The following is a 72089-nucleotide window of genomic DNA, read 5'->3' as shown; positions in this document are numbered from 1 at the left end:
ATCAGCAATGAACATGACATCAACCTGGCCGGAGGCTACATGGGTGACTCGGTGCTACAACTGGAGAGAATCAATGTCTACTACAATGAGTCATCGTCTCAGAAATATGTGCCCAGGGCCACCCTGATGGACTTGGAGCCAGGCACCCTGGACAGTGTGTAGTCCTGGCCTTTTGGGCGACTCTTCTGGCTTGACAATTTCATCTCCCGCCAGAAGGGCGCAGGGAACAACTGGGCGACCACCACACGGAGGGCACCGAGCTGGTGGACTCGGTCTTGGACGTGGTGCGGAAGGAGTGCGAGCACTGCGACTGCCCACAGGGCTTCCAGCTGACCCGTCCCTGGGCAGGGGCACGGGCTTGGGCATGGGCACCCTGCTCATCAGCAAGATCTGTGAAGAGTACCCCAACTGCATCATGAACACCTTCAGCGTCATGCCCTTGCCTAAGGTCTCGGACACCGTGGTGGAGCCCTACAATGTCACCCTGTCCGTTCACCAGCTACCTGGTGAAGAACACAGACAAGACCTGCTGCGTGGACAACGAGGCTCTCTGCAACTACTTCCGTATGCCCAAGCTGACCACAGCGACCCACGGGGACCTCAACCACCTGGTGTTGGCCACCATGAGCAGGATCACAACCTTGTTGTGCTTCCCGGGCCAGCTCAACGCAGACCTGCACAAGCTGGCCCTGAACATGGTGCCCTTCTCCCACCTGCACTTCTTCATGCCAGGCTTCACCCCCTGACCAGCCGCGGCAGCCAGCAATACTGTGCCTCACGGTGCCCGAGCTCACCTAGCAGATGTTTGACCCCAAGAACATGATGGCAGCCTGCGACCTGCGCCACCTGCGCAACCTGACCATGGCCACCCTCTTCCTGGGCCTCATGTCCATGAAGGAGGTGGACGAGCAGATGCTGGCCATCCAGAACAAGAACAGCAGCCACTTCGTGGAGTGGATCCCCAACAACGTCAAGGTGGCCGTGTGCAACATCCCGTCCCGCGGCCTGAAGATGGTGGCCACTTTCATCTGCAACAGCACGGCCATCCAGGAATTGCTGAAGCGCATCTCGGAGCAGTTCTCGGCCATGTTCCAGCACAAGGCCTTCCTGCACTGGTTCACAGGCAAGGGCATGGACGGAATGGAGTTCACCGAGGCTGAGAGCAACATGAACGACCTGGTATCCGAGTACCAGTAGTACCAGGGAGCCACCATCAACGACGAGGAGGAAGCTTTTGAGGATGACAAAGAGGAGATCAGTGAATAAAGGAACTTCCCTAGCTCAGATGCTAAAATATACATGTTGCTTCTCTAACTCTGGTGCATCTTACCCTGATGGCCTCTGAGTGATGCACTGGTCTAAATGTGTGGGTATAGGCCCCTCATAAATGCAACAAAGTGGTATTAACAGTCATCTGGAATAAAGAAAATACTTTAAAATAGGAGAAATTCTAACCCATCTGAAGATCAGATTACATAGATTCTCTACTACTAGAGGACTTCCAAGAAATAACTAAGGGGCCATTAAAGGCTAAAGAAATAAACCTCACCTTGCCTTATGTGTTCAATCACGTCTGAGAATTAGCAGGGAAGTAAGATAGTCTTTTTTCATCCTTTGTGATGAAACCTGAAGGTGTGCAGTGTTGTCTTATTTGAATATGCAATATGGAACTTGGAAACAATCAATTCATAATAAAATACTAAACTTGTGAAAAACATAAATGACCACTTCATTCAAAGTGCCTGTTATTCTTTGCTATTCTATTTGCAAATAGGCTTGTGCATATCTTATGATTGTCCCCCAAGTATTTGATAGAACTAAGGCCTGAAGCCTTTTCCCATCTGTCTTTGTGTTCAGGATATAATCCTCAACACTTACAAAATACAGTGATTAAATCATTTGACATTTCTGTATCTCTGAGTTTCTTTACAAGATTAGTGTGATGATTAAGAAGGGAGAGATTAGTGCACAGAAGCACTTTGAATTTGTAGGCCATGATTCTCTCCCAATTGAAGATATCTACCTAATGCCCTCTTTCCCCAGTCTAATAGAGGAGAATATGTTGATTTTTATTGTTTATTGACTATAAGAAACAGAGAATACAGGAGTGAATGTACAATGCAAAAGGCTTAGCAGATATTTTTATTCTGGTTCCTAAGAAGCTTGATATCTGAGCACACAATTTAGTCTTAGAACATGAAAATTACACCCTTTCTGATTTTCCAAGTTTCCTTTAAAATGCAGGTGAAATTTTTATTTCTCTTCATGCCTCACCGGGATCTGACCAAAAAGCAAACACAAAATGCATTGATTCTTATATCTATTAAGTGTATGATGGTTAATTATCCAATGTGCATTTTACTTGTTATGGGTCTTTTTCTCTTTTCTGTACTTTTTTTCTTCATTTTCTTTTTCCCTACTACATTTCTGTTTTTTCATATGTCATTCTAAATAATTCAATACAATGAATTTAGTAATATATATTCAGAAACCATGTTATTTTCCAGTTTACTAACGTAAGACATCTTTTTGGCATGTTTTATTGACTTCCAAATTTTCAATTATTATAATACAAGATATGAGAAATTAAAAATTTATCTCTTTCATTTGAGAAATTCACCCTATTTGTCTTCATGACTGAAAACATTTTCTAGTTACTAGTACTTAGTTATAAATCTTTCTCGTATCTTGTAGAAAATTCACAAACTCTCATCAGTCTATTTTATGAATGATTTGTTTAGTACATCCTACTTGTAAAATCACTAATTTGAACATTTATGGGAACCTTTTTCAAGGCAACTTTCCCTCATCTGTTTCCTTCTCTTGTGTGTGTAGACCCTTCTACATGATAAAAGCAGCAGGTAAGCTTAGTTTGTCCTTCTGGTTTGATCCTCATCTAATTCATGTTTCAAGACTGTAGAGGCCTGTACACTTAGAAATCCAAGTGTGCACTTTACCTAGATGGCCTATGGGTAGGCTGTTAGCCTGAATGTACACCAAATGATTTAAATAATGGTGAACTAATTAATATTCCAAGTATTCATTCGAGTGAGTCAAGTTATATCTCCTGAGGAGTGTTTGGTGTGGAAAGCCATGCCCCGTAAGTATTGAGATGACTGATACTCCAAATAAAGTGACAAAAGAGCATGCCAGGATAGTGTGACATTTTGAAAAGTAGCATGTTGATCAATTGCAGCTCTCCTGATGGCATCAGGGTTAAAACTCTTACTGTAGGATCTAGTAGAGGTGATGTGATCCTTTCTGATCAAAAAGCAGAAGTAAAAAATTTGTAATGAAGAAAATTCAATCATTTTGACTTGAATAGAGATTCTATATAGGACAAGGCAATTAAAAATATCCTTAAGGGCCCTAATTTTTAAAATGCTTTGGAGTTTTCTTCTCTTTGGTCTCAGCTTATATTGTGAGACTGGAAGACAGAAGAGTATGATTTTAAGTCCTGACTCTGCCATTTATTCTCAGTGTGACTTTGTGTAAGAATGCTAACTTCTCCATGCTTTCCAGCCTTCTTCATTCATAAAATTAGAAAGTGTGATAAATGATCTCTAAGTAGCATTTGTCTCGAAACCCCTGATCATATCTTGTATAAATGGTATATCCTCTGATTTGGGGTTATTTGAAAATAGTACCCAATTGGATTTAAAACACAAAATAAATAAATGTGAACATTTGAAATTTTTCTAGGCTATTGCTATCATTTTAATTGTGAGGCCCATTTCTTATTTATGCCTTAGTCTTTGAGAAATCTAAGACTGGCTGTTGAATAGTTCTCCTAATTAGTATGAATGGTTGTAGCATTTAAAATCCTTGTCCTGCCTTTGATAAGATCAAAATTACAGTGAATAATATGCCTTGGTTGAACATTAGCATGCAAACCATGTAACTTGAAAAGATGTGTTTAGGAGCTGAGAATAAAGCAGAAGCCAGCACGTTCTGACAGCTGTGAGAAACTCAAAAAATATTAATGGTGGCAGTTAGGGAGTCAGACAGAGAATAGCGATGCACAGGTGCATTTTCCCTAGTGCATTTATTTCTTCTTTAGTATTCATGATAAGTTTCCAATACCTTCATCTTTACACAGGAATTAGAAAACAGTTCAGACTTATTAGTTTGGCTGAGCAATAGACTAGGACAGCTAAAAGAACAATGCCTAAGGGGGTATATATAGTTGTAATAAAGTAGTCTTCTACAATAATACTCTAAATATCACTGTAATGCCATTTTGCTTTTCTAATAAAGTCATCCTTTTAAGAGTTTTATGATTTCTTAATTTTTATTCTTCTTATCTGAGTGGAGTGAAAAATTATATTAATTGGAATCTATTCTACTTGCCTTAGTGGCACTATCTTTTAATATAAGTTTCTAATAACTGTTTCTCAACATTTTGACTTTAAAGGTTAAGGTGTCACTTACGGTTTATGGTAATTATGTGAAAAAGACTTTTAGGTCAATATAGACAAACCCATCACTTCAGAGTAGCAGAATGTGGAGAGATAGAAAGGGACTTTTCACTTTAATATGTTTGAGCACATGATCACATTGAATCCCTCTGCACACTCCTCAAAACCCCCAAACAAACCAGAAATAGATATCCTAAATACTCTGTTGGCAGAGTTATCAGGAGATATGAGACAATGTGCGTAAGTTGGGTTCTAGTGATAATGTGTATCTCTAAAGTTCACTGTCAATGAACAATGTGAAACATTTGGGTCTTGAGGGTCTATACAGATTTCCTCTTTATTCTCAAACTTTCGCAACTCAACTACTGGAAGAAAAATGATGCAAATGGTGTCACCCTGTCAGAGACACATGAATAGTAGAAAGAAAACTTATAAGTGAGTTTCTCTAAATTTATAGTTTAGGGAAAAATGTCAGTTCTCAAATCACATTTTATAGTTACAACCAAATGTCTTAGAATATGTATTAAAAGGACCTATTTAGAGTTTGTATTAATATGTAAATGAGCTCTAAGTTTTAAATGTGGCTGAACTTTAATTTTCAATTCTATCTCTTTAAGACTATTAAATGCCATTCATAAGATCCCAGCTTCCGCATGGTAATTCTAACCAAGTCTAATATCAGCCAGATGGCTTATATTGGTTGGTTATGATGGCATCATACAATAAATACCTTTGGAGTTTATCATCTTGGGATTGGCATATTTTATAACTTTGGAGAAAAGGACATATCTTACTTGAAGACACATTTTTTCTTGTTTCTTCTTTGAAGCTATCTCTGACCCTCCAACCCCTGCCCCACATATCTCTTTCTCTAACTATTAATATTATGTTCCTGAAGTTCTTCTGAAACTTTCCCTTGCTTTTTTATGATGTAGTGATGCAGGGTGATACAACTTCATCAGTTTCCTAATTGCCAGATGTGATGTGTCAAGTGAGACTCGAGATTTGTTATGAGATCAGTAATGGTTTCAGACACAAACTCTCTCTCTCTCTCTCTCTCTCTCACACATAATTTTAAAAATAAAATTGCTTCTAATATTTTTTAATTGATTTTAGGTATCAGGTTTAATTGATTTTGGGTATCAGGTTTCAAATGAGATCATGTTGTTTTTTATACAGCAAACCATATATTGGCAATCCATATTGCTAAGCTTTAAACTCTATTCTTAGAAAAGCAGATATTAACTCATTGACTAAAGATTTTTCTTAGGTGTGAACATTTTGATACAGTTATGATTTTTCAGATGTAAAACTTTCTTTTGGTTGTTTCTGATTTCTATTATCACCTCATCTTTATGGGATAGTTTTTCTTTTTAAATCTGCTAGAGTGGAGCTCAATGTAACAAGATTCATTACTTTCATGATTTAAAACCACTTATGAATGAGCTCACACTTTTCCTTGCCTTCTTTCTGAATAATAAAACTTTCAGAAATTTTAGCACAGAATTATAAAGAATTTTTTCACTGGATGGATTTGTCTGAGACTTTGAATAGTCTGTGTAACATTATAAAAATATTTATATGTGATGTGGAAAATGTATGCCTGTTCTTCTGTATTTTAAAATTATTTTTATAATCAAAACTAGTTCTGCAACCTCACTAATCCCATGGTGATATATTGTTAAGACAGTATAAACAAATGAGTAGGTCATACTGAAGACTTTTCATTTAAGACACATGGTATGGGCTCAAGCACCAGTTATTGGGGCTGCTGTAGCCACAAAGGTCCCTTTGATAGCGCAGCAGGTGATTGATTTCTGGGTTATTCAGGAGCCATGAGAATCAAATCTTTGTTTCTGCTTTGATTTCACCACAGTTGGATCTCATATCCTCATTAGCCCTTTATCTGGACAAATAAAATCAGTTCCATTCCTTAGTACCAAATTATCTCCCAGAACATAATGACCCTCGCTTTTTTGATAGGACATGGAATTCATAGCTACGAGCCTGACTGAAGGAAATGGCCCCTACAATTTCTTACCCTGAAATGCTGTAAATATTTCATTAAAAATGATCAGACCCAAAAGGTGTATGCTTTATAGAGTCTTCAGACACTTAACTTTGCTTTTTCATTCCTAAAATGCAAGCCAATTCCACTTCACTATCTGGTTTTACAATATTTTGGAGATTAGATTAAAGGTAAGAGCAAAATGGAAAGCAGTTTTATAGAGAGTCTTTGTAAAATTGTGTCTACAGGGAGAGAAAGTTGTGTAGGGGAGAGAAAACTATAGGCTTATGAATGTGAAGTGCATCTACAATGTCAAATGCTATACATCTATTAGAACAGCTAAAATAAAAAATAATGATAACACCAAATGTTGCTGACAATGTGGAGAAACTGGATCTCATATATTTCTGGTGAGGATGTAATATGGTACAGCCATTCTGGAAAAGAATATGATGGTTTCTTACAAAGCTAAACATGCACTTATAATATGACCCAACTGTTGCACTCTTGGGCATGTATCTCAGGGAAATAAAAACATATGTTTACACAAAAACATATGGATGGATTTTCATGGCAGTTTTATTTGTAAGAGCAAAAACTGGAAATGACCCAAATATTCTTCAGTAGTTGAAGGGTTAAATGAATTCCAGCTCAGCCATACAATGGAATACTACTCAGCCATAAAAGGAACAAACTATTAAAATATGCAACAATCTGGATGGATCTCAAGGGTATTATTTTTAGTGAAAAGGGACAATCTGAAAAGGTTAAATACTGTATGATTTCAATTTACATAACTATAGAGATGGAGAACAGAATAGTGGTTTCCAGGGAACAGAATTAGGGAAGGTGTGAGGTAGGTGGGTAGTGCAAATGTAAATGGATAGCACAAAGGAGTTCCTTTGTGGTGATGGAGCAGATTTGTATCTTGATTGTGGTAGTGGTTTCACGAATCTATGGGATAAAATTGCATAGAATTATACATACATACATAAACACACACACACACAAACACATTCATGAAAAAAATGGTGAAAATAGAATAAATTCTGTAGTCATTGGTATTGTAGCTAACACATTTTGCCAGTGTCAGTCTCCTGGCTTTGATACTGTTCTACAGTTTTATAAGATGTCACTATTGGGGGAAATTAGGTTAAGGGTGCAAGGGACTCTATGTAAAAGTTTTATAACTCTTTTTTGTTATTTTAAAATAAAATGTAAAAAATAAAACCACCCCTGTTTGTTTCTGTTTCAAAGATGTACATCAAAAGTCTCCCTGCCTCTATAATGTAAATATTTAGTATGTCTTTGGTCATCTACAATGTATTTTGTACACTTTTGGAAGATTATAGCCATTTGTAACTATGTGAGAAAAAGACTGTGGCTTACAGTGCCAAATCAAGATGTCAAAAGGGCGTTGAACTGAAATATAGGCTAAGTACCACACGGAGGAGAGGGCAAATGGTTCTCTTCATTGGGCTCTATATAACTGGGTCTCATATCTGGACTGTATTTGATCAGTGGACGAAGGAGTAGGTACCTGTACTCTCTTGTTTTAAGGGTGGAACATAGGACATGGAATATTACATTTCCTGTGTTTAGAACGATGATGGTCTGTCATAAAGAAAGAACAATAGCCTCAATGGCAATCTGTACTGTAGGGGAAGGAAACATGCAGGAAAATACTGTAAGATTAAAGCTAGCTGAGAGAAACAAACAGGTCTTTAATGTCAGTTGTCAGAGTAGTTTATTTTAGTGAAAAAAAGGGATCATCCTGCCAGCAGAAGGATGAAATAGCAAGGTAAACATTGGCACATTCGGATGGACATGAACTATAAGTAGAGGCCTAACAACAAAATGAACTAGGATTCAGTGCTTCCATTCCTTGTTGTGTAGTAACCACCTTAACAAGCTGGAAGCCCATCAGATAAGATGTGAGATTCAATCAACAATGGTTTCCTAATTATTTTGGCTCTGAGTATATCTCTAGTGTTTTCAAATTGCTAAAAATCCAATAATCCCCCCTGAGGCTGCACAGCTGAATACCCCCACCCTGTTTCTTCGTGTCTGGGCAATCGTGTGTTCCATCGAGTAAGACGGGTATTGGGTATATATGATGAGCTATCGCTAATTTCTTTTTTACAAGCAAATAAATAATTTTGTGGCTCATTAGGCTGATCATTTCTTTGATTTGTTTGACCTTTGCTGTGCTTTTTTATCAGCTGGTTTTCTCAGACCTTATTTTCCCCTGCAAAGCTCCAGTAATCAAATGAATTTCTGGACCCGTCAATCTGATGTCCTGACCTGTTAAAATGGGATTCATCAGAAGAATTTCATTATGTTTTTGTTAGAACGGTTGTCAGAAATCTTTCATTCCTGCTCTCTAGTACCACTGAGTGACAAGTGACTGATACACACATGAAGGAAGTGAAATATTTATTAAGAGTTTTAAGTGGAGATGCCAGTTGAGTCTAAAACGTCCTACACATAGTAACCTTTGCAGAAAAGATTTTTTAGTAGCCAATTGTGAATAATCAAACTTAGAATCTTCTCCTTTTGAAAGATTAATCTAGGTAGGAGAGTCCTGTTAGTTTAAGCACCAAGTATGTGTTTGGGAAGTAGCAAGTCCCTAGGGAAGACTTAAGTTTAAAGTGGAAAACAGCATTCGCAAAGAGGATATTAGTGTCATTGCCATTCACCTTATGAATAATCATTCACTGAAACAATTAACTTGCAAAATAGAATTATGGGGCTGAACAAGAGAAAATGGAATATCTTTATTGAACCAGCTACAAATAATTCTCAGCTTGTATTTTCCAAGGTTGAAAATAGTGACCAAGATGGCCTTAACGTTCCTCTCAGCTTGACTGAACTATAAACGGGCTTCTTCTTGACTATAGGCCCGGACTCCCCTTTCCTTAGAGCATTTACTTAGAAAACTTATAATTGTAAATTCTTTCTCTGCCCCTTTGAAATGTAAATCTTCTACAACTCAGGAATATTTTTCTCAAAGACTGGGTAGCCATCCCTGTGAAATGTAACCATCAAGAAAGCTAGAACCCCTGTCTCCTGTTTCTGTGGGAGGGTAGGAGCCCAACTTCAGTAAGCTATGATTAGCAAACACAGATCTCCACTGTTGTCCCTTAGGACTTTTCCACTAGCTCACTCCAGAATTTAAAAATCCTCATTAGAGACTCTAAAAGTGAGATGATGGGAAGGGGTGAGGGATGAAAAATTACCTATTGAGTACAATGTACACTATTCAGATGATGGGTACACTCAAAGCTCAGGCCCCACTGCTATACAATATATCCATGTAACAAACTTGCAACTGTACCCCCTAAATATATAGAAATCATAAAAATCCTGCCTTCTGTTTCAGAGGAGTTGAGTTCAATTTTTCTCCCCTATTGCATTCATCTTGAATAAAGTCTGGCTTGACCATTTAGCTGATGCAGTGCAATTTTTCTTTTACAATAGATCCCAGATAACTTCTTTGACTTTATTTTTAACCTCTACAAATCTGGATAGATTTAAAAAATGGAAAGTTTGTGCATTTGGTTTACCTAGTTTTGACTCTGTGCCATTTAGGGACTAAGTCCCTTGCCTCCTCCCTTTTTAAAGAAAATATATTAATATGAGGCCAGGGTCAACCCTAGGCAAAATTATGTAGCATACTCCTCTCCTATCAGCACAACTCTCTCTGGTTTCCAGATGCCAATTAAATCCCAGGGTGTGAGAGGGCCTCCTTAGAGAGCAATAAAACCAATGGGGGCAGCTTCTGTTCTGTCCTGGACCTGATCCCCTCTCCACCTCCCCTTACCTTTGATATTTGGTTGTATATCTCATTACTGATTTGGTTTTGCCCTAAGAATGGCCTTATGCCTTTTACAGAGAGCATTTGCTGCTGATTTCACTGGCTCTTAGTTCAGAGACACAGCCTGATGCCCACAAAACTTTAAGATATTGATCTGATCTGTCCTCCAGAGTCAGTAAGTGTTAAGTTTCGTTGTCTCAGAGAGCAGTAGTGGCTGCTCATTTCAGGGACCCAGGGTCTTGGCTGATAATCACTAAATACACTTTTCTGATGGGGTTGATATTTGGGAAGCAAGTTCAACATGCCTTTAAGTTATGCAATGTAGGAAGTGACATCCTTATTAAATTGGGCCAGGGTATATATAGCCCTCAGTCACAGGGTCAGGAGACACAGAGTCTCAGGTAAAAGGCAATGGCTTTAAGCCATCCTAAAAGATGTCTGATAAAGAGTATTCTTAATAATCACCTTGGTTATAAAGTGCTGTACCCTGCAGTTAGATTAGATTGGCCAAAGTCTTCTCAATCCCTGTTTCCTCTGCTCATTTGCCTCTGCCATTTACTGCCCTTGGCTGTTGTATCCTGACTCTTCCCTGGACACACGAAGGCTTCTGTTCTGATACCTAGATAATGACATGGCTTTACCCCTCAATTCTACCCTTGTCTCCTAAATTGAGCTTGACATTTGCTGAAGCTTTTGCAGAAATGACCTTACTATGCCAATTATTTTGGCCTCATCATCACTTGCCCTACAAAACCCTGGGATTTAGTCATTTTGGAAGACAATAATTTTTATTAAATTATGAAGATTTTAAAGATGAAGCCCAGAATGAAACCAGAAAAAAACAGCTTTCAATATTATTAAATGACATCGACATGTCAACTGATGCTAACTGTGGGCAAATAAGCCCACATGCAGTAGATGTAACATGATATCCCAGACTTTACCAGTGTGTGACCTTGAAATATGGTTACATTTACTTTTAATAACCAAATTCTGGTAGTTAGAACACTTATTGACAAATTGCCCTGAATTATCTCCTTCCTAATGCCCACTAGCTATTTCTATGAGACCCTGAGACACTTACAATCCAGTTTGTCCTTTGGTGAAGGCATCCCACTGGCAGTGCCTGTTATCAGAATGCTGATATCTATGTCAACGGTGGTGTCTCAAAGTGCTTCTGGTCCTTGGCATGTCAGAGAATCCCTGGATGCTCTGAGGTGGGAAGTCTAGCTTCTTTTCTGCTGACTGTCACACTTTGTTGACAGGGCCTAGAAACTCTCTCTTGAACAGTTCCTGATGTGAGTCCCTTGGCTATGATCTTAACAAATCTCATATGAAAAAAGTCTCCACCTGTTTCCAGTGGTCTTCATCCTTTCCTCCTTTCCAAATCCCCCTGCCCCTAAACCAGCAAATGCTCCTTTGTACCCCTGCTGAAAAATAAAGCTCTTAGCAAAACATAATAAAAGAAAATAGATACAGGAGGGATATGGAGTGTGGGAGAAGAAAGCTGGGGTATCGTTGGCTTTAACAGCATCTGGCTCCTACTCATTGAGGCAAAAATGCCCTGATAAACTCACAAAAGGGACTTGGTAAAATGTAAACCTTCACTTGCTTTAGGACCTTTTCTCCCTTTATTTTCAATTCTCCTTGGTTGTCTTGTTTCTTTAGAGCTGACTTCTGCCAGGAGAGAGGGTAAAAGCCACCATGCAGAAACTCCAGAAGAGGGAAGTGTCAGGGAAATGGATTTGTCAGGTCCCTGGGTCTCTGAACCTGAGGGCACAGTGCACCTCAGAGATCAGGCTGTTGGTGGATGTTATTGGTGTGCTTCTGGTGCTACCCCTGCCTCTGATGGGAGAGGAGCCAGTCAGTTGGGAAAAAGGTAAGAACAAGAAATTAAAGGGGAGAAAACAAGTAGGAACAGAGGAGTCTGGATTATCTGCCTGAAGCAGGGGCCTCTCAAAACACAATGAGCATTTTTAATGTAGGGAATCAGAATTGATGGTTTGAATCAGGTTCCTTTGCTTTTTTCTCTCCTGCTTAGAAAAGGCAATTTATAGGGAAGCTGCTTTTAATCCTGTTCTCACAGGGGCTGTTGAGCAGATAATCTGGGAACTCCAAACTAGATGATCTCATTTCTTGAGATTGGAATTATAGGATTTGGACAGCCCACTAATAATTGAAGATAATCTGGTAAACCATTATTCTTCCAAACATTTCACAAGGTTATTATGATTCATAAGGTCCTGCAGCTAAAAAAAAATCATGCTGTATTTCAGAGAAGTTTAACTTGAAATCATTTCTATTTCATTAATTGAAAATTCCCATTTTATACATTATAGTTGCAATTGCATCCTCATTGCTGAAAGATACTCAGGAGACCTACCACTTTAAAAACTGTCAAAAATCCTGCAAACAAAAATGTAGCAATTCCAAAGTTAATACATAAATGACTTCCAACATAAAACAAAACTTGTAGTAACCATAAAAAGTTCTTTTATACTAAAAAATTAATTTGTAATTATGATAGAAACAATTTTTAAAATGCATTGTAAGCAAAATTTATTAATGGTGGTAGCAATAATAATACTCAATTATATATACAGTATTGTTTGTATTTTAGAACTTGTGACAAATGAAAATGGTTTTCCTAGATGAGAAACTAAACTATGTTTTGTGGCTAACAAGATTGAAACTCATCTTGACTCTGAGGAATAAACAAATCAATTTGGTTTGTTTATTTACAATTGTGTTACAATTATTTAATTGTAGTTACCAATTGTCTTTTTCCTTTGTAGGGGTGAAGGGAAACTTGTCCTCCATCCCCCAAAGTTCACTGAAAGATCAACTCACAATTAAGGCAGATTAATAAGAGAAAGATTTATTTACCATGCGCATGGGGAGAATCACATAGTGATTACCCAATATCCCAATGAAGTTCAGATATTTTTATACATGCCTTTTAGAGGGGAGGGGGGCAAATGAGAAGTATAGGAAGGTAAGGAGTTGCTAGTGAGGGTGAATGGATGGGGAAACAGATTGGCTTGTAAATTAACCTGAGAGACAGGTATTATGTTTTAAATGATTTGGGTTAGGTCTGCTTGAATTCTTGATCTTCTTTCCAGTCATATTAATACATTGAAATAACAGGGAGAGACAAGGGATATCAGTTGCCTCCTTTGATATTTTGATCAGGTCAGTCCTGTTTATGCAGATAGAAGGAAAGCCCCCTCCAATGCTTTGGTGATCTCAAGGCGCCTGCAATTCAAAATATTCTTTATACCAAGGAGTCATATTTTGGGGAGAAATTTCCTGAGCTCCTTCACCTTCTGCCAATATCTAAATTATGTCGCTATAAAACTCATGAAAGAATTTTAGGAAATGGTTGGAAAGTCATGGCTAGGACTTCCAATACTATGCTGAATAGAAAGGCTTGCATTTACATATTATGTAGGAGATAATACATTATACTGATTTATATCATAGATTTTTATAGACCTCAGACCTGGTTTTGATACCTGGCTCCACTATTTACTAACTATATGACACAGGTGATTTTTTTTTCACATTTTTGAGTCTCTAAGTTTTCTTATTTGTAAATAAAATTTACTTTAATGAACTTTTAAAGTTTTTTAATTTTAAAAAATTTAGTTGATACAAGTGTTTTTTAATTATGTAGATAAATTGTATCATGCTGAAGTCAGGGTTTTCGGTGTACCCATCACAAGAATAGTGCACATGGTACTTGATAGGTAGATTTTTATCTTCAACCCCCTGCCACCCTTCCCCCTTCTTAGTTTCCAACATCCATTACTGCTCATTATGACCATATGTATCCTTCATTTAGCTCCCACTTACAAGTGAGAACTTGTGGTATCTGTTTTTTCATTTGTGAGATACTTAGAATAATGGTCTCCAGTCTCAACCAAGGCGCTGCAAAAGACATTATTTCATTCCTTTTTATGGCTGAGTAGTACTCCATGGTGGTGTACTACTCATTTCATTTTGTTCATCCACTCCTTGGTTGATGGACACTACTTAGGTTGATTTCATATGTGCTGTGGTGAACATTTGGATGCAGGTATCTTTTTTATAAAATGATTTCATTTGGGTAGATCCCCAGTAATGGGACTGCTGGATTGAATGATAGATCTACTTTTAGTGCTCTTTGCGAAATCTCCATACTGTTTTCCATAGCAGTTATACAAGTTAACATTCCCACCAACAATGTATAAGTGTTCTCTTTTCACCACAAATGTGCCAACATCTATTGCTTTTTGACCTTTTTTTGGATGGAATTGTTTTTTTTTTTTTTCTTGCTGATTTGTTTGAGTTCTTTGTAGATTCTGAATATTAGCCATTTGTTGAATATTAGTCATTTGTGACTATTTTCTCCCATTCTGTAGGTTGTCTATTTGTTGATTATTTCCTTTGCTGTGCAGAAACTTTTTAGTTTAATTAAGTCCCAATTATTTATTTTTGTTGTTGCTGTATTTGCTTTGGGGGTCTTGGTCATGAATTCTTTGCCTAGACCAATGTCCAGAAGAGTTTTCCTAGATTTTCTTCTAAAATTTTTATGGTTTCAGGTCTTACATTTAAGCCTCTAATCCTTCTTCAATTAATTTTTGTATATGGTGAGAGATAGGTATCCAGTTTCATTCTTCTGCATGTTTCTATCTAATTTTCCCAGTAACATTTACTGAATAGGGCATCCTTTCCCCAGTGTATGTTTTTGTCTGCTTTGTCAAAAATCAGTTGATCATAGCTATATGGTTATATTTTTGGGTTCTTTATTCTGTTCTATTGGTCTATGTGCCTACCTTTATAGCAATACCATGCTGTTTTGATCACTATAGCCTTGTGTTATAAAGTCAGGTAATGTGATGCCTTTAGATTTTTTTTGTCTCTCTCTTTTAATTTTAATAGATTTAGGGGGTACAATTGTGGAGTTCTGAAGTCAGGGAATTCAGTGTATTCATCGCCAGAGTAGTGTACACATTGTACTCAATAGGTAGATTTTTATCCCTTACTCCTCTAACGTCCCCCCCTCCTTCTTAGTTTTCAATGTCCATTACATGGCTTTATGACCATATATATCCTTTGTTTAGCTCCCACTCATTAGTGAGAACACATAGTATTTGTTTTTCCATTCCTGAGATACTTCACTTAGGATAATGATCTCCAGTTCCATCCAAGTTGCTGTAAAAGACATTATTTCATTCCTTTTTATGGCCGAGTAACACTCCATAGTGTATACATACTACATTTTCTTTATCTGCTCATCAGTTGATGGGCACTTAGGTTGATTCCATATCTTTGCAATTGTGAGTTGTGCTGCAATAAACATTCAAGTGCAAGTGTCTTTTTGATAAAATGACTTCTTTTCCTTTGGTTAGATACCCAGTAGTGGGATTGCTGGATCGAATGGTAGGTCTACTTTTTGTTCTTTGAGGAATCTCCATACTGGTTTCTATTGAGGTTGTACTAATTTACATACCCACCAACATTGTTCTTTTTGTTTAGAATTGTTTTGACCTGTGGGCAGGATTTATAGTAAATATGTGCTCTTACACAAGGAACAATAAATAAACTAAAAATCTTAGAAGCATTCCTGAAATGTGGTTAATCAGAAGTCAATATGTCAGATTAGCATTCAAGATGGAGTTATTTTAGCTTCCACACTGAATGAAACAATAAATGGATGCAAGGACAAATGAACAAAGAAAAGCCACAGGAAATATAACAACATTACATAATGATTCAAATTTTTTTCTAGGGATTGTTTCTTTGTTGCTTCCTTCCTCCCTAGATTTATTGAGATATAATTGACAAATAAAAATTGTATATATTCAAGATGTACAGTGTGATGTTTTCAAATACATATACATTGTGAAATGATTATCAATGTATCCATTAGTGGATACATCCAATTAGTGTATCCATCACTTCATATAATTACCTTTTTTTTTTTGGTGAGAATACTTAAGATTTGCTCTCTTAGCAAATTTCAAGTATACAACATTATTAACTATAGTCACTATGCTGTACATTAAGTCTCTAGAACTTATTATTCTCATAACTGCAAGTTTGTATTCTTTGACCAACATCTCCTCATCTTCCCACCCCTCTGAGCAGTGATAACAACCCTTCTACTCTAGAGCTTCTTGTGAAATTTCTTTCTTATCCCATTCCCAATGACTAACGCAAGAGAAAAATAAACAATAGAAGCTACTCAATAATTAAAAAATGAACCTTACCAGTCCAAAGTTACAAGCCTTGTTTGTACTTCACTGATGATGTTATAGTGAACATTCTTTGAATGATGAAGACTAAAGAAGCAATGATGGCATGCACTGCAAGTTCTTGTTGTGACTGCAGTAAAATTCCTAAATTCCTAGCAGATAGACATCCTGCTATTTCATTAGGGTGTTTAGAGTTGACAAATACTTGGTATGTTTGTTATACTATTGTATTAATAACAGAATTTTATTTTTTATGATGTGACATTAGAAATGAAGAGATGAAAGCAAAGTTTTGTCAGTGGAAAAGAACCAAAACTCTGTGAAATAATTTAAAGATGTTTATTCTGAGTATGTGTAACCACGGCCCAGAGAACCATGACCAGGAAGCCTTGAGCAAGTCATCTCACTGTGGTTGAGTTACAGTTTGGTTTTATACATTTCAGGGAGATAAGAATTAACATGTAAAGCCATAAATCAATACATGAAAGATGTACATTGGTTAGGCCTGAAAGGCAGGGCTTCTTGAAGTGGGGCATTACAGGTTATAGGTGGATTTAAAGATTCTTTTATTTGTAATTGGTTAAAGAAATTAAGCTTTGTCTAAAGGCTTGGAATGTTTTAAGTTAAGATAAGGAAGTCCTAATCAGAGACAAGCCACGGGATGTATATAGAATATACACACAGACTCAAGTGATCTGTTAAGTAATGGATGACCTGTACATGTGGTTTAAGCTTTGTCTTGTATAGCCTTAGGCCTATTAATGAGCTACAAAGGGTATCTCCAAGAAGGAAGCGGGACATGACGAGGCATGTCCAACCTCCCTTCTCATGGCCAGTAACTTAGCTTTATTTTTGGGGTCTCCTTGGCCAAGACGGGGGTTCATTCAGTCAGCTGGGGGGCTTACAATTTTATTGTAGTTCACAGTTGGGAGAACTAAAAATTTAATTTAAAATGTTTGCCTGAAAAATATCACATTTTGTTTTTAAGTAACTGCATTTGAGCTCCAAGGATTCAATTTAGTAAACTGTCTCTCAGAATGCATTAATATATAAGCAGGTTAACTGATGGGCAGTGAAATGTAATTAGGAAATAAGTTTAAAATTTTTTTTTTTCTAATGAATCCCTGGACTAGATTTTGTGTTTTAACAGGAATATTTACGAGCTGTATGCTAACTTTTTAAAGTGATCTGAGATAAATAATAAGCAGGGTAGTCCTAAAATGAATTAGTTTGTAATATTTTATTGATTAGTATACTAGTTGGCTACTTTAACAGAAATCAGAATAAAAATGGCTTGAAGAAGATAGGAAATTTTTCTTTCTCCTTCAAATTCTGAGTTGGAAGGCAGTACACGGTGTCAATTTGGTCCACAAGACATCTCGTGAACCCAGGCATCTTTTGACTCGCTACCCCACAATCTAGGGTGTAAACTTTGGTTTCCTGTTCTAAGCTGGTTCAACACGAACACACCTGAGTTCCAGACCTAAGAAAGGGTGAAAGGAGTGGAAGGTGAGTGTCTTAAGTGGCTCTTACATTACTTCAGGCCATCCTATTGGTTGCAGAGGATGCTGAGGAATACCGAACATAACCTATGCTTAGCTGCAAGGGGTCTGGGGAACATGGTCTCTAGCTGGGAAGTAATATGCTCAACCTAAACTTTGAGAAATCGTAATATTAAAATAAAGAGATAATGGATATTGAAGGGAAATTAACAGTTTTCATCACAAATGTGCAGCCTCAAAGACATCAAAATTTTCTGTTGATCTCTAGTCTGTACTTCTTGGAGTAAATCAATCAATATTTAATATTGAAGTCAAGGACGAATGCCAAAAAAACCCTGAAATTCTTTCCTAGCAGAATCAACTGGATGAGGATGATATAAACTTCTTGTCTACTGTTGCATTTTTTTCAATTTGTAGTTCTTATATAGCAATAATGCACAATGTGGGGAAAAAAAGAAGAAAATGAGAGGCAATGGTAACAATGTTTGGGTTGTTAAATCTTGATTATGCACAGTACAAATTCTTTTCTTCAGAATACTCAAATGGCAATGAAAACACCAACCTGAGTTCTTCAGCAGCTACCCACAATGCTTAAAATACAGGAAATCTAACCTCTCTGGAAGTGTGCCTTGAAGAGGAATGGCCTGAGTTGTTTTTGCATCACTCATTGTTCCTTATAGTCACTTCCTAGTGAAATCTCATGTCTGTCCTGATTTCATTACAGTTGCTCCTTAGGAAGAGAAAACAACTCCTGGGAAAATAAAATTCTTTTAAGTTCTTTAACAGGCTTCTGTTGACCTAGCTACCACTGACTTTAGATCAAGCAGATTTCCCTGCTCGTTTGTCCAAATTCTCTATCACACGGTGACTAAAGCATATCTTCTGACATTTCACATAGATCATTAGAAACACCTTTAGGCAATGGATGACATCAGAATAACTTACATTAGAAATCCTATTATTCACTGAGATTAATTAAGAGTGTGGCATTCAGGGAATTAGCAGTACAACTCCTCTTGATGCTAGTTGCAGTTTGTGTCCCCTGCAGGGATGACACTGAATGAAATCTTGCAAATCATTTCAAAATAAAAATATCTCTCTGTAAGAAGTAAATGTGCACTGCGACAGTCCTAGAAAATGCTTTAAAAATTGCTTGTAAAACTCCCTTGTTTGCATGTTAGATTTTGTTTAGCTTTGCTTTTATAAATTATAAGTTTATAACCAACCTGAAAGTGAGAGAACCTTAGCATCTAGAGCTGCATACAAAAACATTTTCTTCCAGACTCTCTGAGTGGCTTTGCTAAGGGAATGGTTCTTTGAACTCCTTGGAATGTAGATGGTGTATCCAGCCTGATTACATGTCTCAGTATGCCTCAGTTAGTCCTGGTTTATGTCTGTTGCCTCAGTATAATTATTAATAGCACTCCCTTATGCTCCCCAAGAGTGTCCCTGGTTAGGTGATAAATTATATGGTCCCTCTAACTATAGTGAACCTTGAAGTTAAGGACATTTCTATTTTTAAAAAAGTACATGTTCTTAGATAAGCTCAGTAATAATTGGATGTGATAATAGTAGGATTAGTACTTGATGAGGGATGTGAAATTTGAGCACTGGGTAATGCCACTTCCTCCCTCCAAATCCTGAGGGCAGGGTTCAAGTCTATTACTGAGAACTTGGACTTTAGGCTTTCACAGATTTTACATTTGAAGATACATGACATGTCAGTATTTGTAATTTTGGCAAGACGTACACTAGAATGGGACTGCTTTGCACTCACTGTACTGCAACCACATTTCAGTGGTACTTTGTTACTACTTAACTCTTCTAAAGTCCCCAAAACTATGATTTCTGCTGAAAGAAGCTAATGTCTGCATTCCTGCTCAACCCTCATATTGATATAAATAGAATTTGGAACTGGAGACTTGAGTCAGTGTGCCTTGTATGTACTAGGTTTTAAATAAATATTTGTTTAGTTGAAAGGCACCCTTTTTCTAAAGTGTGCTTATGAGTCACAAAGTATCTTTTTAACTATGCCTTCTCAAAAACTGTGTAGAGTTTGATATTTTACCTTACTTACAAATTAACAAATTAGTATGCCGCAGTTTCACAAATGTTTACCAAAGACATAAAACTTCTGGGTCAGAAAAAAGAACTATATTGCTCATGACAATAGAAACCTGTAGGATATATGTAAATATATAGAAAAAGAGTTATTATGAAGGATTGCTTCATGGGATTATGGATGCTGAGAAGTTCCATAATCTGCTTTCTGTAAACTGGAAGTCCAGGAAAGTTGGTGGCACCGTTCCAGTCCAAACCCAAAGACCTGAGGACCAAGAGAGCCAATGGTGTAAGTCCCAGTCTGAGTTTGAAGGCCTGAGAACTAATGAAGGCCAGGGTCCAAGGGCAAGAGAATAAAGATATCCTAGCTCTAGAAGAGAGAGTGAATTCACCCTTACTCTGTGTTTTTTGTTCTATTCAGGCCTTGAATGGATTGGATGATGGCCACTGATGTTGGTGAGGAGATCTTTACTCAGTCTACCAATTCACATGCTAATGTCGTCCTGAAACACCCTCACAGACATACTCAGAAATGATGTTTCACCAGTTATCTGGGCATCCCTTAGCCAAGTCAAGTTGACATATAAAATTAACCATCATAGTGTGCATTACAACTGAGGAAGTCTGAGCTTAGGGAGCTCCAGTCTTTCATAATGGGCTGCAAATAAAACTGCCCAATCTTTACTTTGGGGGGAGACATTATCTTTATTATTCTGGACAGCAAATAAATCTGCCCCCTGTTCCCAAGGGAAACTCCAGATCTATTTTTCAAGGCTGTTTATTCAAACAGCTTTGGAAAGACAGTCTGGGTAACTGAAACTTTGTACCCCTTGACAGGTATCTCCCCATATCCCCCTCCCCTCAACCTCTGGCAATAACCATTATACTTTCTACTTCTATGAGGTTATTTTAGATTCCACATATAAGTGGGATCATGTAGTATTTGTATTTCTATATCTGGCTTATTTCACTTAGCATACTGTCTACCAGGTTCATTCACATTGTCACTGATATCAGAATTTTCTTCTTTTTTAAACTCTAAATAATATTCCATTGTGTATACATGCCACATTTTCTTTATCCATTCATCCATCAGTGGACATTTGTTTCCATATCTTGGCTATTGTGAGTAATATTGTAATGAACATGGGTGTGCAAATATTAATACCTCTTTGAGATACTGATTTCATTTATTTTGGCTATATATCCCAAAGTGGGATTGTTACACACATGATTAAATTCTGGAGACCTAATATACAGTGATGTGAATATAATTAACGATACTGTATTGTATACTTGAAATTTGCTAAGAATGTAGATCTTAAATGTTTTCACCACACACACACACTAAAAGGAAAATGGTAAGTATTGAGGTGATGAATACGTCAATTAGCTTGGTTGTGGATATTATTTCACAATGTATACGTATGTTGTAGGGGTGAGGGGAAACTTCCCCTGTGCCCTGGAATGTTCTCGGAAAGGTCAACTCACAATAAGGCAGATTAATAAGAGAAAGAGATTTATTTACTGTGCTCACAGGGAGAATCACAGAGTAATTACCCAATATTTTAATGGGATCCAGAAATTTATATACCCTCATTTTAGAAGGAAGGGGGAGATGAGGAATATAGGTAATTCTGCTTAGGGGCAGTACATGGTTACTAGGGAGAATGAATACTTGGGAGAAAGAATGGATGGGGGGAAACAGATTGACTTGTAAATGATTCTCTTTGGAAATTAAATTAACCTGAGACACAGGTATTATATCGGAAATAATTTGGGCCAGGTCTAGTTGCATTCTTGATCTTTCCTATAATATATTGAGATAACAGGGAGGGGAAGGGAAATCAATTGTTCTTTTTGATGGTTCTGGTTTTTTTTATGAAGAGGGAAAGCCCCTTCTAATGCCTGTTGGTCTTTAAGGGTCTTCAATTCAAAATACTTTTAATCCCAAGGAGTCATATTTTGAGGCAAAGTTTCCTAACCTCCTTCAATATCAAAATGTTAATTTGTGCACCTTAAAGAAATATAATTTTTACTTGTCATTTACACATCAGTAAAGACAAAAAAAGAGAAAGTACTGCATGAGAGATAAATCACTTTTAAGAAACATTGGGGGGAAAAAAAGGTCGCCTGGAACAAAAGCTGTCAGCGCCACTGCTTGCAAGACATGCAGAAACATGAGAGACCCATGGAGCATTTTCTCCCAACATGCATATGTAATACAAATTTGAATTTCTAAGTATACATGTAATTTTTTTTTTTTTTTTGAGACAGAGTCTCGCTCTGTTGCCCTGCCTAGAATGCCATGGCGTCAGCCTAGCTCACAGGAACCTCAAACTCCTGGGCTTAAGCCATCCTTCTGTCTCAGCCTCCCAAGTAGCTGGGACTACAGGCATACGCCACCATGCCTGGCTAATTTTTTTTCTACATATATTTTTAGCTGTCCAAATCATTTCTTTCTATTTTTAGTAGAGACGGGGGTCTCGTTCTTGCTCAGGCTGGCCTCGAACTCCTGACCTCGAGCGATCCATCCGCCTCGGCCTCCCAGAGTGCTAGGATTACAGGCGTGAGCCGCCACGTCCGGCCTACGTGTAATTTTATGTGTGACACTAGCTGCCACTTCCTAAAGCTTCACTTCCTAATCTGCTGCAATCATAAACTAAGGAAAAATTATTCCTATCTTTTGACTATATTCTCATTTTACCAAAAAAAAAAAAAAAACAAAAAAAGGAATGCATGTGAGAGCTTGTTAGAGGAGATGCTATCTGCTCTCATTTCTTATTATGTACCTGTTTGAAATATTGCATAGATATTTAGAAAACCTGGGCACTGTTTCTGAGTAGTTTATGGAACCAAAAAGTGAAATAATAACCACGCCAGGCATTTATTTAGCTATGACATAGTTTGCTTTGCTTGTGTAGTGAAGAAGGAATGTTGAAGATGATTGTGATATTTTATGCCTGGAAGAAGCCTCTAGCAGTAACCATAGCTCAATGAATATTTTGATTTGATGACTGGGGTTGCCAGATGTTTTCAAATCCTTTATTTCCTTATACTTATTGTCTTATCATGTTTTTGTTTCTCTTTCTTTCATTTCCTCAGAACCTATAAACTCCTATTGATTCTGAATTCAAATAATCAAAAAACCCAGACACTGAATATTTTTTGGGGGATATAAAGTTTATACTATACTTTTATAAGAAAAAAGATAATTGAAATAAAAAGGCAATATGTAACAAAGTCCTAATAGGGACTCAAAAGCATAACTTCCACAACATGTTTTAGGGTCGGAGCAGGGTCAGTTTAGCTTCTTAATTCTAGTGATAAATACAACTGTGACCCCATAACAAGTACTGTTTATTGAAGACAAATTATTTGCAAGGTATGTACCAGGTGCTTATATATATATATATATATATATATATATATATATATATATTTTTTTTTTTTTTAACCACAAAAATATTTTATTTCACCATTTATTACTTGTGGCAAAATGTCAAGATGAGTGAACATAAAACCTAATCATTCATTATAATGCTTAAACATCTACTTTTTGAAATTGTTATTATTTTTTTTTATGTCAGCATATTATGGGTGTACAAATGTTTGGGTTACATATCAGAAGAGTTCGGCAGGGAAGACTTTATCTCCATTCACACATCAGGAATTGAGGTCCAGAGGTTAAGGTCTTACAGGTAACAACTCTAGGCCTTTTATTATCCTGCAATTCTTTTTGAATGATAAAAAATAGAGGTCATTATGTGTACAGTGGTTTTTGAAAATTGATAAACCTAAGTATGCTACGCCTTGTTATTTCTTTTCCAAAGAAATAGTTTTACATTTACATTATTTTTACATTTTAGGTAAACAGAGGCACAAATTATGTGCCATTTAAAAGAGCAAAAATACAAATATGTATATATACACATATGTATGTATGTGTCTCTAACTATTTCTCAGTATGTATATGTATATGTGTGCATATATAATTTCAGCAACAATTGATGACACGGATTTTCTTTCTTCCTGGAAGCTTTCTCTGACACAGTTTTTCATTATTACTTACTGCTCTGTGATCACTTAAAGCGTTATTTATCCCTTTTTACTATAGCACTTAACACAGTGTCATGTAATTAATGTTTCAGGAGACTACTCTGCCTCTGTAAACCACTAGACTGGGACCATTTCCTGTTTATGTTTGTATCTATGAGTCTGGCCTAGTGCCTGGAATTTAGTTAGTGATTAATATATGTTTTTGAATGAAAGAAAAAGTGACTAGTTTACTCTCTGATCATTTTGGCACTGCTATGGTCTATTTTCACATAAATTTATACAAAGCATTGTTATAATTCACCAGTGTTACTTTAATAGCGTTGAAAAGTCACTTTGAATCTTAAAATAACTAACAAATTCTGTACAAATTGCTGACTAACCTAGAATATGACCCATATTGTTTCTTTTCCATAACCTATTTGTTTCCAGCATGGCATTATACTAAAAAATGTAAAACCATAAGGCTCAGAGGAAATTTGAGTGGTTATATAATCTACTGCTTTATCATTAGGCAGCTTGAAACCTAAACAAGATTAGACACATTTCTTTTCTCAAACACTGCCTGAAAAGACAATTCTACAGCTTTCCTTGGCACCACATTCTGTGATTTTATGTCACTGAGAAAATGTTTCTGAATACATAATCTGGATCTTCCAATTTGGAGTTTAAGCACTGTAGGTTAGGCCAAATATTCCAAAGATGTGTAGAAACTCTTTTGTGCCTTTGTATTAATCAAGATGGGCTAGCTCATGCTCCTTCAACAAACAGCTGCCAAATTCAGTGACTTAAAGTCACAAAGGTGTTTTTCTCATTCACAGTATATGTCCATTGAGAGGAAGCTTTACGGGCTTTGCATTGCTTTATGTGGAACCCAGGATGAGGGGAAGCCACTATCTGGGACATTGCCATGGCAGAGGGTAAAGAAAGGTAGTGGTTAAGCATAGTGAGTAGATGGCCATCTATGAGGAAGTGGGCCCTCATCAGACATTGAATCTGCCAGCACCTTGATCTTGGACTTTCCAGCCTTCAGAATTCTGAGAAACAAATTTCTGTTGTTTATAAGCCATCTGGTTTATGGTATTCTGTTATACAGTAGCCTGAATAGACTAAGATACAGCACTTCTATTATCCTTGACTTTAGCCCCATAGACCCATTTTGGACATCTGACCTCTAGAACTATAAAAGAATACATTTGTGGTAATTTGTTACAGGAGCCAATAGGAAATTAATACAATAGTCTGTGACTTTGCTTCCAAAGCTTTACCACCAGAATCTTCTGCCCTCTACTCTGACCACTCTGCCCCACCTACTCTCTCAAAGGTCTCTGTGATTGAGAAATGCAAACCAAAACTACAATGAAGTATCTCATCCTAGTTAAAGTGGCTTTTATCAAAAAGACAAACAATAACGAATGCTGGTGAGGTTGAGGAGAAAGGGAACACTTGTACACTCTTGATGGGAATGTAAATTAGTGCAACCACTATGGAGAACCGTATGGAGATTCCTCAAAAAACTAAAAATAGAACTATCATATGATCCAGCAATCCCACTGCTGGGTGTATATCCAAAGGAATGGAAATCAGCGTATCGAAAAGATATCTGGATTCCCGTGTTTATTGCAGCACTATTCACAATAACCAAGATTTGGAATCAACCTAGGTGCTCATCAACGGATGAATGGATAAAGAAATTGTGGTACATATATACAATGGAATATTATATAGCCCTAAAAAAGAATAAAATCCTGTCCTTTGCAACAATATGGATGGAGCTGGAGAACATTATGTTAAATGAAATAAGCCAAACACAGAAAGACAAATCTAGCACAGTCTCACTCATTTGTGTAAGCTAAATATTAAAACAATTGATCTCATGGAAACAGAGAGTGGAATGATGGTTACCAGAGGCTGAGAAGGGTAATAGGGAGTTGGGTATAAAGTGGGGATGGTTAATGGGTACAAAAATGTAGTTAGATAGGTAGAATCAACAATATTTGATAGCAAGACAAAGTGACTATAGTCAACAATAAGTTATGGTATTCTCTAAAATAACTAAAAGAGTAGAATTGGAATGTTCCTAACACAAATAAATGATAAATACTTGAGGTAATGGATATCCCAATTATCCTGACTTGATTAATACACATTATATGCCTGTATCAAAACATCACATGTACCCTATAAGGATATACAACTGGTATGTACCCATAATAATTAAAAAATAAAAATGAAAAAAAAATGTCTGTGATCTACCCATCAGTCATCAGATTCACTGACTTCTTTAGAACTATGTTGAATATGAGGTTTTACTGTCTCCAGGGGAAGCTTTTCTTTGCAGAAAACACTATTCAGAGTAACTACAAAAGCTGATATTTAAAATTACTATTCTATTTAAAATAAAAAATACAAACCAAACAATAGTTTTTCCTTTAGCTCTCTGGTTCACCTTACAAATTTTATTGTTTATAAGATCAAGAAAAAAGATCAGGAAATTTTAGCTTTCACTTTTCAAGGGACCTTTGATTAGTATTTGGGAACATTTACAAACTTAGTTAATTGAACTCACTTAAACGTTTCAACTTGTATTTAAAAATTTAATATATTCAATTTGTCTCATGAACACTACAATTATAGATTTTTGTAAACAAAATCTTCTCAGGCTCTTAATTTTTATAAATCCAAAAATAACTAATAATAAACTTATTGAGTTGGTGAAATTTAATTTCTCTTAAGAGTAAGATGCCAATTAAAATCGCCAGCCTAAATCAATTATTCAATTATACATTTTAAATTTCAGTTATAAGTCTGAACTGTTATTTAAATAGGCCAAATGTTCTTAAATGGTACATGTATATAAAACCGATGTGCAAACATATTAATAGTAAGGTCTTGATTTTTAAAAAGATTTCTGTACTAATTTAAAATCTTTCTGGGGTTGAAGACTGTGTTTACTCATTTATGAAACTACTATGTTTTCCAAAACAATTTTGAGAGATCACCTTCCAACTGACAGAAATTGCACAACAAGAGATTTTGGGCCAGGTGTGGTGGCTCAGGCCTGCAATCCTAGCACTCTGGGAGGCCGAGGCAGGAGGATCACTTGAGCTCAGGAGTTTGAGACCAGCCTGAGCAAGAACGAGACCCCGTCTCTACTAAAAAAAAAAAAAAAAAATAGAAGGAAATTAGCTGGACATCTAAAAATATATATAGAAAAAATTAGCCAGGCATGGTGGCGCATGCCTGTAGTCCCAGCTACTCGGGAGGCTAAGGCGGAAGGATTGCTTGAGCCCAGGAGTTTGAGGTTGCTGTGAGCTATGCTGATACCGTGGTGCTCTAGCCCAGGCACAAAGTGGATTCTTATTATCGATACTGATGGGATATATGATGGATTTATAGTCGATAACAGAGGTGCTAACACAAACCAGCTCTTTCCTACACTTAAACTTGTGAATCTGAAGAGTCTGTTTTGACTTCTTTTTTTCCCCTCCTTTTTCCCGTAAGGGTAAAAGCACTCATGAAATCCTTCATTTTTTATCCTGTCTTAACATGGTGTTTCACAAACTGGTTTTTCTATGAAAATTCACTTTAAGAGTTATTCTATTTAAAAAATTCTCTGTTTAAAGTACTTTGGGCAATACTGATTTTCTCTGTCTCATTCTAGGAGATTCTTAGTTTACATTTGTAAAGGCTCTTAGAAATCCCATAGTGAAGACATTTGTTTACCTTGGTTTAACCTCGTATTACCAAACTTAAATGAACAAGAACCATTTCCCCCCACTCACATCACTTATTAACCCCACAGAATTATTGGCTCAAGAAATGCTACTCAAATCTGTTCCTTTCCATTCTCATTACTCTCACTTTACTTCAGGCTCTTATTATCTCCCACCTAGGCTAGTCTATTAGGTCTTCTAAATAGAATCTCTGCTGCTTTTCTTTCTCATTTTCAATCTATTCTTTAGATGCTGCCGGGGCGATCTTTGCATAACACATTTCTAAGCCTGTCTTTACTCGGAAGCAGCAGAGTGGAAGTGCCACTGGATTGGAAGTCTGGAAACCTTTATTCATATTTTGGCTTTGCCACTAACTAGCAGTGGTAACTTTCTGGACTTTTGTTTTTACAACTGAAAAATTGGCAGGATGTTGTGAATGGATCTTTAGTTCCTTTCAACTGTAAAATTCTATACTTCTATGAAAGTACAAATTCCTTCTTTGGCTTCCCATGAAATTACCTTGGTTTATGTCTTTCGAACTTAATTTCCTGTTTTCTTTTTCTCCTGAACTCTACAGTTCAATCAAGTTAGACTGCTACTTATTTTCCTCTCTGTACCTCATATCATTGATATTCTTTTCCTTTTACTTCATATCTCCCCTATATCTTAAATTTCTTATGTCTGCCTCTACAATTCATAGTCAACTTTTTTTTTTTTTTTTGAGACAGGGTCTAGTTCTGTTGCCCACGTTAGAGTGCAGTGACATCATCATGGCTCACTGCAGTCTCAAACTCCTGGGCTTATATGATCCTTCTGCCCCAGTCTCCTGAGTAGGTGGGACTACAGGCTTGTGCTGCCTTGCCCTGCTGATTTTTATATTTATTGTAGAGAGGGTGTCTCGGGTTATGTTGCTCAGGCTGGTCTCAAACTCCTGGTCTCAAATGGTCCTCGTGCCTCAGCCTCCGAAAGTGTTAGGATTGCAGTCACGAGTCACTGCACCTGGCCCATAGTCAACTTTTAAGATACATCTCAATTGCTCTTTCTTTCAGGAAATTCTTAACACTTCCGTCATCAGTTGGGATTTCTTTCAACTTTGACTCTTAGAGCACTTCATAACTCCATTCTTGCTCCTGTTGTTCTGCCTTGATATATATACTGAAGTACATGTCCCATTCGCAAGTGAAATCAGTGACTGCTATCTTGTTCATAGGCTCTAAACAGAAGTCAGCAACTGCTACCTTATACATGCTTACTCTCCCTAGGTCATCTATTGTCTGCTCTTGAAATAGCTGGGTGCTAAGTTTATAATGTTTAATTGAAAAGTAAATTTTGATCCTTTAGAGGTGTACTGAAGTAAAATATAAGCCCCTAATAGGAATACTAATTTTCCATTTGAAAATAAGATATAATGTGAAGAGGATTTTAAAAAACTTTTTTTGGATATATATTAATTAAATAGTGACATTTTATTGTCAGCTGTGCATAAAACATAAGTTTTAAAAAATAATTATCCAAATTTTTAGGGCTTAGGTGCTTCTATTTCCTCTTATCTGGATGACAATCCCTTTTTTCTTTAATTTTCTTTCATAATCCTTCCCTTGAAAATGGCAAGTTAAGTAAATAAGGGTCCCTCTATTGATAGAAAGGATGAAGGCTGGAGTAATCTTGTCAATTTGGCTATTTCATTACCTCCCAATTTGTCTTTGTCTGAGATCTGAGTCCTTCATTTGAACTTCATTTTGTAGGTATTCCTTAGATATTACATTCCAAGTTCCACAGTAGTCAAATTAAGCGAGAATAATTGTAATTCAGTACATAGGTCCTATATATTGCTTTTGTAACAAAACAAAAAAGCTTCAAACAGCACTTTTTTGTGTTTCTTATACACATGTATATACATTAGAGAAATGAAATCCTGCCACCTTAAATTTCTCCTCATAGATTAAACATGATTTTTTCCCCAGGAGCCTTGGAATAGCTTCTGTTAGGGGATGGCCGTTGTGATTAGAGAAGGGAGCAGTGTCGTGCCTGCCATTTGAATAAGGATTTAGTGAGGTCTATAATGCTGAGCTAGTCAAAGAGGAAGCTTGAAATATACATCAAAAGGAATTTAATCTAGGCAGAGCTAAAAATAAAAAGGCCCATTTCATGGAGAAGCGCTAATAAAAAATTGCGGAGTGTGAAAAGAGACGTATCATCTGGAAAAAACATCCTGAAAAATGTTAACTGGTGACAAACACCATCTAAGATTTCATGTGCATCAAAGGACTAGTGTTCACACTGAGGAAGTATGTGCTAATTTAATGTTTTTTTTTGTTTGTTTTTGTTTTTTTTTTTAGTATAGTTTTTTTAGAAGTCGTCAGCATTTATTGATAACTAGAGCTTGGGAATTTAATTTTTAAGTGAGAACAACCATGATCATGATATTGACATCATTAGAATACCCACTGATAACACTGGGACTATCCATGATCATGATATTGATATCATTGTGATAAGGGAGCATCCATATCACATTCAGAATTGTGCATTCTGAATGCACAATTTCCTTTGTTGAGTTATGGTTAGTACTATAGACTGAATGTCTGTGACCCAACAAAATTCATATATTGAAACCTAATTCCCAATGTTATGATATTTAGAGGTGGGGCCTTTGAGAGGTGATTAAGTCATGAGGGTGGGGTCCTCATGAATGGAATTGGTGCCCTTATAAAAGAGACATCAGAGAGCTCCCTCATCCCTCCCGTCCCATGTTAGGACATATCCAGAGACTGCTCTCTGTAAACCAGGGATCAGCCCTCACCAGACACCCAATCTGCCAGCACAGCCTCCAGAACTGAGAGAAATAAATGTTTGTTGCTTGAGTCACACAGTCTATGGTATTTTTGTTATAGCAGACAAATGGACTAAGACAGTGCATTTTTAAGGCTAGCGATATTGGTTGAAGCCTACTACTTAAGAGACTGAAGCCAAGGTCATTAATTCTGTACTCTCAAATCCCTCTTATATAATGCAGAATAAATCTCTATTACATGGCCATAGACAATGCTAGAATTCCAGGTAGCCATCTCACACATACTTGTTACTGACCCAAACATGGGTGGCTAAATGAAAACCTATTATTCTTGTTTTGAAAAACAGCTCAAAATGCAACTTACACTGTTGGCAGCTCAATTGCTTCATTTTCAGACATAAAAAAATATGCCTTAATGGGAAAGGCATTTCGAATTAAAATTTGGAGAGTCAACTAATTGTGCACAGGGCATACACAATTCATTAAAATAAAGGATTTCTCTGTAATTATAATATTTATTACTAAGTATTGTGCTTTTAGCACAATGTTTAGGAAGAACCCTTTTACAAATATTTGGAAAAATATATACTCAATATTTCTGAAAATAAGAGATGCTTGTCAGGATAGAGAAAGAACTATTTTTGTTCTTTGGACCTGCATATTAATTTTATTTAAACAATTATCCACTAGCAAGTTCATTAAATAATCCTTAATAAGTATATATGTTGTATACTTTTAGAGGGTTTAGCTCTAGAAGACATTTTGTAAAATTTCTATTTGTTTTACAGCCAGAGATCTCTGACATTGAAAATATATTTACCTAAATGACAATTTGACAAAAGAAAGATGACTTTAATTGTAGTTCCAATGAGTTTGTGTTGGAGTCTGGGATACCACTATACTGTTTGTAATAAAATTCTTGGAAGGTTTGTTTTGATAGCATTTACAGCTAAGTTCATTCCTTGTGAAATGCCTGACATGCAACTTAGAATTAATTCTGGCAAAAATAATAAATGTTAATACACAAAATATTCTGGTAATCAAGGCTAAAAAATCTTCATCATTGTGTTGGCATCTTTTATGTATAATACAATGGAAATTGATGTTCATGATTATGCTTAGGAGACATTCCAAGATATAAGGAAGGTGCCAAATTAATAAAAGTTAAATTGTATTTGATGCAGTTTTGGAGTTGTGTATTTGATTGTATTCTTTTTGACAACTGATTATTCGCATGTGGTATATAAAGTGACTTTCAATTTCCCAGAATAGAGCCTATGAAACTTATGAACAGATTGAATTCACAAAGTATATTTGCATATCAATTTGTTTGGAACTAGGAAAATATGTTTCTATGAAAAAATGTTATATTGTTTATACAGAAAAATTTATTGGTTATCTATTATGTGCCAGGCAGTACGAGGATAAAAGAAAGATGACTAACCCTTCCTCAAAGGCCTTAAAATCTCATGGGGGCAAGAGATAAGTAACAGTGGATGAGTGTAGTAGAGGTAAATGCAGAGTGCTTTGGTGACACACATGATGGGTATATAAGTCATTCTAGGGATCATGAAAGCCTTTCCTCCCAGGGCAGTACCTGAGTAATTTTAAAGAATGAATGAATGCTATCACATTGGTTGTGTGAGGAAAAAAGAGGGTGACCTAAGAAGAGGGGACAGCTGTGTGAAATCATGGTGGCATAAAACAGTAGGGTATATTTAGGTAGCTACCAGTGGTTTGATGTCACCAAAGCACTGGGACTGATGGGAAGAGTAGGATAGTGAATTGGATATATCACTTAAAACCTATGGGTAGCTTTTGACATATTAACAGGGGAATGAAATTATTAAGCTAATGCTTTGGAAAGACTAGTAGTTATGCAAAGGGCCAATTGAAGGAGTATCACAGGTACAGAAAGCCAGGTAATAGGTAAATGCAAGTTTCTGGGGTGAAATGATGAGACCAGAACTGTGGGAAGTCTTATTATTTCTCTCATAAAAAGAGCATCTGCCCCTTGGCTCCTGCATGCATCCCATTCTCCAAAGAGGGTCAGATCTGGATTTTTTTTTTTTTTTTTTTTTTGAGACAGGTTCTTGCTCTGTTGCCTTGGCTAGAGTGCAGTGGCATCATCATAGCTCACTGCAATCTCAAACCCCTGGGCTTGAGTGATCCTTCTACCTCAGCCTCCTGAGTAGCTGGAGCCATAGTCGTGCACCACCATGAGACCTAGCTCTTTGAACTGGCTGGCAAATAGATACCATATTGCTCTCCACTTCCATGCTACTTCACTATTCTCCTGAGTCCTGGAGGCCCATGTCCTCTCTCTTTCCTTCAGCAAAAAACAAACCAAAACAAAACAACCCTTGAAACTTAAGAAAAACAGATTCTCCCGTATGTAGGAGATGAGAATGTGAGCATGGGATTGGGAAGATCTTCAGCTCCTCATGCCATATTTCTGCTGGGCTCTTCTGGGACTATTCTGGTATAACAAATCAACAAGATTCATTTTCTGATTGGATGCTTGAGGACTGAAAGAAAGGAAAAATTTTAGCATAATTCTGGTTTCTAGCTCAGGTGATGAGAGTGTCACTTATTGATATAAGAATCACAGGAGGGGGTATAAAATGTAAGAGAAAGTTGATGTTCAGTTATGAACTTTGGGACATCCAGGGAGGCAGCCCAGCAGGAAGTTTTATGGTACTAGGGTTCAGGAGAGATGTGGCTGCTGGGGTAGACAGGGGAATCATCCGTGCACAGGATATCATTGAAAATGTATTTCAGATCAATTTACTTAGAAGACTGATTAAAGTAAGAATAGAAAACAGAAGGGACAAGAGCAACTCTAAAATTTAGGGCACAAGCTAAGGGAGATGCTTTTTGGAGGTGTATTCTTTCATTGAAACCAGAGAGATTATTCACCAACTCTAATCCAAGTATTCAAAACATGTTACCTTGAAATAAAGGAATGAAGTTGCCTCCACAAACACAAGACAGTCTTGTATCCGTGATGACAGGGTCTGTACATTCATAATATTGGGCTTACTGTGACCTCACATATGTTCTAAAAATTTCAAAGAAGAATTAAGACATAAGAAAAAAGTTATGAATGGGATATAATAAATATGTAAGTCTTTTCAAGGACCATGCTTATTCTAAGAGCAATTTTACCCAATATAGTCAGAACAATTCTAAATTGTAGATAAATATCTAAACTGTAGATAAATATGCCAAAGAAAAACAGCCAAAGTCCAGAGGATTCTACAGAGTAAATTTATTTCTTCTTAAAAATGTTTTTTTCCTAATAATCATAGGATAGTATGAAAAATTCTGAACTCAGTGATTCTGAAGATGCCATGCTGTTCTGAAGGGCAGATTTCTTCCTATCAATTGCAGTAGAACAAAGTAATACGCAATGAAAAGAAACTAAGGATAACAGAGTTTTTCTTGTGAAAGTTGTTTGTAGAAATTCTCTTTAGCTTTTTGCTGTTTGGTAAAAATTCTTTCCCTGAGTAAACAAATTTGCATGGCTAATACTTGCCAAAAAGTTTGATCCTTTCTGTGAACAAAGAAGTGTAATCAGTACTCGGGCAAGAGTCAACTCAAAGTTCTGTTGCTGTAATCTTGGGCTTTCTAGAATTTCTCAGTTTAAAGGCATCTGTCACACAAGGATAATTTTAACTGAAAAAAATCTAAGAATTTTTTTGGGATATATGCCCATTTTCACGTATTTCAATATTTATGCTATGCTTAAAGTTTAGGGGTCTGTTCGATGGACAAAAGCTATTTGCTAAATCATTTCCACAGAAAGCTAATCATTCATAATTAATAGACTCTTAAATGGCCTATAAGATTGATAACTTCTTTTTATCACTACCTTCCATGATTGAGGGTATATATGATTTAATCTTGTCCCATATTGTTGAATGGTAAAATTCCATATTTACTTCAGCACTTGGCCTATAATATTCTTTTTGGCAAGCTGACATCCTCTCTTCATGAGATATGACCAGCCCAGGAAAACATTGCTGACATTATGCTCTATTCTGCTGATGTTACACAAAACTGCAGGATTTCACATGGCATTGCTCCAGAAGTATAGGCTATTTTTCTTAAACAGCACAAAGTAATACAATAGAACAGTCACATCTGATGTTAGTTGTCATCTTATTTATCAGTTCACACTTTCATCACCATGACATCCACTTTTTGGGTGCTCTTGTAAATCTAGAATTTCAAGTCAGATGAATTAAGGAGTTAAATAGTCCCTCCCATATAGCTTTGTATTTCAAAAGTGTTCATCAATCATTTGGCACTCAGAACGTATATTCTCATTGAAAAACTACATTGTAAATGATAGTTACATTCCCAAGACTATTTACCCTATAATGCAACTGAAATTCCAAACATATTAAATAAAATACAAGACAACATTGTGACATCACTTTTTAAGTGTCATAGAATATACATAAGCATAAAATATATTAAAAGAATTGAGAGAATACTTTTCTGAAATTTTCAATATTGATAATAAAGCAGATACATAAAAAGGAAGAAAGTGGTTTAAACTTTTTTCCAAATGGTAGTGCCTATGGAAAAGCAGCTTTGACTAGAAGATGAAGGGATAGATAAAGATACTTGAGGAGATTCTGAAAAGGACTTCTGCCATTTTTATGAAATTTGGAGATAAAAGGTACTGCATTTTTCCTATGTATAATTCAATTTCAATTTTCATTTTTTATTAAAGGTGTGTCATTACTTCTTTCATGCATATGAACCACGGCTAGATTAAAACATTTTTTGGCTGGGGGCAAATGGGGCGAGGTGGCTGACTAGAGACATTGCTTGGGGGACCATTCCAGAGAGAAGGGAGGGTTTCGGATAGGGGAGACAGGAAAGGGGATGCAGCACAGTTGAATTTCAGTGAGAGAAGTGCCGGAGTCTGCCAGGGGTGTCATGGAGGAAAATTGTGAGGCAGAGAAGGAAGAGGAGAAAAGAAAAATAGATATCGGCAAGAACCAAGCTCAAGGAGGCTTGAAGCCCAGTGAAGGGGTAAAGGGGGATCCCTTTCTCCCTCTCACAATCCTTCGGGGATCAGTGGGCTCCCAAGTTACTGGGAAGCTTTCCCACTCCCACAAACCCAAGCACTGTGGCAATCACAGAATTGTGGGGAGAACTTGTGTGATCACAGAGCTTGGACACTCCACGTGGGGTCTTCTCCAAAGAGAGTGACCCAAGAGGCTGGAGAGCAGACTTTCTTCCATTCAGACTCTTATGTCTCCCTGCCTCTCCCCCACCCACTGCAACTGGCAGAGTAGTTTGAGCCAAGAATTTGGCAAGCAGCCCCCTTTCCCCAGCTGGTGCATCCTGCAGTCTGAAGTTCCCACAGAGACTAGGGCCCATGCCTCTCCCCTTGGGGACCTGCGGGGGATCTGGGGTGCCTGATCTGGGACCTCTCTGCAGGTTGGTGTTTTGTGGAGATGCATGCCAGTGGGTCGGACACGCAGGCTGGATTCCATGCCCCCAGGACTCAATAGAGCAGGATCCTGAAGGGACCCAGGAGTAGAGGTCTAGGAGCTGGACTTGGGAGGTGAGGGAGCCCATGTGGGTGGAACTGACAGGAGAAAATGGTAGGGGTCCGAGATGTGAAGTGAGGAAGTGCCCATCTCCCTGACAGGAAAGATGTATTGTCAGCTAGAGGAGGGTCCTCCTGAAGGGAAGGTCCCAGTCCATGGCGCCATAGCAACCGAGTGCAGCTTGTGCTCAGGTGGAGAGGATCCCAGCCCATGGTGCCATAGCAACCAGGTTCAGCATGTTCAGGGGCCAAGGGCAGGGGCAATGCAAGAGGGGTGGAGCTAACTCCCCACAGCCAGTCTGGGAAGTGTGGCCCCTCCCTTACAAGCAGCCTTTCTGGCTTGGAGTGCTGGCCTTGACACCCCTCCCAGTGGCTCCCCCTAGTGGCAAAAAAGACGACCTCTGAGACCTGCTGAGGTTTTGCAAAGCCTTCCAGACTTCCACAACCTAACCATACCCAGCTTCACCTCTTGCCTGTATGCACCTCTGCTGTGGAGGGGAACTCAAGCAACCCCCTAAGAGCTACAAGGCCCCTCCCAAAGCCTGGGGCATTCAAGTGCTCCAGCTGAGGGACTAGAACTTATCTCAGGCACAAAAGAACATCTCTGCAGTTGGCTCTCTCCTGCAAACATCAACCACTGACAGCAAGAGCAACTCTGTAGCTCATTAAAGCATCTTCCAACTCAATCAAACAGGGTGTGGCTAATTCTTACAAGCATCATCCACCATCTTGGAGATTAAGCTGGGGGTCCCAATACAATTCATACTGCTTTGAAAGCTGGGGGGTGGGAAGACAGCAGGATAGAAGCAACGTGTTTTTTAGGAAAGAAACAAAAGTTACAGGTGGCTCAATCTGTGATGGATCTCTCTCCTCCACTTCAGACCCCTGGGCTGAGAGGGGAGCTGCTCAGATTCAGTACAGACATTCCACTGGAGAGGAGGTGCAGCAGCAAGCTGGTGCCTGCCAATCCCAGGTTTCTGCAACCAATGCCATCCTGATCATTCTGGTGCATGGTGCTGGGAGGACCCAGCCTCCCAGCAATAACCTTTGCATCACCCCCACTGAGCCAGAGGGAACAGATGCTCCTCTGTGTAGTGCCCTGTGACTGGGAGCCAAGCACACCTCCTGTCTGGCATGGGAGCTGAACAGAGCAGGAACTCCAGACACCACAGGCAATTTTGGGAAGCCTAGGGTGACTGCATCAGTGGGTTCTAGGTGTCGGGGGGAAAACCTGAGCTGAAAGCAGTGCTGGCCCACCTATGAGGACCCTAGGTCACTGAGACTGAACAACAGGGGATTGGAAGCCCCCATGCTGATGGAACAGCCCTCCATAAGGTTAGCTTTGCCCCCAAAATCCCCACAGCTAGCACTGAAGCTCTCAGTGTGCTGGAGTCTGAAGCTCTGCCCTGAAGCTCCAGGGCCCCTGCTGAGCCTGTGCCTCCATGCCTGAGACTCCAGAATTGTGTCTGGACCCCAAGACCCCACTATTGAGTCCCCACCACTACTGCTGGGCCAGCAGAATCTCCCTGAGGTCCAACACTTCAGTCAGAACTCCCAGCCCTGAGCAGCCATCACTCCTGGACTTGGTTTGAGAGAGTCACCAGCAAAGGAGAACAGGAGTCCTGCAATCCTGTTAACCCAGAACTGAGAGAAGGGGAGCCAGATGAGAAGAAACCAGCAGAAGAACCCTGGCAACATGAAAAAACAAAATAGTTCAACACCCCCTAGGGAACACAATGGAGCTACAGTAGTGGACCCTTATGGAAATTGCTGAAATGATAGAAATGGAATTCAGAATATGGATGGCAAATAAGATGAATGGAATTGAAGAGAAAGTTGAAAACCAACAAAGAGAAGCCTAAAAAGTTTCGGGAAATCAATGAACAAAATGAAAAAGTCACTAGAGACCTGGAAGACATAAGAAAGGATATGCTAGAACTTAAAGAAATGAAAGAGTCTTTTAGGAAATTTCAAAATGCAGCAGAAAGCTTTAACAACAGGCTAAACCAAGGAGAAGAAAGAATCTCAGAGCTTCAGGACAAGGCTCTTGAGATAATCCAGTCTTTCTTTGTATTTTCTTCCTCCACCCTGCTGTCTGCAATGTGAATGTTTTGGTTAGTGCTTGGGCAGCCATCCTGGGTAGTGAGGTGGAAGTCTTGCGTTGGCGGATGCAGCCTGGATGCCTCCTGATGACTGGCACCACGCCAGCCCCAGGTTGCTTATTCACAGACTCTGCTCTCATGAAAGAACATAGGCTTCTATCATACTTAAGTATTTTGGTTTTTTTCATAGTTGAACCCAATCTTACATATGCAATAATAGTTATATTCTGTTTTTAAACAAGAATAAGGTCTTCTGTGATTAGTCTATAGGTTGATTCAAAAAGTTGAAAAGCCATACATCATATTTACATAATTATAATTGGCTAAATATTATTCACTACAGAGTCAAGAAGTTCTAATTTTTTGTGTGTATGTCTGCAAAATTAAACTGTATATTTTGCCTCAATCTTCCCCTCAAATTCTTCAAACAATCATCAGTTTTGTTAGTCCCCTTTTCTTTCATCCCTTCCAGAGCCCTGTGTCTTCCTGTCCCAGTTTTGGACTTGATGCTTTCTAAACCTGCTGAATGGCTGTCATACTGAGACTTCCATTCAGTGCTTTCAGGAGTCTATTAAAAGGCCAGGTGTGACAATGACATCACATCTGCCATTCTTCATCTATCAGGTTAGTTGTGGAGAAGAAGCTGATAAATGGGAATACCTTTTGTATCTATACAATGCTTTTATGGGAGACCACCTAGTTATTTTCCTTTGAACATTATCCTCATTTCTATTGTTTTTCAGTTGGTTTCTAGTTTCTAGCACAGTACCGGGCTCACACTATTCATAGATTTTTCACTTTGGATTCTTTATATGTTAGATTCATGAACTCCTGTTTTTCTTTGTAGGTTTTTCTCTTTCATGCTTTCTTTATTTCTGGGCGACAATACAATGAAATGGCCAAGTGCATAATGACTTTGGTGTTATTCCAGCTCCATCACTGATTGGCTGTATAGTTTTAAACAAGTTAACAATTACTTATCCCCTGGCTAAGCCTTAATTTCCTTGAATAACACCTACTTCATAAGCTTGTTGTAGAATTGAGTGGGTTAATCCATGTTAAGTGTTTAGTACAATGCCTGGAAAATAGATAACAGTCAATGTTACTTGTATCTACTGCTATAATCAATAGAATTAGAGTGAGTTGGCCAAGATCATACATACAAGAGCCTGAGTTCAAGCCCAACCTGACTCCAGAAACTGAGTTTTTAATGACCACACTATTCTGTTTCATGTGGAACATCTGATTTAAAGGATTCTATTGGGGAACAAGCTGCCATCTAGAACAGTAGTCCACAGTTACAGTGTGTGTATGGTGTGTGGGAGGTGGGGGCTTGATGTGGCATGGGAAGCAGAATACCCTGATCACTTCCGGAGCCTTTTCAAAGTACACATTCCTGGCCCCCCTTCTGAGAAAGTTTGACAAGCCCATGGGGTGGGCTATGGCAGGGATATGTATCTTGAATGAGCTTCCCTGGTGATCTGATGTACCTTCTGGTTGAGAAAACTAATTTGGAAGAAGTTGCTACATTTTGCTGAAGTGGAATGAGTCTACTAACGGAAATCCTAGAATATCATCCAGGAGGGAAGCCAAATGAAGAGAAGGAAAAATGTTTGTAGGCTCAGTATACCCCGTGGAAACATTCATAACAATCAATACTTTTTTCCTCATATTTTCACTGCTGTGACTCATATTTCTACATGCAAAACACATTCTAGCAGCCATATCAGTATTTTTTTATTCAGCTAGTTCCTATGCAGGTAGTTTCTCCTTTTGATAAGAGCTTTAGTTAACTCTTCTGGTACCAAATCTACTATAATCCCCACAGTGCTCACTGCCATAAATTAACTTCAGATATCTAATTAAACAACAATAAAAATAAAATAAAATTAAGATTATGAAGGATTTTCTGGCACTCCAGCAAGACATTATTACTCTAGTCTCTTATCCTAAAGTGACATCACTAAATTAATGTTTGAGCACACATATTTCCTTCCTTCCTGGGACTCCATTAAGGTGATAAGAAAGGAATAAAGAAAAGTATAAGCTGCAAAAATAAAAGGGACGAAAGAGGAGGAGCAATGAGTGGTAAGAGAAGTCAATGAAGGCAGATCGACGATACTGCCTGGTAAGCAGAGGTGAGGACACTGCACCCAGACTTTAGGTTAAAAGGGTTGTGGCCAAGGAGGGAACAGATTTGCTCACAGAACCAGAAAGTCCTGGGACCTAGAAACGCCAAGTTCAATAGAGGGCAGGATTGTAATCTGGGCCTTAAAATAAGGGAGTTGACTAGAATCCTATAGACAGAAGAATAGATGACCATCTCCAGCCCAGCATATCACAAAAACAAAGACATTTTTAATATTTAGTTATAGACATTGAACACATTGAATAGAATTAAGGTAGCTAGCAAGGCTCCCCGTATTCACACTCTCTGGCCACTCAGCGCTCACAGCCAGCTTTTCTCTTGACCCATTCTTTTTTTTTTCCTGAGACAGAGTCTCACTCTGTTGCTCTGGCTAGAGTGCAGTGGCATCATCACAGCTCACTGCAACTTCAAACTCCTGGGCTCAAGCGATCCTCCTGCCTTAGCCTTTTGAGTAGCTGCTGAGACTACAGGTATGTGCCACAAAGCCCAGTTGATTTTTCTATTTTTAGTAGAGATGGGGTCTTGCTGTTGCTCAGGCTGGTCTCGAACTCCTGAGCTCAAGCAATCCTCCCACCTTGGCCTCCCAGAGTGCTAGGATTACAGGCGTGAGCCACTGCACCTGGCCTTCTTGACTTATTCTTAAATAACTATGGGGATCCAAGGATCACTAAAACTTTGTGGGAAACTGGCAGACAGAGAAAACAACCAGACTATATAAATAGCAGCATGTTTTGGAGGAAACAGAGCAAGGCGAAGAATTTTTTAAAATTTAGATAACACACTATAATTAATATTTCTGAAGACTTGAAGTTGAAAAAATAATGCTCCCATCGAACAGGAAGAGGATGCTAGTAAAAAATATAGAATAAGAAAAAACTATTAGAAGTTAAAAATAATTCACAAAAATAAAATAAAAATATACAGTTAGAATATGAAGTAGAAGAAATCTTCTATTATAAAAATTGGAACAAAAAGCAAAAGGAACAGAAACTCTGAGAGAGAAGAGGCAGAAAGGCTCAATACAGGAGCTCTGGGACAAAGACTGACAGTGCTCTCTGGTAGCTGTGAAGTCCTCTCCTTCCTAGGCTCATTGCCCTGCTCCATTTTCCAGCCTCCACCGAAGTTCCAAGTTCTGGCAGAAGTGATACATGCTCCCTTTACAACTGAACACTAACATCTCCTGTGAGGTCCTCCATGCTGTCTTGCATAGTAGGTGGGAGAAGAGAATGTAGTAAAAGGACTTTAAGGCTCTACGGGACACCCAGCCACTAGACAACCTGGGTCCCTGAGTCACTGCCTGGTACAGACCCTTACTTGTCCCATACCCGGTTAGCTATCTCCTCTAACTCACATCACATTGTCATATCAGTGAGAGATAAATCCTTGTGTGTTATATTACTAAGACGTTGGAGTTGTTTGTTGCAGCAGTTAGCCTATTCTGCTAATATGACTACTAACGAATAAAAGTTTCAGGAGAGGCCAAAGAGAAAGAGAAAATTACCAAAGAAATAATAGAAGAGAATTTCCCAGAGTTGAAAGACACAAGTCTTTATATTGAAGGAGTCCATAGAGAGGCCAATGACATAAATGAAATATATGACTAACGGCCACAAATATTACTGTGAAATTTCAGAACACCAATGCCATCGGCTGAACTGTGATCCTCAAATTTCATATGTTGAAGTCCTAACTCCTAGTATCTGAGAATGTGACTTTATTTGGAGAAAGGGCCTTTAAAGAGGCAATTAAGTTAAAATGGGTTCACTAGGAGGGGCCATAATCCAATACAACTGGTGTTCTTTTTTTTTTTTTTTTATCAGAAATTGTATAGATTTATTGCATTGTGTCCTTTTCCCATACAGAACCTCCTTTTGTTCTGGACTTTATTATACTTTGTACATTGTATTTTCTTTCAGAGCCTCTTTACAACCAGATAATTTTCTTTTCTTTTTTTTTTTTCATCTTATTGTTGTGGGGGATACAGAATTGCAGGTTACATACATTGCCCATGTACCACCTTTCCCCCCAAGTCAGAGCTCCAGGCGTGTCTGTTCCCCATATAGTGCGCGTTGCGCCCATCATGTAGGTATGTATCCCTCCCCTTCACCCCCCCTTCCCGAGTCAGCACCTTCAAGCGTTATCATTCCCCAAACGGTGCGCAATGCACTCATTTTGTAGGCATGCACCCATCCCCTCCCCCACCCCCCACCTCAGTCTGATATCCGATTGGTGTGGTTCCCAGATGTGTATTTAGGTGATGATCAGGGAAACCAATTTTCTGGTGAGTACATGTGATGCTTGTTTTGCCATTCTTGGGATACTTCACTTAATATAATGGGTTCCAACTCTCTCCAGGAGAACCATAGAGATGTCGTATCTTCATCATTCCTTATAGCTGAGTAATATTCCATGGTATACATATACCACAGCTTACTAATCCAATCACATATTGATGGGCATTTGGGTTGTTTCCACATCTTTGCTATTGTGAATTGTGCTGCTATAAACATTCGGGTACATATGTCTTTGTTACAGAATGACCTTTTTTCCTTTGGGTATATGCCCAATAATGGGATTGCTGGATCAAATGGCAGGTCTACTTGAATCTGTTTAAGATACCTCCATAATGCTTTCCACAGGGGTTGCACTAGTTTGCAGTCCCACCAGCAGTGTATGAGTGTTCCTGTCTCTCCACATCCACGCCAACATGTGTTATTTTGAGATTTTTTGATAAAGGCCATTCTCACTGGGGTTAAGTGATATCTCATTGTGGTTTTGATTTGCATTTCTCTGATGATTAGGGATGTTGAGCATTTTTTCATATGTTTGTTAGCCATTCTTATATCCTCTTTTGAGAAATTTCTATTCATGTCATTTGCCCACTTTTTGATAGGGTTGTTTGATTTTTTCTTGCTGATTTTCCTGAGTTCTATATAGATTCTTGTTATCAGTCCTTTATCTGATGTGTAGTATGCAAAATTTTTTTCCCATTCTGTAGGTGGTCTGTTTATTCTTGTGACTTTTTCTTTGGCTGTGCAGAAGCTTTTTAATTTAATCATGTCCCATTCATTTATTTTTGTTGCTGCTGTGATTGCCTTGGGGGTCTTCTTCATAAATTCTTTTCCTAGGCCAATGTCTGTAAGAGTCTTTCCTACATTTTCTTCTAGAATTCTGATTGTATCACGCCTAAGGTTTAAGTCTGTTATCCACCGTGATTTGATTTTTGTGAGAGGTGAGAGCTGTGGGTCCTGTTTCAGTCTTCTACAAGTGGCTAACCAATTCTACCAGCACCATTTATTGAATAGGGATTCTTGTCCCCAGAGTATATTCTTTCCTGCTTTGTCAAAAATTAGATGACTATATGAGGATGGTTCTATATTTGGATTTTCTGTTGTGTTCCATTGATCTGTGTCCCTGTACTTGTGCCAGTACCAGGCTGTTTTAAGAACCACAGCCTTGTAGTATAGTTTGAGGTCTGGCAAATTAATACCTCCCATTTTGTTTTTGTTGCTTAAAATTGCTTTTGCTATACGGGGTCTTCTCTGGTTCCATACAAAGTGTATAATTATTTTATCTACGACTGTGAAGAATGATGTTGGTAATTTAATAGGGATTGCATTGAATCTGTAGATCACTTTGGGTAGTATAGACATTTTAACAATGTTGATTCTTCTGATCCACGAGCATGGTATATTTTTCCATCTATTTGCAAGTTCTGCTATGTCTTTTCTCAGTGTTTCATAGTTTTCCTTATAGAGGTTCTTTACCTCTTTAGTTAGGTATATACCTAGATATTTTATTTTCTTTGTTGCTATTTTGAAGGGTATTGAGTCTTTAATTTGGTTTTCTGATTGACTGTTATAGGCATATATAAATGCCTCTGATTTGTGTATATTAATTTTGTAGCCTGAGACTTTGCTATACTCGTTAATCAATTCCAAGAGTCTCATCGTTGAATCCTGGGGGTTTTCCAGATATAACATCATATCATCAGCAAAAAGTGAGAGTTTAATCTCTTCCTTCCCTATTTGGACTCCCTTGATTTTGCTCTCTTGCCTGATAGCTATGCACCCAACCTAGGTGCACCTAGATTCATAAAGCAAACCCTATAGATCTGAACAAAATGATAGATAACAATACTGTAACAGCTGGAGACTTTGACACCCCACTCACAGTACAGGACAGATCCTCTAAACAGAAAATAAACAAAGACATAATGGACCTAAATAGAATGCTAGAACAAATGGGCATGGCTGACATCTATAGGACATTCTACCCAAAGTCCACAGAATATACATTCTTCTCATCAGCTCACGGGACATTCTCTAAGATTGACCATGTCCTAGGACATAAAGCATGTCTTAAAAAATTTAAAAAATAGAAATTATACCATGCATCTTCTCCGATCACAGTGGAATAAAAGTAACAATGAACACAAACAGAAACCCTCACTCTTACTCAAAGTCATGGAAGCTAAATAACTTTCTCCTGAATAATTATTCTATAAAGGAAGAAATCAAGATGGAAATCAAAAGTTTCTTTGAATTAAATGACAATGGAGATACAACTTATCAAAATCTATGGGACGCAGCCAAAGCAGTCCTGAGAGGAAAATTCATATCCATAAATGCCTATATCAAAAAGACAGAAAACCTGCAAATAGACAACCTAACGAATAGACTCAAAGAACTGGAGAAAGAAGAACAGAACGACCCCAAACCCAGCAGAAGGTGAGAAATAACTAAGATCAAATCAGAATTAAATGAAAAGGACAACAAAGAAACTATAAAGGAAATTAATAAAACAAAAAGTTGATTCTTTGAAAAGATAAACAAAATAGACACACCTCTCGCTAGACTAACCAAGAGCACAAAAGTAAAATCTCTAATAACCTCCATTAGGACATGAAAGGAAAAATCACAACCGATGCTACAGAGATACAAGATATCATCTATGAATTCTACAAAAATCTTTATGCACACAAACTGGAGAATGCAGAGGAAATGGACAAATTTTTAGAAACACATAGTCTTCCCAGGCTCAACCAGGAAGAAATAGGGTACCTGAACAGACCAATATCAAGAACTGAAATTGAAACAGCAATAAAAAAACCTTCCCAAAAAGAAAAGCCCTGGTCCAGATGGGTTCACACCTGAATTTTACCATACATACAAAGAACTGGTGCCCATCCTACATAAACTATTCTCCAATATTGAGAAGGATGGAATTCTCCCCAACACGTTCTACCAAGCCAATATAACATAGATACCAAAACCAGGAAAGGACGCAACAAAAATAGAGAACTACAGACCAATTTCTCTCATGAATATAGATGCAAAAATTTTCAATAAAATACTAGCAAATTGAATCCAAGTACTTATCAAAAAAATAATCCACCACGACCAAGTGGGCTTCATCCCAGAGATGCAGGGGTGGTTCAACATGTGTAAATCTATAAATGTAATTCACCACATAAATAGAAGCAAAAACAAAAACCATATGATACTCTCATTAGATGAAGAAAAAGCATTTGACAAAATTCAACACCCTTTTATGATAAAAACGCTTAACAAAATAGGCGTAGATGGAACCTACCTAAAAATGATACGAGCCATATATGACAAACCCACAGACAACATCATTCTGAATGCGGAAAAATTGAAAGCACTCCCACTTAGAACTGGAACCAGACAGGGCTGCCCACTGTCCCTATTACTTTTCAACATAGTATTGGTGTTCTTAAAAGAAGAGGAAATTAGGACACAGACGACACCGACAGAGCAATAAACACGTGAAGACACAGTGAGAAGATGGCACAAGGAGAGAAGCCTCAGAGGAAACCATAAACCTGCTGACACCTTGATCTTGTATTTCTGGCATCCAGAATTGTGAGAAAACAAATTTCTATTGTTTAAACCACCCAGCCCATAATATTTTGTTATGGCAGCACTAGCAAACTAATACACCCAAGAATAAAGGGAAGTTCAAAAATCCTTTCAGAAAACAAAAATAAAAACAAAAGCAAAACAGATCACCCACAATAGAATGAGAATCAGGCTGACCTTGGATTTCTCATCAGTGATACTGGATGCTAGAAGATAATGGAGCTGTTTTTTTTTTTTTTTTTTTGTAGAGATGGGGTCTTGCTCATGCTCAGGCTGGTCTTGAATGCCTGGCCTTAAGCAATCTTCCCACCACGGCCTCCTAAAGTGTTAGGATTACAGGTATGAACCACCATGCCTGGCTGGAAAATAATTTTTAATACAGAATTCTATACTCGGATTAAGGATCAATCAAATGTGATGGCAAAATAAAGGCACTGTCAACCATGTAAGAACTCAGAATGTCCTACCTTCCACACATCATTACTTATGGAAGTTATTTGAAAATACATTTCATCAAAGAAAGGTGTCACTCCAAAAAAGGGGAAGAGATAAGCTTTAGGAAAAATAGGCCAACATAGAAGGACGAGGGGAAGACACCAGTAGAGGATAGGCAGGGAGAGAACTCAGCTCATAGTGTCCATATGTTCAGGTACTAATTCTGCAATGCAGGAACAAAATCTTCAGTTCCCCTGGTCTAAAGTTGCCAGTTTTGGCAAATAAAAATATGTCCCATAAAATACTTGGGACATACTTATGCAAAAAATTATTTGTTTATCTGAAATTCAAATTTAACAGGGAGTCCTACATTCTATCTGGCAAGTCTATGCTACTCTTAAGGTACTAGTTTTTGTGTTTCTTGCACCTTGCACAATGTCTGGAACATGCAAGGCACTCATTAAGTGGTCAGTGAAATGTCATCCAGAAAGTTTCTGTACTATAAAAATGATGGAGCATTAAAAAAAAAAATCCCAATTAAGAAACTGCAAGGTACTCTTGAGGGGCTCAGAATTTCTAGCTGTTTCGGACTTATGCATAATTTCAGAGACAGAGCATGATTTGACAGACACATCTTATGAAGTTAAGATTTGTTTATTGATGAACATTTTCCTTATCAGCAAATCCTTCAACACAGTGAGTCCATAATGTGTATTCATTATTTGTTCTAAACCTAACATTTATGTTTTATAACTTTATAACATTGAGTTTTATTTTGGGAATATCAGTTGAAAATAAAATTTCTTGTATTGATTAGTCCTCTCAAAATAATTTAAAAGCATTTGTGCTCTGCCACATGGATTTGGAAGTTCTGCGCGAAATTCTATTCTACTGCAAAAAAATCACAGAGACAAAATCTATTGATCAGGAGAGGCTAATTTTGGTGCACCACTTGAAATAATTACAGTTCTACATTTTAAAGATATGTATTACAACAGAAACTTTATTGTGTTTATCCTTCAGAAATAAATTTCTTGGCTTTTTCCTTGTTTTGAAGATGTGGTAAAGTGATAAATTAAAATTCACAGCTTATCAGTGTGACAGAAGATTAAAAATAGAGGAATTTAAAAACAAATCTTTACATTTCTAAAAATATAAGAAGTGCTCCTTTATGAATTTTTCATAGTCTTTTTTTTGTTGTTGTTGTTTGGGGAAAAAACCACATTCGATCTGTATTTGATTGACTGCAAGGCAAAAGTCAAGTTGGTCTAATTCAAAGTGACTTGCTCTTATCATGCAACGTCGTCTCTTATTTTCAGCAGAGATAGAAGAAATTGAGTGAGAAAATTGAAAAATCATTTTAATGCTCCCCAAAGAAATTGTAACATGAGCTGGAATGTATGGGTAATTTGTGAGGTAAAATCAGCTGTGGAGTCTAATCATTTTCAATGTAATTTTTATGACTGAGATGTTCTAAACCAAGAAAAGCTTTCTTTTTTGGGGGGGACAAAGCTCTGATCAGGTTCTTCAAACTTTCTATTTCATTTGTAGCTGAAGTGTTGAACAAACATGACATATGAGATAAGATAAAAATGCAACTTTTGTCCCTCATTGCTCCTTTAAAATGTATTTAGTGGAATAATCTCTTCTTCCCCCTGAATGAAGGGCTGGTTCCATTACTATTTTGCTCACATTTAGGAAACAGACTGTACTAAAGTCATTTTAGGTCAAAATCAGTCTCAATTCAAACATTAGAACATCTACTTCCCAACAACAGTAAAAATATGAATGTTAATCTTTCTCCTCTTCTCTCGTAGGGCCCCTTGTATTGGGATGGGAAGGGCCTTGTCCTACTCTCCTCAATAATATTTCTCCTCTATTCGCAGCTTGACTGTTTTGGACCTCTCCAGGGGAGAGGGAATTAAGGGAAAAGAAATCAGTCTTAAATGGTGGGTGTAGTTAGAACTAGCCACATAATTTTCAGAGCCCAGTACAAAATGAAACGGAGGGTCCCTTGTTCAAAAAGTAGGAAAAAAGTCTTTAAAGGTCTAAAATAAAAAGCTTTGCCCTCTCTTTTACAGTCTGTCTCTTGACTTGTCATGATGTTTTTGCTATTTAATGTCATTCCAATAAAAATATTTTAAATTAGTGTTATTTTATTGTTCATCTTTATATTTTGCAATGCAGTTTTCAAAACAAATATAAGAGCGCTTAACTTATATGCACAATTCCTGAATTTACACAGACTGTATTTTGTAGCTGGGACATAGTATATGCACAGAACAGTGGAAACACTGCACAAAACTAACTCGACTGTTTTATTTCACTTCTTGATTTGTGTACATTCTACTGACATTCTGTACCTTGGGCTTACTGATGAGTAAGGAAAGATTGAAAGGAAAAGGAACTATGAGTTGCCCTGTCATTCCCTTTCCTTCTATATTATCATTTTTAGTGTAAATTGTGAAATAAGTAAGAAAGAATATGATAAGTTTCCTTGGCTGTTTGTGTTTCTTAGAATGCTATTGCCTTCTTTTTGTGTTCAAAACAAATTATAATTCACAAGCAAAGCATGGCCTCTTGGGGGCTGTTAACCCCACTGGGGGTTATAGACATGACACATTTACCTTGTACTCATTTTGAGTCTCACTGAACTCTCATGCCTTGTGAGTCCACTTGAATTCTGTGTCATGGGGCATCACAAATGCTAAATGGAGTAGCAAAGAATGGCAGATGCACATCGTCCCATTTGACTTATTAAAAAAATGTTCAAAGATACAATTATCAAGAATTTCAATGCATAGAGCATTAAACCAAGCATGGGTGGGGGAACACTTCTGAGTGCAGGGTCGTGTGCCAGTGCACAAGGTGCATGTCATGAAGCTGATCCTGCGTGCAGTTATCCACTTCACACATAATCTCTTGCTGTTGGGGTCCCCTTGACCCCTCCAGGTGGTTGAATTAGACACCTGGCTCTGTGAGGTTCCCATCTGGTCCACAGTTAATTGTCCTGCATGGTTTGACTGCAATTGCAGCTACCTCCCTCGTGCAGCAACAACTTACATTTACTTTGCCACCAGAGAAGCTCCCCAGTTTTTCTGGGGAGGCAGCTGACCTTTGTTGGCTCTCTACGTGGTCCCATTGAGGCACCCTTTCCCCTAAGCAGGAGGTGAAAGAGCAGAAACCTCTCAATTTTTTCTTCTTGGTGATCTGATGGGTCAGAGCTCATAGCACCCTCATTTTCCTCACAAAGTCCTTTCCCCAGATCTACTTTCTCAAGTCTTTCATACCTCCTTATGGGTACAAACCAATTTCATACTTTGATGTGGTTTCTGGGTAATGTCTTGCAAATTGGCGCATGCTTTTTTTCCTAAAAAAATCACTTGGTATCTGGTATGTATCCTATCTAAGTAGCCTCAGCTAAAATTTCCACATTAAACATTCTGTTTAATGTAAGTTATCATATTGAGTGCTAAGCATGCCATAGGGCACAGGGAATGTATATTAAATCTTTGGTCTTTTTGAGGCCATATAGAACTTGGATGCCTATGAATCTGCTTCCTGAGAACAATATGCTGCTAAGATTTCAATCTGTTCTTGAAGCACTAAAATAGAGGCACTGATCAAAAGCATGCTCATTTGTATGTTGGTTTGAGGAGTTCAAGCATTTTATATTGTTTCAAACATTTTTATATTACTAAGACTATATGGTGTTGGCCAAGACATGTGCCTCAGATTTTGGAGCAGAGCGTGAGCTGAATTTCAGTGCCTCACTCACCACTTTAGACAAGCACCCTTGTGTAGTGAACAACATGCACAGCTCTATGGGGCAGCCCTGAAGAGGGAGGAATAAAGTAGCAGGAGGGGCCTTTGGGAAAAGTGATCTGTGAGAAGTTTCCAGTGCCTAAGGGGCTGGAAAACTTTAAAGATAGGATTGGCTAATACTCAATTTTAAAGTTACCTGCTGAGAGACAATATAATCATTTTGGCTACTTTGGAGCCATCAGTAAAGTTGCCTATGAATGAAGCCTTGAATTGGTGGTACTTTGAGGAGTAAAGAGATTGAGTCTGAGCACAGCTGATTAAACAGTGACTCACAATAGATATATGATTAGGGAGTGGAGGCAGCTGAAACATGAGAGTTACTCAGGAATGGACTTGAGGCTAACCACTCTCTCCCCAAATATTCTGGAAAGATGTGCTTTGATTATAGGGAAGATCAATGCTTAGGTTGTATTTATATAAATGGAATTCATAACTTAAGGGAATATACTCAAGGGTGGCATAGAATGTAATGATGAAGAGCATTAACTCAGACTATGGAGTCATATCCCAGCGTGATGTGTGATATTCAAGATAGCCTACAATGATCCCCACTTCCTGGTATTCAAATCCTTGTGTCAAATTCTCCCCTTGAGTGTGGGCTGTATTTACTGACTTGTTTCTAGGAAATAGAATATGACAGATTTGATGTAGTCTCACTTCTGAGAGTAGGTTACAAAGACTGTGGCCTTCTTCTTGCGTACTCTCCCTTTGCTCACGCTCACTTGCTCTAAGATATAAGTCAGCTAGATTCCATGCTTTGAATCGCTCTATGGAGAGGCCTATATGGAGAGAAACTGAGTGAAATCTCTGGCCAATAACCAGCAAAGAACTGAATCCTGCTAAGAGCTATGTGAGAGGGCTTAGAAGCAGATTATTCCCTAGTCAAGCTTTCAGGTGAAACCTCAGCCATGGTTCTTAGTCCATTCAGTGTTGCCACAAAGAAATATTTGAGGCTGGATAATATTTATTTATTTATTTTATTTCAAAGTATTATGGGGGTACAAATACTTTTGGTTACATGGATCACTTTTATAATGCTTGAGGCACGGATGTGGTCCACCAAGCTTCTCTTATTCACCCTTTCCTCACAATACCAAGTCCCTCTGGGCTCTTGCCGATCTCTGCTGGGTTGGCCTCTCACCGCTTTCTCCCTCTGTGAATCAGGTGTTTCCAATGAGTTCTCTATTAGACTCCAGTGTTCTCTCCTTGATAATCCATTCCAGGTATGATTTTCCATTTGTAATTTTGTTTCTTCTTTCTAGAGAGGGTGGATGTCCAATGTCTCTAGACAGCCATCTTGAACCAGACATTCTACCTGTGACTTCTTGAGTGTTATCACAGTATGGCATCTGGCTTCCCCCAGAATGAGTGATCTAAGAGAAGCTGAAATGTTTTTTATGACTTAGCACCAGAACTCACACACCATCACTTTTGCCATGATGATTGACCTCACAGATTGTTCCCAATATAGTGTGATAAGGGACTACCCAAGGGTATAATTATTAGGAGGCAAGCTATTTGACCTTAGACTAGTTGCTTAGTGCTGCTAAACTTTAGTTTCTTCAGCTTTGGAATGCAGATAATAACTGCAGCTACATTTTAGAGTTCTAAAGATAAATGTAATATTTCAGATATTAGCACTTAGTAACAAATATTAGTAAGTTCTCTTTTCTCAGTGTAAGTTTTCGAAAAAAAAGGTTTGTGAAGAGTGGAAAATTATAGGCATTTCTAGTATAGCCATCCTGAGTTATAAGAGAACCTTATGTGTGTACTCAATAAATGTTAGCTATTTTCGTTATTATTACCAGTTATGTGAGTACTATTACTTATAGTACAGAGCCCATCTTTCTTAAGATTTGTTCATGGGGGTTCCAGAAATAATTTGTTGTATAATCATCTTACATCTGAAGTTCATTGGGAAGCTATCTAATGACATCTCTTGATTAAACTACACTTAGCACATTATGACCTAATAAAATATTCCGGCTAGTGAGACTGCCTCATTACATGTCACAGAAATTAAAAGCACAGCTTCTGATATAAACGTGCTGTCCTTAATGTACTGGCAGAGAGCTTTTTGCTGACAGGGTCAGCAGAATACAGAACATGCCTGCTCTACAATATCCTCAGGTCAGTTCACATTCTGAGTCTTGTTTAGGTTGCAGAGAAGTACATTTTATTTGCTTTCAGTCTCATGAAGGTAAAGTACAGACACTGCAGGAAGACAGTATATAGTCATAGGAATAATTTGGTTATAAGGAGCAGAAATTTGTTCAAACTTGCTTAGGAATATGCACATTTATTTTAAGTGCTCAGAGGAATCCCATAATCTTACAGAATGCAACTAAGGAAATAGACAGGTCCCATGAGACTGGAAATTCATCAGCTCATCTTTGTTTCTGTTTTTTACATGGTGTTCACCTCTCATCTCAGGATCTGTGTGGTAGGTGGCTTCTAAGATGGTCCACAATGACCACCCTTCTGGTATTCATGCCCTTATATAATCTTCTCCCATTGAGTGTTGGCTGGATTTATTGACCCATTTCTAAATGTGGAAGTAACTGAACATCACTTTTCAGTTTTAATTTGTAAACTAAAAATACAATGCTAGGCCCTCTGCCAACTGAATGAACCCCCTATTAGCCAAGGGGGGGATCCTAGAAAAACCTTAAAACTGAGTTCCTGGCCATGAAGGGAAGGGAGTTTGGACATGCCTCATTATACTACCTGCCTTTTGGAGTTTAGATATAACAATTGACTGGCATTAATATTAAAACAGAGATCATAAGACTGACAAAACAGACTCTGTGACAGTAAGATACCAAATTCTTAACAGGACCTAAGGCCATGCAAAGCAAATGTTAAATTATACCTGCAGGCCATCAATTTGCTTAATGGATCACTTGACTCTGTATATTGTGGCTTGTCCCTAATTAACAGACTTCTTTATCCTAACTTAAAACATTCTAAGCCTTTATACAAAGCTTTATTTCTTTAATTAACTACAAATCAAAGAATCTTCGAACCCACCTATGACCTATAAGCCCCCTCCCCCCTCACCTCTCCTCACCCCCTGCTTAGAGATGTCCCGCCATTTTGGGCCAAACCAATGTATATCTTCCATGTATTGATGTAAGATTTTACCTGCAATTCCTGTCTCCCTAAAATGTGTAAAACCAAACTGTAACTCAACTGCCTCAGGACCACTTACTCAAGGCTTCTTGAGTGTGGCTCCCTGACCATGGTCACTTATGTTTGGCTCAAAATAAACCTCTTTAAATTATTTTACAGAGTTTTTTTTTTTTTTTCCATTAGCAAGTTAAAAAATATAGTGACTTCACTCCTGAGTGTGTGCACTTTGCTTCTCTCAGAACACCTGTGCTGTGGTAAGCAAAGTGCCATGTGCCAAGCAGTAACATGAAGAGGCTTACATGGTGTGGTGAAGAACTGAGGTCGTTGGTCCAACAGCCTCTGAGAAACTGAGGCCCTCCATCTGAAAGACCCTGAGTCACTAAAGCCCGTCAATGAGAATGTGAACTTGAAAGTGGATCCCTTATCCACAGTGGAGATGTTGAGTCTTGAGTTGGTTGCAGCCCCACCTGACAGTTTGACTATAATCTCATGAGACATTCTGAGCCCAGATTACTTAGTCAAACTACTTCTGATTCCTGACCCACAGAAACAGTGAGAAAATACATGTTTGTTGTTTTAAGCTGCTAATTTTTTGCTGTAATTTGTTAGGCAATAGATAATGAGTATAGAGTTTAGAGCCCGGACATAGGGTGCTGCCATGATGAAAACCTAAAATGTGGGAGTGGCTTTCAAATTAGGCACTGAGTTTTGAGGACAGTGTTAGTGAAATTCTAAAGTATCTTTAAGAAGTTGTTAATAGAAGCCCCTTGGTCTTTTATGAATGCTGGTAGTAAAGCGAAGAAAGGGGAAAACCTTGTAGTAGAAAAATTAGCAACATTGTTGCCTATAATAATGTGGAAAGTAGAAAATATGCTTCATAGTCTGGGTGATCTAGTTAAGGAGATTTCTATGCAAAGTGTTGAAAGGGCTATCTGTTTTTTTTCTTGCCACTTATAGTAAAATGGAGAGAAAAGAACTAAACTGAGGTAAGGACTATTAAAAAGGAGTCATGACTGAGTTTTGAAAATTCTCAGTCTTTCCACATGGCAAATAGTGCCAAAATTTGAAAAGTGGCTTTTGATTAAAGATCAAATCTAGAGCACTCTCAGGAGAACCGCAGTCTAAAGGTGAAGCAAAGGATGTGACTGTCAAAGCTTCTATTAAGATCTTAGAAAGATCAAAGATCATGCCCCTGGCTACTATTCAGTCACACAAAGGGCCCTTTAAAGATATTAATGGTGTGTCTCACAGATCCTTTGAATCAAAAAATACCACTTCTAGAAAGCTTAAGAGCATTCTCCCTCAGCTATCTCCACCAAGGCTCTAGAGAGAGAAGAGCTTATCTTGAGATTTGTGACTGTGGCTTTTGTCTAATGGAGTTAACACCAAAATGATTCACAGGACATCTACAAAGTTCTTAAAAGAGTTATACATGCAGAAACATCACTAGCCTAGACCCAGGGAAACAGACAGTACAGAATGAGGAGTGCCCTTTGGACCTCAGAGTTCTAATGGAAGGAAGGGATCCATGAGAGCTTCTCACTTACAAACACAAGCTACATTTCACAAGGAAGGAAGACTCAGAGGTTAGAAATACAATCTGAGAAGGTAGAGCTCAGTCAGGGAAAATTGTTCCAAGATCTTGAAATCTAATCAAGGAACTTCCAACAGTTGCCTAGCTGGATTTCAAAATTACCATGGACCAGTGACTTCTTTGCATACCCCACTTCCTCCCTTTTTGACAGGATTATGTATAACAGCTTTCCAATTCCTGTCTCCATTTTATGTTGGGTATGTGAAAGTGTGTGTGTGTTTGTTTGTAGAGGAGTAGAATAGATAATTTGTTTTTTTAACTTCAGGTATATAGATCAAGAAGAATTGCATTTGAGGGGCTGTGTTATACCCGAGAAGCCTCATCAACACTTGGACCTAATTTAGATAACAGGACTCTGACCTTTGAGCTGACACTATAAAGGGGTGAAACTCTTGGGCCTTGGGAGGGGATAAGGGAATCTTGCGTGTGGGAGAGATGTGAATCGCTGGAGGCCGCGGGGCAGAGGTAGTAGTTGGCCTCCAGGATGGCTCCCACCGATCCTGGTACTCATGCCCTTGTGTGATCTCCTCCCATTGAGTGTGGGCTGGATCTAGTAACTCACTTTTGACTATAATACAGAAAAAGGGGTAGGCTGTCACTTCTGAGATCAGGTTAAAGAAGACTTTGACTTCTATCTTAGGTACATGCTCCCTGTCTTCCTCACTTGGGCTACTGGTACCAGGGGAAGCACGCTGCCTTAGTGAGCAGACCTATGGAGAGGTCCATGTCACACTGCAAGGAACCAAGCCTCTTAAGGGGTTCAGCCCATGAAGAACTGAAGCCTGCCAACAGCTGTTTGAGTAAGCTTGGAAGCAGATCTTTTAGCTCCAATTTAGTCTTCAGATGCCTGCAGTCCCAGCTGACCACTTGACTACAACTTTATGAAAGACCCTGAAACAGAATCACCCAGTTAAACTGCTCTCAGATTCCTGACCTTCATAAATTGTGAAATAATAAATGTTTGTTGTTTTGAACCACCAAGTTTTGAGGTAGTATGTTATGCAGCAGTAGACAACTAAGACTGTTTGCTTTTGTTTTCTTGCAGAGTGGCTTCTCTGCTGACTCATTTGCATTTACATGAGGTTACCTTGCTTCCTCACCATAATTGACTGACTCACTCTCTGGGTCCCAATTTAAATTTTTGGAGAGAGAATCTTATTGGCCCGTTCTGGGTCAGATGTCCCATCCTGGTTCTATTTCCTATACCTGAAAATGGTAGGACACAAAGTATGTAGAGCTGCCTTTCCCAGGCTATTGGTGGGATATTTCTTATAAAGATAGTAGAAAGGAAATGGTGGGCCTTTCCAGAACTGCTGCTTTGAGAAGAGGCACCACAGAAGTATTTTTATACCTGGCAAAATGAACTGGATTATTTATAACAGTGAATTTAGGCGCTTTAAGATATTTAGAAGATTTATTAAAAGTGCCATAAGTTGCTATGGTATTAACAGTGATACACTGAAAACGTTATACATACAAAATGGAAGTTAACTCTGGTTGCAACTCAGCACTAATTAGTAAGGCTATTTTCACTAAGAGAGTTGAGCTGACTGTATTTTTTTCAAGGCACAAGAACACTGGTGATAACCAGAGCTGTCTGGTGAACACGCTGGGTGACTCCTCCAGGGAGATGTTCTCATTCATCAGGAATGATTCAGAAGTCTGTTAGGAAGGAATTGGCTTACACCACTGTTACAGGGAAGGAGGACTGCTATGTATGCCTAGGGGCACTATGAGTTACTGTTAACATTTTATGTTTCACTGGTGCTTTCTAGTGGCAAACTGCAGTGATTTTTTTTAGAGTAGCTTGAGCTTGGAATTATATTACAGTAATAAAGGATTGTCTTGTTGAAGGCCTTTTTTTCCTCTTTTCTGCTTTGTTAGAACTACCCTACATTGTACAGTGACTTGAATGTTCTAGAGGGAACTGTAATTGTACCCTAAAAATAAAAAACCTATCTATGTATATGTTTTAGCTTCAGAAAAGTTAAGGTGAAAGATGACTTGGGTAAAATATTTAGGACAAAGAAGACAAACATATCATAGTGTCAAAATGGTTTTCAGTGTGAGTGTGTATATGATAGCACTCATCTCTAACTGACTAGTTGTTTGTATAATCTTGATGCTAAAGCACGCACAGTGAGGTTCAGCTACTTGTGAATGTGAATTTGCATCTCTGTCTCTTATTTTCTGGGATATTGGGTTAGGCACTAGGCGTCCTAATTCCTTCTTGGCTCCCAGGAGTCCTAAGAGGTGGCTTTGAGGACATTGGACCTGATGAGTTGACTCCCAAACACTAGATTATAACTGTTTAATGAAGATGGAGAAAAAAGAGTTTGTTCTACATATTGACAGAAGGTCCTGGGAAACAAAGAAGTTACTCTGAGGTGGAAGAGAGTGGAAGAAATCAGTCCCTTACAACTATAGGAAGGCTGAGAGTGTGACACAGTGGGGACATCACCCGAGTCAATCCCTGGCCCAGCCTCATGGGAACTTAGTTTCTGCACAGAGGGTTTTGTAAAACTTAAAGAGCTAGGCTGTCTTTCAGGACCAAAGGAGCAGTAATCATGTAGATGAAAGACCATCTACAATTAGTTGAAAAAAATGTCATCTTTTCTGCTGTCCATTTGAGGTAGAAGATACAGTAAATTCCCCCAAAAGCAGGTGGCATTGGCAGCTTGACAAAAGGACTGGATCAGAGAGCAGCAGCCTGAATTTCAGAGGACCACATGAAATGTTAGGGGTGGGGAACTAACCAACCACACACTGTCCTGTCCTTCTTACTGATTGTGGTGGTGTGATCCAATGACTTTTCAAAAAGAATTTCTGTCAGTTACAGCGAGGGGCTAGTGGGAAGAATGAATGGATGAGTTGAATTAAAACAAAACAAAACAAAACGAAACAGGACAAAAAAACCCCTGAACTGTGACAAAATGCATTTAATAACATCATCCAATCCTTTAAATTTGTCCCTTGAGGAGCTGACATGGTCTGGGGAAAGAATGGTTAGTCTTGTCTTGTGTAAACTTGCTCTATTTCTAATGAGAAACCACAAATTGTCATTAAAGTCACCAAGAGATCCTGTTTTAAGATGTGTCTCTAAGTGGAATTCAGCTGCTACGTTGATATTCAAATTTGCAATATTGGCTTGAAGTAATAACAGGGGCAATCAAAATGTGGTCTGTGCAGAGTGGGTGGCTCTTGGGTGTGCTGAGTAAGCCACTTTTACACGGCTGGGGTAGATTGGCCTGTAACACCCAATCAGTGGCTTCTATTGAGTTTCCTCCCATTGCAAGTCACATGGGCTCCCACGATTTTCTCCCAGGGGCAGCAAAATTCTCACTCTTTCTCTATTACAAAAGAATTCCCACTTAGGAGAAACAGTAAGAGAGAGGATGATTAGAGTGCACAGTCCTTCTCAGGGCCAGGTCAGTTCCTCCCATTCTTCCTTTCCTGCTTGCTGTACACCCAGGATTTCTGCTCAGTTTCTTTTCCTCTTTCAAGCTGCTACCACTCACTTTGTCCTTTGGATTTTCTAAGACTGACTTGGAGTGGGACAGAGTTTTTTCTTTACTACTTTGGAAAGCAAGCACTGAGGCCTTTGATACTTTTAATGGTTTTACTGCCTACCACTGTAGTCTTTTTCACCAACAAGGACCTGATGAGGCATCATTCTTTTCACTGTCTTCACTCAGCCACATATCAATTTCCCTATCAGTTATCTATTGTCAAGATAACACTGTGAGAAAACCACCCAAAACTCAGTGACTAAAACCAATACATTTATTTAGCTCTTGAGTTTGGAGGTGAGCTGGGTGGGTCTTTTGGTCTTGGGGTAATTCATGTACCCACTGATCACGATTGGGCTCTCTCACATATTTGGGTGTTGGACACTGTTGTAGAATTTAGACAGGCCTTAGCAGGAATGACTGGGGCCTTGTTGGCTCTGTTTTGCATCGTATCCCCCAGCAGGCTAGGTGGGCCTGTTCTCATGGTAAAGACAGAGGAGTAAAAGAATAAGTGGGATTGTGCAAGTGCTTTTTCACGCTTTTGCTTGCTAACATGCCAATGGCGAAAGCAAGTCACTTAGTTGAGCCCAGAAACCAGATGTGGGATAAAATGTCATGCCCAGAGCAGGAGAGTACTACAAAGTTACAGGACAAAGGCATGTGTACAAGAATGGGGTGAAGAATTAATGTAATCAATCATCTATAGCAGTGGTCCCCAAACTTTTTGGCACCAGGGACCGTTTTCACGGAAGACAATTTTTCCATGGACCATGGGTGGATGGTTTCGGGATGATTCAAGCACATTACATTGATTATGTACTTTATTTCTATTATTATTACATTGTAATATATAGTGAAATAATTATACCACTCACCATAGGTTTGGGACCCCTGCTCTAGTCTTTTTCCTCATTTCCTTGATTACTTAAGTGAGGGGTCCCCTTCACCCCTTGTTCACACCCAGAGTCCTCACAGAAACATCCCAAAGGGAAGTTCTGTTAAATCTAGGTTTGATTCCTAGATTGATCCTTGATTAGGAAGTTTTAGCCTAAATTTCTTAATAATTCCTTAATAACAATAAATTGAATAATGGTAATAATAATTATCAAATTCTTTTTATGTAACAGACATCGTTCAGGTTTTTCTTTTTTTTTTTTTTTTACCAGCATTATGACATTATTTAGTCCTCATAATTACTCTTTTAGGAATTGCTATGCCTATGTAACAGCCGGGGAACTAAAGTTAAAGGAATGTAACATTGTAATAACTGCGATGTGGAAAATTAGCTTTATGGACAAAATCAACTTCACATGAATAATGCAAGTCTGCATTAACAGTCTGCATTTATATGGAGCTGAAAGTGATACTCTTAGCTTTGCCCCGGAGCACACCTCCCATGCCTCAATACCACGACTTGCTGTTGAGTTTAGTTTTACATTATTTTCTTACTTTGATAAAAATTTTTCTAAATTTATGATGATATGCAGAACTTAATGGGGTGTAACAAAAACATAGTAGAAAGAGAAAATTACAATCAGAAAATGATGAAATTGTTTCCCTCCATCATCTTGCAGGAAGTATACAAGGTAGGTAAAAGTAAGTTTACTTGCAGAAGCATGCAATACATAAGCACAAGAAAATGATCAGTAGTATTCCAACACATTTCAACTCAGAGCATCTATCAAAATAAGAAGTAAGATTAGAATTTATGTAAAAAGCTTTTTTAACTCTATGATTTCCCAGATTTTCTCTTTTTCCTTTTTTCTCAGAGTCTTGTTCTGTCACCCTGGCTAGAGTGCAGTGGCTTCATCATAGTTCACCGCAACCTCAAACTCCTGGGCTCAAGTGATCCTCCTGCCTCAGCCTCCCAAGTAGGTGGGCCTACAGGCATCTGCCACCATGCCCGGCTATTTTTTTATATTTTTTGTAGAGACGAGGTCTTGCTCTTGCTCAGGCTGGTCTGGAACTCCTGACATTGGCTTCCTAGAATGTTAGGATTACAGGCGTGAGCCATGGTGCCCAGCCTCCAGATTTTCTTTTTATATGAGATTATCTTGGATCTTGATGAAATTTAGTTCAAATGTAAAGTGAATACCAAAAGAAGTTCTCTGAGAACCGCTCTCATGATGATGACTTCATTAAAAGAGACATAAGTGTGCCTAGATTATTAAATTTTATCACTTTTAAAAGTTAAATTAATTATTTATATTTTAACCATATTTTTAAAAATGTGCTGTTTTTCTGCTTTTTGAACTAAGCACACTACATACTTTATTCATTTTTTGATGACTAGTTCTCAGGTTACCATTATGAATAATTTTGTTTTATATGTTAATACAGTGTTTCTCTCAGAGGCTAGTGAGTTATGTAGGTCTGTTTGATTAATTACCTTAAATTTTAAAAATAAGTCCTGGTGATTTTCTTGCATGTATTGTCTCTTTCTTACTCTAGTCTATTTCCATTTGACAATGCCTTTTTTTTTTTTTTTTTTTTTTTTTTTTTTTTTTTTTGAGACAGAGTCTCAGTTTGTTGCCCAGGCTAGAGTGAGTGCCGTGGCGTCAGCCTAGCTCACAGCAACCTCAGACTCCTGAGCTCAAGGGATCCTCCTGTCTCAGCCTCCCGAGTAGTTGGGACTACAGGCATGCACCACCATGCCCGGCTAATTTTTTTGATATATATTTTTAGCTGTCCATATGATTTCTTTCTATTTTTAGTAGAGATGGGGTCTCGCTCTTGCTCAGGCTGGTCTCGAACTCCTGAGCTCAAATGATCCGCCCACCTCGGCCTCCCAGAGTGCTAGGATTACAGGCGTGAGCCACCGCGCCCGGCCGACAATGCCTTTTTCTTGATACTTTTAATCTGTATTTTTTGTTCTATAACCCCTATTTCAGTATCAATCAGATAAACATTCAAAATTAGTAGATTAAACTGTATATTGAATTATAATTCAGTAGCCTTTTTCCCAAGAGCTTGAGCCCCATACTTCTTCTGAAAATATAATAAATGGGATTTATTTGTTCATTCAAAATAAATTTTGAATACCAGTACCATATTTATTGTCTCTAAGATGTCAATTTTAATACCACTGTTTTATGGGCTACTAAGAAAGAAAAAATGTTGCATATTATAAGATGCAACCCTAATTTAGAGATGTTAAGACATATCTAGAAATATAAGTCTTGGAAGAGCTGACATGTGATGGGTGTGTTTGATTATGTTCTGAATGATGGAGGTTACAGCAGTGATCAAAGCAGAAAATGTCCTCGTCTTGTAGAGCTCACATTCTAATGTCAGAGGCCAAATGATTATGTCAGGTGAGCATTAGTGCTCTGAAGCAGAAACAAAGCCAGGCAAGGGGCAGGAGAGTGGCAAGTGGAAATGACGGGTGTTCTCTTTATATAGAGTAGTCAGGAAGTCAGGGGAGGCATCTCTGGTAAGGGGATATTTGAACGTAGACCAGAAGGAAGGGAAGGAGTGAGCCATGAAGATGAGAGAAGATAAGTCCAGGCAGTGGGGACAGGGAGTGCAGAGGCTCTGAGATGGAAACATGTTTGAGGTATTGGAAGAATTGCAAGTAGGTCAGCCTGGTGGCAGGGGAAGAAATGAGAGTGAGTAGTAGGAGATGACATCACTGAGGTGATTAGCTCCAAATTAGGTCAGGCTGTGTAGACTTGGTAAGAACTTTAGATTTCACTCTGTGATAGACAGCAAGCTGTGCAAGGGTTTTGAGCAGAGAAGTGACACGATCTGATTATATTTTAACGGAAACATTGTGACTGCTATGTGTAGAAAGACTAGGGAACAAGAGAATGGAAACAGGAACATCAGTTAGGAGACTATTGCAATTATCCAGATAAGAAATGGATAATTTCTTATCCCAATGGAAGCCCGGACTAGGGTACCAGTGATGGAGATGGTGAAAAGTGGTTAGATTCGGGATATATTTTGAAGGTCAATCTTGTAGAATTTGTTGACAGATTTGACAATGGGGTTTGAGTAAAAGAGAAGAGTCAAAGGTAACTACAAGGTTTTTGAAGAAATGAAGGAATGGGTTTGATATTTATTGAAACTGGGGAAACTAAAGGAGAAAGCGCAGAATAGAGTAAGAAGAAATGAAGACTGTGGCTTTGTACGTGTTAAGTTTGAAATACTCTAGCTATCAAGTAAAAAAGTGAAATAGGCAGTTGGATACTTGAGTCTGGAGTTCAGGGGAGAGGTGCAGACCAGAGAAGTAAATTTGGGAGTCAAGAAAAAAAGAAATGTACCGAGGAGTCAGTTTCTGCTCATAGATTGAGTAAAATAAGAACAAAGAATTGACATTGGATTTGTCAACATAGCATTTGTGAGACATAATAGATTGGAGTGGATTCAGGAAGGAATAAGAGGAGAAAAAATAGAGGCAGTTCTTTTAAGTAGTTTTATTGTAAAACGGGGAAGAAAAATGGGATGACTGCTACTTCTTCACATAAGTTTGAAACCTTTTTCAATTACTTTAAAAATCATCCAGTTGCAAGGCATAGCAACAAAATATTTTGGCTACAGGCTGCATTAATTCTCCACTAACACATCTCAAAAGACTGTCAGGAAATGAACTGAGCTCAAGTATACTTTCTATTCAAAGCAAAACCATGTGTTCTTTATAATTTACATTGTTTTTTGAAAATTAAGGTAGCATTGAAGATATAAGGAAAAGATTTACAAATTCAGGGTCCTAGAGAATCCACTACCTTATACATTAGAAATCTCCACTTTAGTCTAAGTGGAGTTGTTTGTGTTAATAGGTGCCTAACTATTAACACAGATACTTGGACTTCACTCTTTGTATGTATTGATACTACAGACACTACCTGTCTTTAAGGATGGCTGTGGATTCGATGAGAACACAGAATGGCTAAAAATATAGGGAAGTACCAATATGAAGTTTATGCTGGGAAATAAAATAGTTGTTGTACTTCTAGAGTGGGTAGCTATAACCTTTAAAAAATGAGTATCTGAAAATTGAATAATTGTGCTTCAGTAACCTGCAACATCCAGGAGGTATAAATACGATCCGCTAATGTGTAGTTCCAGAGTTTTTCTGGCTGGCTACCCCCCAACACTGTGACCTCAAGGCAGGATGGCAACCTCACTCCCTCAAGTTTCCTCAGGCTCTGGTCTCTCAATACATTTCTGGGGCATGTTCCATGATGCTCCTGGTTAAGTGGCTGCTGTCACTGCTCTACTGGGTACCACGTACCAGATCACCATCCACCCTGCCCCGATGGCCATGGTGCTTTGCTGCGACTCCAGCCTGCTGAGTCTCACCTTTGTTCTGAGTAGGGACAATGTCAAACAGCCACTTCGAAGTACCCACGATTGCCACTTTCCTCTAAACTTTAGACTCTGTTGCTGAGTCTGTTTGATCATGTCATGTACCTTTTCCACCTGGAAGGATTTCTTTCCCAAGGACTCTGCATTGCTCCCAGGCTATTTACCTTATCCTTCCCCTCACTCCCCGCCGACCTTCTTTTTGCCAGACATGCCTTCTATGTCTGAACTCTAATCATGGCCTACATACGTGTTCTCTGCCTTTGAGGTTTCTCATCCCTCATGTGAATCAGTGGATATGAAGAGGTACAAGGGGCTTTGGCCCAACTCCACATGTCAGATGGATCTAAAGCTCATGTTTCCTGCCTAGGAGGGATCTTTTAGTGCAGAATTTCCCCCTTTCTCCACATTTTGTAGAATCAAGAAAAAAGAAATGTACATTTTGGAGAAAGAGGAAAATGCTGTGGGGATGAGGTCTCTGTGTTTTCTCATCCTAACCTATACTATAGTAGCTCAGGTCTTTGGAGAAGCAGAGAGAGAAATGGAGTTCACATTCTTTAAATCACCATAAAAACTTATTTTAGGGGCTTAAATTGATGGTGAGTGTTTCTGGGACCTGGAACAAAAAGCACAATGTCTGTGTGTGTGTGTTTGTGTGCACGCGCGACTGCTTGCTAGCCTGGAAAAAGCTTGCCAGTTTCTCTTTTCCTTTATTGAAGGTAGGACATACCTTGAAAATAAATCCCTTGACTGATTTTGCTCTTGGAACTTCGAGAGTTCATATGGGGGTGGGGAGGAATGTGTTGGAGCTTCATTTAGAATTGCTATTAAAAAGCCTTTGTGTATAGATGATGATGCTACTGACACACACTGTTGGCAAACTAAATGTTTAGTGGCTGTTTTGTTCGTCTCGGCAGCAGGGGTGAGTTTGAGCCGAGATAGCCCTGCTACTCTCCAGGTCTCCATTTGTGAAATGCTTGGCTGCTTCCGGGAGGAAGTCAATGGCTGGGAACCATTTTCTCCACGCAATGTTAAGTGCTCCTTGTGGACACTGCTGCCTGAGGGATGACGGAAACCTGGCAAATTATTGTTCATCTCGAGCAGCTCCTAATGTGCTTTCCTACAGAGGGAAGTCAAACAAGAAAAGGAGGCTGCTGCAGGCAGGTGCCGATGCCTTCCTCTCTGTGGCCCGGCTTCAGCTGCTGGGTCTTGCTTTTGTGGACACGGTGTCCATGCACGCAGCACAATCCGAAGTCGTAGGACAGCTGCTCACACACCGGCAGAGGCGGCAGGCAGGTGACACTCTAAAATGCTGTGCTATAAAATATTTAGAGAAAGCTGTGAATTTAGTTTTCTTTTGATTAGTTCCTCAGATCTATACTTCAGTAGCTTCGCTGAAGGGCCAGAGTCAAACCAGAGATATCCCCAGAGACCGTTTAAGTACTATACGGTGTTTACTTAATATTTTAAAGATAAAAAACACTTTGGAACATTGAGCATTCCAAAAGAACAAAATCTATTTATGGACCCTGAGGGCATTTCACCTTTAAGACAGTAAGGCTGTCAGGAAACTGAAGAAGTCTTTCATTTTTATAGCACGAGATAAATTATGGGATAAGTCAGCTTCGGTGGTATCTTTTAACTCTTTCTGCTCTGCCTTCTTGTATGTGAAGGATAACCTCTAGAGAAAATACTTCCTTTTCTTATGATACCTTCCAACACTTTTAATTTAGAATTTTTGAACAAAAGAAGACAACCAAATGTATTTTGCCATGATATAGGGCTTGAAGTGGAAGCATAAGAACTGCAATAGATTCACCCCTGATTCAGAATCAGAAAACCTAGATATAGTGCTGGCTCTGGTGTTTGGTGGTTATGTAACCTCAGGAAAATCTTAGCTATGCCAATTACTAGCTGCCTCATGGTGAGCAAGTTACTTAAGCTTGCTAGAGCTTGTGTTTTTTCATCTGTAACATAAGGAGAGTTAATAATACCTACCTTGTGGGGCTGTGGTGAGAATTAAGAAGCAGTGCAGATACAGCACCTAGCACAAAGCCTTGCTCATTACATGTGCTCAATAAATGCTAGATGTTACTAGGATTGTAAAGAAGTCATTTAGTTTTACTTTAACCCCTTTTTCTTTAGTTTTAAAGTGGTGACAATAATATACATCTCATAGAGTTATTATAAGATTTAAATGAATATGGCATGTGAGTAATTTTTATACTAAATGACACATAAATGCAAAGTGGATTTATAATCATAATGGATTTTGAGAGCTGGCTGAAGAGGATAGGTAAGTAAAAGAAAGGAAAACAAATAGAGAACATAGCAGGAAAGTTCGGAGCTAACTTGTGTAGTGATTTGTACATTAGAAGCAGAAGAACAGAATTAAAACTGCTGCCCAAATCAAACCAAATCAAAACCAAAACCCAAATTAAAACTACAACAAATAAGTTACATTTAGCCCCATCACATTAGTTGTTCCTCTCCATCTTAAGAATACACTCATTATAGCTTTCTTCTCAGGAAAACCTTCTGGTTCTAATGTTATTATGAAAAGAATGTTATGAATATAGAGTGAACCCAAGTACTGGAGAACATGCCACAGACCTTCCTATTTTAGTCCCAGAGCCCCTTCTCTGGCCCAGCTGGGCTTCCCCTGCCCTGGGCAGGCTCCAGGTTTTTCTATAATAGTAATAGTCACGCCACTATTTCTATTATATTATAAAGTAGGAATGGATTTAAAGAGTTAAATGCATGTCAGATTCACTAAAGTCTTTCTTTTAAGCAAGAAAGAGAAATTATGTATGCTATTAATATATACTTTAGCATATGGTACCTTACCTGTATGCATGCATATATATGGATATTTTCCCTGACCTTATCATGTTTTGGCAGATGTTACCTTGATTTTTCTTAAAATTATTTTTCTTTCCTCTGGTCATGCACACAAATCTGTAAAGAAATCCAAAGGGATGCCTATATGAAAGATCATGTGAGCTGATGTGGAGTAAACTATCAGGAGGTGGGGATAGGTTTCTGGAATCAATGAGGACATGAATGATGATCTAATCACTATAAATTAGCTCAGGCTCCCAGATCAGGACTCAAATAAATCAAGCTGATGCAATCAGCTTGTGTGGTATTTGTTCAGGCTCCTGATTTTCATGCTATGAGATACAAAGGTTTTAGATCTGTGTGAATTTTGCAGAGTGGAAGTTTCTGGACTAATTCATAATGGCTTCTACTATGGAATATAATGATGTTTGCAGATAGATGCTGTTTCTGGTGAGTCTGACAACTGAGTTGCTTATCTAGGTGCCTATCATAGTATATGAATTGTCACTCTGGAAATCCTGGGAGCTCTATAAAAGCCTTCTGTCCTTCAAAATGTCAAGAAACTATGTAGGGGTTTAACCGAACCAAGCAGGAGGCTAAAGATAGATATTTGATACTGAAATTGAAAGACAAATATTAAGGACTACTTTCTCCTTTATTAATTGTCAACATCATGTTTCCTTCATTCCCAGGGAAGCCAAACACATCATTCACAGGATCTGGCATTATTCTATAAGGTAATAGTGGAGGAAAAATATGTACAGACCAGAGAATGAATCTATGAGAATAAAATTGGAATGTGGGGCAGAGGTAGTGAATCTTTATTTTCCTCTGAGTTTTATTAGCAACAGGTTGTCAATGGGGGCCTTCAAGACACATTAGATTGAGAAAGAACAAATTAGACAAAAAGATCTAGTGTTGAATGTAAATTAAAAGCTGTTTCTATGAATTGCAAGTGTCTGTCTCTCTTACAAGGAGAATTGTGATTATGTTTTTTTTTTAAACTGAATTCTGAAGTTTGGTGTTTATGTCTCTCAATTCCCAGATCATTTATTATAACTTTTTCTTTTGTGAGGTGTTAGAGTAATGCTCTGAAAAATAGTGATAATACAAATGCTTTCTAAGAATCTTGGGACTGGGCAGAGTGTGGTGTGATTTAGGGACAACCAGACAATGCTTCATTACTCAGGAAACTGACCCTTCTCTGATATGCTGTAAATGAGATCTGAAAACTTTCTCCATCCTATTATCTTGTCAATTCCTAGCATCAGATTCTAACAAGAGAGTTGAAACGCAATATAGCTTTGGCTGGGAAAAAAAGTACTTAGGATTTAGTGAACTGTAACTTGGCTGCAAATCCAAATGGGTAATATTTAGCTTGTAATATGATTTTCTTTATGCAGATTGCAATATTTACATCTTATAATGAAGCCCATGTTTCTTTGTGTTGGTAGTTCTCTAATGAAAACAGCAGAGAATGGCAGGATGGACCTAAAAGGGATATCTCCCATAAAACGACGTAAGAACATTGACCCTTTCCAGAGAATATTTTCTTCCATGAAAATTAACCTTATTTTGTCATTTGCAAACATTTGGTGTACTGTGCTATTTCAAAGCTTGTGTTACCAAACTCTTCTTCTTCCAGTCATAAAATTCACTTATGCATTCAAAGAAGCAGTTTTTTTCTCTTTTTTTGGAGTGGGTGTGTAGGTGAGATAGTTCTATTTAGGAAGAAAAAGAAAAGAAAAAGAAAAAGAAAAAGAAAAAGAAAAAGAAAAGATTGCTCATACATTTGTCATATACTGATCTGATTAGACTTTTGATTGTGGAGAGTTCAGCCTGAATAAAATGGGGGTCTATTGTAGGACTACATATGGTGTTGAAAGGTAAGGAAGAATTAAAATAGCTCTAATTTTCAGCTTCTTTCTCTGTCTTTCTCAGGAACTCTCTCATGGCCTCTCTGCATTGCTCTGGTGTCTGAGCCATTCTTTCTCTACCAACTTCCTGTGCTTATTCAGATCTTTAGCTCCTTTATAATTTTGGTTGGTAGCGGGCCCAATGTAGTCACCCCCTCCCCTACCCCTTCAGCTTCAGCTGTCACTCTAAGTTTCTCATTCTCCTTGTGTCTCTGCATTCTTTAGGTTCCTGAGAGTAAGGATCTTACTGTCTTGGCTCACCTTTATATTCCATATCATGCCTTAAGTCATTGGCCTCCCAGTAGAGGTGTGGTATGTTGCAAAGAGTCACAATTCCCCATCGCTCCTTATAGTCACACCCTTGCAATGTGACCCTCCTCTCACCAAGAGATGGAGTCTATTTCTCTATCTTTGAACCTAGGCTGGCTTAATGATTTTCTCTGTCCAGTAGAATGAAGCAGAAGTGATGTTGTACAGTTGCACACTTGGTCCTCTGGAGGCTTTGAGCACTTCTTCTATCACTCTTGGAAACCTACCACATGAATATGCAGGGATTAGGCTTTCTGGAGGTTGAGAGACCAAGTGAACAGAGATAAACAGTCCCTGCTAAGCCACCTTAGACTAGCCAGCCATCGGCCACCTGTAAGCTCACTGCAAATACATGACTGAGCCCAACCAAGAACAGCCAACCCTGGCCGAAATCAACCAATTAGCCCAGCACAAATTTCTGCCCATATAATCATGAGCTAAATGAATGGAGGGTGTTTTAAACCATGAAATTTTAAGGCACTGACATACTTTTGGTCTAATTAGCCATGCTATCGTGTTGGCATTTTGGTACAAAACATGATTGCCTGCGTCTTTCTCAGTAGTAATGGTCAAAGCAGTTTTATTTAGAAAGGAATGTAGGCTTTCAGTTATTTAACAAATACTAACTGAGTACCTAAATTGTGCCAGGCACTATGCTAGGTAATATAAATCAAGGGTGATAAAAAGATACTCAAAGTCCCTGGTGTCAAGGAATTAATAATGTTGAATAAATGGAACTTTTACTTAGCACAGGAGGCACACATTAATCACGTATTAACCCTGAAAAATATTTAATTACAGACTGAGACAGGGCTTTTAAATGAAGACACACATTTTTTTTTATTTCAGCTCATTATGGGGGTACAAAAGTTCAGGTTATATATATTGCCCATGCCTCCCCATCCCCCCGAGTCTGAGCTTCAAGTGTGTCCATTCCCTAGACAGTGCACATCGCACTCACCATGTAGGTATGCACCCATCCCCTCCCCCCACCCCCCTCCCCCCCAGTCAGAATTTCAAGCGTGTCCATTCCCCAAGCAGTGTGCATTGCACTCATCAAGTAGGTATACACTTATCCCTTCCCCCCAGCCCCCACCTCTGTCCGATACCCAATTGGTGTTATTCCCAAATGTGCACTCAGGGAAGCCAGTTTGCTGGTGAGTACATGTGGTGCTTATTTTTACATTCTTGGGATACTTCACTTAATAGAGTGGGTTCCAACTCTCTCCAGGAGAACCAAAGAGATGCCATATCACCATTATTTCTAAAAGCTGAGTAATATTCCATGGTATACATATACCACATTTTGCTAATCCATTCATGAATTGATGGGCATTTGGGTTGTTTCCACATCTTTGCAATTGTGAATTGTGCTGCTATAAACATTCGGGTGCAGGTGTCTTTTTTACAGAATGACTTTTGTTCTTCTGGGTAGATGCCCAATAATGGGATTGCTGGATCGAATGGTAGATCTACTTGAATCTGTTTAAGGTATCTCCACACGTTTTTATAAGAGCAACAGCAAAGACCTAGACTGGGTTTTGAAGGCTTACTGAGTAAGTGGTACTTGAGCTAAGCTCCAAAATTGAGAAGGATTAATTAGGGGAAAGAGTTGGGAAAGGAGCTTGTGGATGAAAGGCTCCAGAACTGTAAGAAAATAAATGTCTATCGTTTAAGCCACCCAGTCTGTGATATTTTGTTATGGCAGCCTGAGCAGATGAATATAACCCCAAAACACTCATAGTAGATGAAGATTCATGGTGGATAGGAAGAAGTCATTGTTAGAGATGGAGATATTTGGATTGATTATAGAACTAGTGTAATTTCCTGCAATGACAAGATATAAGGCTTGACTGTGGGAAGGATTGGTTTTTATTAATATCCTTAAGTTTAATAGAATAAAATATTTGTGGCTGTTATGATTAAACACTTTCCCCCTCTATTTTCTTCATTGCATGTCTTGGTTGAATCTTTCTTGGGCTTTGTGGTCTAGGGCAGTAGTTCTCAAACCTGGCTGTCCATCAGAATCATTTAAACAAAGATTAAATTTCTCATGTCCCAGCTCTGGAGAATCTGATTCATTAAATCTGTGTTTGAATACTGGAATCTGTATATTTAATTGTCATATATGAGGCCACGGGTCCACAGTCGTTATTTTTTTACATTGTGGAATTAGGGGCTATGTGAGTATAGAATGTATGGAAGGTGGCTTTACTCAGAAATTCCAGAGATGCTGTGGTCTATAGATCATCTGCAATATGCCTCCTAACTATGTCTCCAATCTCTGCTCACACTTCCCTGATGAAACAATAATAGTTAATATTTATTGAGAACTTGCTTTATGCAAGGCATTTTGCTAAGTGATCTGGTTTATTTTTTTTTTTTTTTTTTTTTTTTTTTTTTTTTTTGAGACAGAGTCTCACTTTGTTGCCCGGGCTAGAGTGAGTGCCATGGCGTCAGTCTAGCTCACAGCAACCTCAAACTCCTGGGCTTAAGCGATCCTACTGCCTCAGCCTCCCGAGTAGCTGGGACTACAGGCATGCGCCACCATGCCCGGCTAATTTTTTGTATATATATATTTTAGTTGTCCATATAATTTCTTTCTATTTTTAGTAGAGACGGGGTCTCGCTCTTGCTCAGGCTGGTCTCGAACTCCTGACCTCGAGCGATCCACCCGCCTCGGCCTCCCAGAGTGCTAGGATTACAGGCGTGAGCCACCACGCCCGGCCGTGATCTGGTTTAATATCCATTATCCATTGATAGTCACAGGTAGGGAAACTGAGGCTCAGTGAGGTTAGAAATCACCTAACATGGCAAAGGTAGGAAGTGATTGAGTTGAACTCAAATCAGTGAGACCATGCTCTAAAACATCATAGTATGAAATCTCAGCTCTTAATGCACT

The 72089-nt window shown here is 38.4% G+C and overlaps 1 pseudogene; it reads left to right on the top strand.

Moving 5' to 3' along the window:
- The first annotated feature begins 24 nt into the window (after positions 1-24).
- LOC138379226 (tubulin beta-5 chain pseudogene) lies at positions 25-1266 on the top strand (annotated as a pseudogene).
- The last annotated feature ends 70823 nt before the right edge of the window (positions 1267-72089 follow it).

This window comes from Eulemur rufifrons, chromosome 2 (genome assembly GCF_041146395.1).
Source record: "Eulemur rufifrons isolate Redbay chromosome 2, OSU_ERuf_1, whole genome shotgun sequence".
NCBI classification, from domain to species: domain Eukaryota; kingdom Metazoa; phylum Chordata; class Mammalia; order Primates; family Lemuridae; genus Eulemur; species Eulemur rufifrons.
Note: the sequence above shows the minus strand (reverse complement) of the source record. Positions and strands in the feature narration are given on the sequence as shown.